The sequence below is a fragment of the Myodes glareolus genome, chromosome 1 (genome assembly GCF_982192425.1).
Source record: "Myodes glareolus chromosome 1, mMyoGla1.1, whole genome shotgun sequence".
Classification (NCBI taxonomy): Eukaryota; Metazoa; Chordata; class Mammalia; order Rodentia; family Cricetidae; genus Myodes; species Myodes glareolus.
This window is the reverse complement of record NC_142026.1, coordinates 76,108,160-76,180,248: the sequence shown is the minus strand read 5'-3', so window position 1 is coordinate 76,180,248 and position 72,089 is coordinate 76,108,160. Positions and strand designations below refer to the sequence as shown.

The 72,089-nt window shown below is 36.7% G+C and overlaps 1 protein-coding gene across 1 annotated transcript; it reads left to right on the top strand.

Moving 5' to 3' along the window:
- The first annotated feature begins 17,025 nt into the window (after nt 1-17,025).
- LOC125411770 (vomeronasal type-2 receptor 116-like) lies at nt 17,026-45,947 on the top strand. The gene is made up of 6 exons (XM_048452091.3): nt 17,026-17,222; nt 31,113-31,404; nt 31,671-32,483; nt 33,848-34,075; nt 38,519-38,642; nt 45,043-45,947. Exons 1-6 carry the CDS (start codon nt 17,026-17,028, stop codon nt 45,945-45,947), a joined length of 2,559 nt encoding a protein of 852 aa, XP_048308048.1.
- The last annotated feature ends 26,142 nt before the right edge of the window (nt 45,948-72,089 follow it).

The window sequence follows — 72,089 nt, the reverse complement described above, 5'->3', positions numbered from 1 at the left end:
GCTCTCTATTGGATCTTCTAGTACCGGGTCAGGTTCCCTTGTAGGACAGGGACTTCACTGACAGAAGGCCTACCTTTCCTCAGGCAGTCTCTTGAAACACAGGCACTCCCTCCTGCCGGCTTGCACTTGCAGCCCAGGCCCAGCATGCAAGGGAGCTGCTCTGGGGAGATCTTGTGGCCCCAGGGTGAAGGGGGGAAGAGAGGAAGGTGTACCTGGATGAAGGCTGGGATGGGATTTGGGAGAGCTCTGCAGGGTGGAGCCACCACTGCAGGGTGACCAGGAGGTCGAGGGGGGCGGGGAAAGCCTGAATTCCTCCTAACCAAAGTGTTTGGGCCAGGAGCAAACTCACCCTTCCTCCAATGGATGTCTGCTAGAAGTTCACTGCCTATTGCAGGCCTGAATGTGGCTGAGCTGACACAGGGCCCACCTGTCCTCAGGCAGGCTATCAAAGCACAGGAACTGCCCCTGCCGGCCTGCGCCCACAGCCCAGGCCCAGCGTGCAAGGGAGCTGCTCTAGGGAGATAGAATGGCCAAAGGCACTTAAGGTCATGCTCAACCTCCTTAGCAATCAGGGAAATGCAAATCAAAACAACTTTGAGATATCATCTTACACCTGTCAGAATAGCCAAACTCAAAAACACCAATGATAGCCTATGCTGGAGAGGATATGGAATGAGGGGAACACTCATCCATTGTTGATGGGAATGCAAACTTGTACAGCCACTGCGGAAATCAGTGTGGCGTTTGCCAGGAAACTGGGAGTCAACCTTTCTCAGGGCCCAGCAATTCCACTCTTGGGAATATACCCAAGAGATGCCCTAACATACTACAAAAGCATTTGTTCAACTATGTTTATAGCAGCACTATTTGTAATAGCCAGAACATGGAAACAACCTAGGTGCCCCTCAATAGAAGGTGAACCTGATGAAACTCATGTAGTTATCCTCCTGGAGATTGGAAATAGACAAGAGTCCCAGGTAACCTCGGGTGCATGGGGGTGGGAGGGTTGTTTGAAGGGGAAAGGGTTAGAGAGAAGGGAGTAGGGGAGGAATGGGGAAAGCTCAGTGGACTGGGATGGGGGAGGGAGGAAGGATGGATATGGGATCAGGGAAGAATATATTTCAACTAAGGGAGTCACTTTAGGGATTACAAGAGACTTGACTATAAATGGGATCCCAGGACCAAGGAGAGATCCCCAGATTGTTCTCTGGACAGAGACGAGGGTGCCTGAACCGGCATTGGTTCATAACCATACTGATGAATATTTTGCTTATCACCATAGAATCTTCTTCTGGCGATGGATGGAGATAGAGATAGAGACACACATTGGAACACTGGACTTAACTCCCTAGGTCCAAACGAGAAGCAGAAGGAAAGAGCAAAGAAGGCAAGACCAGAGGGAACCTTCATCAGACGATGGATGACGATACAGACGGAGACCCACATTGGAGCACCGGGCTTAGCCCCCCAAGGTCCAAATGAGGAGCAGAAGGAGGAAGAAAATGAAAAAGGAAATCAGGACTGCGAGGGGTGCGATCACCCACTGATACAAGGGGTCTGATCTAATGAGAGTTCACCAAGGCCAGTTGGACTGGTACTGAAGGAGGACGTGATCCAACCAGATTCCCTGAATGTGACCGGATTCTCTGAATGTGGCTGGCCCGGATTCTTTCTGAAAAGCCATTGACAATGACACTGGGACTTGTTTCCTCTGCATATACTGGAAATTGGGGATCCAGCCTGTTTGGATACTCACCTTCCTGGACCTGGAGGGAGGGGGGAGGAACTTGAACTTTCCACAGGCAGGAAACCCTGACTGCTCTTAGGGATGGAGAGGGAGGAGGAGAGGGAATGGGGGGAGTGGGAGGGTGTTGGGAAAAGCTGCTGAAATGGAAACTTTCATAATTTAATAAAATTGTTTTCTAATAAAAAAAAGAAGTAGACAAGATTGCCAGGCAAACTTGCATGCACGGTGGGGTAGGGGTTGGAAGTAAGGGGAGATGGCTAGAGAGAAGGGAGAAGGGAAGGATGGGGGATAGCTTGGGTGAAGGGGATGGGGGGAGGAAGAATGGATATGGGAGCAGGGAAGTATATATCTCAACTAAGGGTGCCATTTTAGGGCTTGCAAGAGACTTCATTCTAGAGGGGTTCCCAGGTCCAAGGAGAGGTCCCCAGACTCTTCCCTGGGCAGCAGAGGAGAGGGTGCCTGAACTGGCCTAGGCCCATAACCATACTGATGAATATTTTGCATATCACTATAGAACCTTCATCTGGCAATAAATGGAGAAAGAGACAGAGACCCACATTGGAACACAGGACTTAACTCCCTAGGTCCAAATGAGAAGTAGAAGGAGGGAGAACTTGAGCAAGTAAGTCAAGATCAGAGGAAACCTTCATCCGACGATGGATGGAGATTGAGACAGAGACAGAAATTGGAGCACTGGACTGAGCCCTCAAGGTCCAAATGAGGAGCAGAAGGAGGGATAGCATGAAAAAGGAAGTCAGGACCATGAGAGGTAGGTTCATCCACTGATACAAGGGGACTGATCTAATGAGATCTCACCAAGGCCAGCTGGACTGGGACTGAATGAGCATGTGAACAAACCGGATTCTCTGAATGTGGTCGACATGGTGGCTGTCTGAGAAGCCATTGATAATAGTACTGGGACTTGTTTCATCTGCATGTACTGGATTTTTGGGATGCTAGTCTGTTTGGATGCTCTCCTTCCTAGACCTGGAGGGAGGGGAAGGAACTTGAACTTCTTACAAGGCAGGAAACCCTGACTGCTCTTAGGACTGGAGAATGAGGAGGAGAGAGAGTGGGGGGAGTGGGAGGGTATCAGGAGGAGGTGAGAAATTGGAAATTTTTATATATTAATAATAAAAAAAAGAAAATGAGAATTTTCCAAAAGGTAGGGTTTAATAAGACAAATGGCTGCCTAAAGAATGGGAAATTATTTATATCATCCCCATGTGATTGAGGGCTAATTTCTAAAATGTTTAATGAACACAAGAAACTAAACATTAAAAAACCAAATAGGTAAATTGAAAATGGACTCTAAACAAGCTTGCGGAAGAGCTATATGGCAATAACTTCAAGTTTTTGAAGAAAGGTATTACTGAATATATCAGAATGAAAGATCTCCCATACTCCTTAATCAATAGGATTAACATAGCAAAAGCAGCTATTGTACCAAAACCTATCTAAAATAGCAATGCAATCCCCATTACATCTCAACACAATACTTCACAGATCTTGAAAGAACAATACTCAACTTCATATCGAGAAACAAAAGCCCAGGATATGTAATACAATACTGTACAAAAAAAGGACTTCTGGATACATGATAATCCTTGGTTGATTTCTACTATACTATACTAGAAGGTTATAGTATAAAAGTTTATAGTATAGCTCTACTATAAGGATATAGTAATAAAAACTGAATGGAATTGGCCTAAAATAGATGGATCAATAGAATCAAATCAAATATATAGACATAAATCCACACATTTATGAACAACTGATCTTCATAGAGATGTCAAAATTATATGATGAAAAGAGAAAACATCTTATGAAGTAGTAGTAGTGAAACTTGATGACCTCCTGTAGAAGAATATACATAGATACATATGTATTACCTTGCACAAAACTCAAGTCCTAATAGAATAAAGACCTCAACATAAATCCAGATACACTGAACATGACAGCATATAAAGTGGGCAATAGCCATCAACATTTTAGCATACCAGAAAATATCCTGAAAAGAACATGAATTGCACAGACACTAAGATAAAAATTTAATAAGTGCAATAGAGTGAAACTGAAAAGTGTCTGTAAGACAAAGAACAACTTTAAAAGGACAAATTGCAACCTACTTAATGGGGAATAATTTTCATCATTCTTACATCTGATGGAGGTATGATTTGTAAAATATTTTAAAAAAACTCAAGAAACTAGAAATTAAAAAAGCAAACAATCCAACTGAATTTGTTTTTTAATTCTCAACAGAGAATTCACAGCACCAGACTATCAATTGACCAAAAACTTAAAGAAATGTTTAATATCTTTTGCTATGCAGGAAATGCAAACCAAAATGACTAAGATCCCATCTTACACCTGCTAGAATAACCAAGGTCAAAAGCACAAGAGACAGCTCAACAGGAGAGGATGTGGAATAAGAGAAGCACTTCTCTATTTTTGATGGGTAAACAAACTTGTCCAGTCACTTTTCAAATCAATATGGCAGTTTCTCAAAGAACTGGGAATTGATTGCCCTCAAATTTGCTATCTCACTCTTGAACATATACACAAAAATTGATCAGCCATAACACAAAGACTCTTGATAAAGATGAGTGTACCAGAATGAAGAGCAGGTAGGCCCTTCATTGTGGCATCCTGGAATACCGCAGGGTGGAAGGTCATGTCTGCTGGACAGACCAAGTGTCATGAGTAGGTGTCTGCTTGAGCCTGGACAGATGGTACCAGCATGGGTGTCCCAAGAGCTTGGCAGCCAAGGGTGTGGTGAGGATTATGGTGTGAGATCCTGTCCATCGAGGTTCGAGAGACCTAGGAGTTAACTGTTTGAGAAGTACTCTGTCCCCTGGGGAGAACGGGACAGGTTTAGGGGCATTAGGGTCCACTGGTGTGGGGGCAGAGAGACTACTGTCAGCATGTAAATGGAGAAGGGACCTTCAAAGGGAGAGGTAGGGCAGGCACCCTGTCAGTGGAGGAGTTTGAACGGGGAGTTGATGTTAAGGAGGAAGGGCCTTTTGTAAAGCAACTCAAAAGGGCTCAGACCCGTAGGGGAACATGCGGTGGCCCTGAGAGGAGTCAGGGCAATGGGAAGAAGGGAGGGGCAAGATAACCTGAGTTCAATAGAGAGCTTTGTTAGCTGTTGCTTGATGAGCATATTGACCTTCTTCACCTTTCTCGAGGATTGTGGGTGGTAGAAAGTGTGGAATTCCAGGAGATGTTGAGAGCCTCTGACACAAGCTCCATGACCCTGAGCTACCACATCTGCTGTTTCCCTGGAGATTGGAAATGCTTCAATCCATCCTGTAAAAGTATCCACAAGTGTTAAGAGATAATGAAGGTTTTTTTTTGAGTAGGCATATGTGTGAAATTAACCTGCCAATATTTGCCCAGTTGGTGTTCATGAAGCTGTTATATGTGGAGAGCTCCTTGTGGGTTGGACTTGGCACACGTCTGGCAGGAGGAGTGAACCTGTAAAATAGAATCTTTGAGATGGGTGGGGCTAAAAGGGGGCTCCAAGAAGCTGAACAAAGCTCTGGGGAACCAGCTAAGGATATCTCCACTCAGTAAATGTGCTGGGCAAGCCAGTATCACTAAGAAAGAATGGTAGAAAAATTGTCCTACAAGAATTTAAGGCAATGGCAGAGATTTAAGTGGCGAGGAACGGGTCCTGTCTACCTCCATAGCTGAAACTGGTGAGGGAAACTTAAGGCCCAAGTGAGAATAAAAGTTATGGACTTACCTGCCACTTGTAGCATGAGCCTAGGCTTGGATAGAGTTATGGGATATGCCATGTTTGGGCGGTGTCTTCTGCATGGCTGAGACGTTTGAAGGCTGGCAAAATTTCACTTGCCGATGGTCGTGGCTTGGCATAGAGGACAAGCCTACATGGAGGCATTGTGATTTCCACTGTTCAGGTTGCTGGCAGATAGAGCACAACCTTGGAACAGGTGTAGTGCAACATCATGCCACGTGACCGTTTAGGCCACACTTGATAGAACCCTGTTATTGACATCCTTTGTCCCCCTTCCTGTGACCTTAGGGCAGCTGGTAAGGCCTGGACCTGTAGATTGTTGTAGCTTTGTTTGTCTGGAAGACTCAGCTGATTTTTTGGGGGGGGCATTAAAAACTTTAAAGACCATTTTCACCAATTCCCATATAGAAGTTTGGGGACCATCCTCAACTTTCTTTTTAAAACTATTTCCTAATATCTGGTATCAGCTGAGGAAGCAGAACGATTAGTAGAAAAGGAAGCTAGCCACTTTTTTACCTGAGAGAGATTTGGAAGAGAAAAGGTAGCAGGGGAGGGACTAGCCCAGTGCACATAGAGGGTCCAGGATCCCAGAGCAAATGTGAGGTAGGAGGGGGAAGGAAAGGTAGAAGTTGACCTTGAACCTCCAAATCGGGAAAGGGAGGGGAAAGAATGTTGCTCCACAGGAAGGATTGGGAGTTTGGGCTTGATGGAGTGGGGAGGGGCCAGTGCCTCAGGCCCCATGGTGCTGTGAGAGACTGGCTACTGAGGAGAGGGGAGTGAGAGCATAAAGGCCAAAAACCATGGAGATATATATATATATATATATATATATATATATACATATATATACACACATATACATATATATATGTGTGTGTATATATATATATATATATATATATATATATATATATAAACTCTGTTTATTTGTATCAGACAGGCTCATTTTTAAAAGATTTTTGTAAGAGGCATATCGGGGCAACAACAGACCTGGCTTTGAACTGTAAGTACCCATTTTAGAGTCTATGCCCAACCACATGGCCTAAGTCTATTTCAGAGCGTCCTCCAAACGGGGCCGCGGAGATTGAATGTCCAGCATCCCAGTACACACAGATCTCCACCTTAGTCAAGCCCGATCCTGCAGGATTGACCACAACCTGACTCAAATTCCCAGTGTAAGCTCACGAATTCAGTGGGGATCCAAAAACAACAAAAATAAGTATGAATGGGTCCCCCCAAAACCCTATAGCATAGACAAGAAGAGGGACTCACCAAGATGCAGCCACTGTAGCCCAGAAGCCAGTTTTAAATGTGGCATAGAGAGCTCGAACTGTAGACTAGGGGCCGTTCAGTGTGTGGCCTGCCACTTAAAAAGGGTCTTCCCTATCTCGGTGAGACCTCCAAATGTTAGGAATACATTCTAACACGAGCTCCCTGATGACACAAAAATTCCCAATCAAGCCAAATCAAAACTAGCCAAATTAAGAAATATCCAGGTTTAATGGGAGATCTGTGTTCTTGGGTGGCCCTGAGGGGGAAACCAGGAAGCCACAGAAATGTGACCCCCCAGGAGGAAGAAAGAGAGACCACGTGTTCTTTTCTGAGGGGTCACTTAAGTACTCTGGGTAGTGGTCCTGACATCACCACCAGGGAGGAGTCAGGACCTGGCCTGCTGGGATTTGAAGTCCAGACCAGGCCTGTGGGCTGGGATAGATTTGAGGGACTAGGACTTATGTTCCCAACTTAACACTCAAGAGGTACTGAATCAAAGTACTCTGTGATATTAAAACACACTCAAAAACTGTGATTAATGAATTTACCTTATGTGAATTAACCAGTATTAAGTGATTTTTATCACAAAAATAAAAATGTACTAAAAATATCTCTGCCTTCTGGAAACAAAATTAGAGACCTCATTAATACTGTTAAGAAGACAAAACAAGTAATTCTTAGGTTTTATCCCCCATAAATATAATAAATGTTATGGAATGTAAGCACTTCTGTATAGCAATGTCCTTCCATTACATTCTCAGCAACAAAATTCAGATATTGCAATGCTCCTTCAACAACCATATTAAAATATCCTGTCAATAAAAATGCTGAAACTGCAATAATACACTACACTTTCTCTACTAGATGTGCATCAGTATGTGAAATATTCAGAGGACCAATATGCCAAAACAGAGTGGAACCAGTGCATTGACAAAGCTGTGATCTTTAAGACATATGAAGATCACCTGGGGTTGGATCTTGCCTTAACGGGTTTGTGTTTCTCTGTATTTACAGCTGTGATTATTGGGTGTTTCTCAAGCACCATGACATTCCATTTGTGAAGGCCAATAGCAAGAATCTCAGCTACATCCCATTACCCACATTTTTGGTTTCTTGTGTTCCTTGCTCTTCATTGGCTGTTACAACACAGCAACCTGAATCTTGCAGCATTTAGAGTTGTATGCACTGTGAATGCTTCCACTGTGTTGGCCAAAATAATTACTGTGCTTCTGGCTTTCACAGCCACTGTCCCTGGAAATAGGATGAGGTACTTTCTGGATTCTGTGGTACTCAGTTATGTCATTTAGATGTGTACACTTATTCAAATTATTCTCTGTGCAATTTGGGAGATTCTTCACCATCTATTGACATTGATGCATACTTTGAGCATAGCCACTTCATAAAAGTGAACAACAAGAGCTCAGTTACTGCATACTACTGTACCCTGAGTTAAAATGTTTCCACTGCCTTAGGGAAATTCATTGTGGCTTTCTTGGTCAGAAACTCGCTGACACATTTAATGCAGTCAACTTGAAGACATCCAGCATATTGTTGTGATGTGCCAGGATCACCTTTCTCCCTGTTTACCATAGCATTAATGTCAAGTCATGGTGTCTATGGAAACCTTCCCTATCTTGAACTCTAGTGCAGGCTTGCTGGGACCCATCTTTTTTTTTTATTTTTTAAAAATTTCCGCCTCCTCCCATACCCCTATTTCCCTCCCCCACTTGTCCTCCCCCTCCCTCTCCAGTCCTAAGGGAAGTCAGGGTTCCCTTCCCTGTGGCAAGTTCAAGGCCCTCCCACCTCCATCCAGGTCCAGGAAGGTGTACAACCAAACAGACTAGGCTCCCAAAAACCCAGTACATGCAGTAGAATCAAAACTCAATATCTTTATCATTGGTTACTCAGTCCACCCTCATTGTCAGCCACATTCAGAGAGACCAGTTTGATCACATGCTCGTTCAGTCCCAGTCCAGCTGGCCTTGCTGAGCTGCTGGGACACATCTTTATCCCAAAGTGTGACATAATTTTCTTAAGACAAGAGATAATACATTTTCAAAATAAAAGTAGAAGGGATTGTCTTGATCTAATATTTCATAAATTTGACTAACATCTTTAATTTTGTCACAAAGCCACCTATTAGAATACAATGCAAGATATATGTGATAGCTAGTAACACTTCCTTCTTCTTCTAGCATGTAATGTGTATTCATTTTTTGTCTGTTGTCTCTTAAATATTTCAGTCAGTCACTAAATCTAAAAGACCTGGCAACTAGGCATTAGTAAAGAGCAAAAGTTTTTATTTCTTTTTTGATAATTTATTTCATTGAAAATAAAATAAACTATCTTTTTTCATTTTACATACCAATCTCAATTCCCACTCCCTCCCATTCTCCCATTTGCTCCACCTATTACCCCCTCCACTCCACAGAGAGGTTAAGACACATTGCTTTGGGAAATGTCCAAGGTCTTACCAACTATATGCAGACTGAGTAAGGCATTCATCCAAAGAGCATAGGTTCCCCAAAATCCAGTACAAGCAATAGAGACAAATCCTGGTGCCGCAGCAAGTGGGTTCACAAATAGCTCCAGCCTTACAACTGCCACCAACTTTCAAAGAGACTAATATGTACATATGCTGATTGCTTCACTGTCCAGCCAGAGTTGGTGAGCTCCCATTAGCTCAGAAAATCTGCTTCACTGGATGTCCCCATCATGTTCTTGACCCTTTTGCTCACATTCTTACTGGTCCCTCTCTTCAAATGGACTTGGGACCTCAGCCAAGTAATCCTCTGTAGGTCTCTGCCTCTGCTTCCATCAGCCAATGGACAAAAATTCTATGGTGATATTTAAGCTATTCATCAATCTGACTGCAGGGCAAGGCCAGTTCAGGCGCCCTCTCCTCTATTGCTTTGTGTCATAGCTGAGGTCATTCTTGTGGATTCTTGGGAATTTCTCTAGTGCCAAGTTCAAACTAACCCACATAATAGAAACAGAAAGAAAATTGTCAAATTCCTCTTATGAGGCAACTCCTACCTTGGTACCTAAAGCACACCAAGATGCAACTAAGAAAGACAATTACAGACCAATCTCCTTTATAAACATTGATGCAAAAATACTCAATAAAATACCTGCAGTCTGAATCCATAAACCCATCAAATTAATCATCCCCAATGATCAAGTTGGCTTTATCCCAGAGATGCAGGTATGGTTCAATTTTCCAAACAAAAAATCTATCAATGTAATCTGCTATATAAACAAACCTAAAGAATAAAGAGCAAATGATTGTCTCATTAAAGACTAAAAAAAAGCACTCAACAAAATTGAACACACCTTAATGATAAAGGTCTTGGAGAGATTAGAGATACAAGGAATGTATCTAAACATAAAAAACATATAGAGGAAGCCAACAGCTAAAATCAAATCAAATGGAGAGAAACTCAAATTAATTCCACTAAAGTCAGGAATAAGATAAGGCTGTCCATTCTCTCTATATCTATTCAACATAAGACTCAAAGTTCTAGCAAGAGCAATAAGAAGGAAAGGAGATTAAGGGTACACAAATTGGAAAGGAAAAAGTCAAACTCTCACTATTTTCAAATGATATGACAGTATATATAAGTGACCCCAAAATCTCTACCAGGGAACCTCTACACCTGATAAACACCATCAATAATGTGCCAAGATACACAACCAACTCAAAAAAATTAGTAGCCCTTCTATATTCAAATGATAAAGGGGATGAAAAAGAAATGAGGAAAACATCACCACTTAAAATACCCACAAAACCATAAAATATCTTAGGGTAAAACTAACCAAACAAATGAAAGATGTGTATGACGAAAACTTTAATTCTTTGAAGAAGAAATTTGCCAAAGATATAAGAAAATGAAGATTTCCCATGCTCTTGGATTTGTAATGACAAAATAGTAAAAATGGCAATCCTACTAAAACACTCTACAGACTGAATGCAATCCCCATCAAAATCCTAGCACAATTCTTCACAGACCTTGGAGAACAATATTCAACTTCATATGAAAAAAAACAGAACAACCAAAACAGTCCTCTACAATAAAGGAACTTCTGGTGGCATTCCCATCCCTGACATCAACCTTTATTATTGAGCTACAGTAATAAAAACTTCTTTGTCTTGGCATAAAATCAGGCAGGTAGACCAAAGGAATTGAAACAAAGATCCTGATGTTATTCCACACACTTATGAATACCTAATATTTGACAAATAAGCTAAAATTATACAAAGAAAAAAAGAAAATATCTTCAAAAATGGTGCTGGAATAACTGAATGTCATTATGTAAAAAAATGCAAACAGATCTATATCTAGCCTCATGTACAAAACTTAAGTATAAATGGATCAAAGACCTCAACATAAATCCAGTCATACTGAACCTCTTTGTAGAGGAAGTGGGAAGTAACCTTATATGTATGGGCACAGGAGACCACTTCCTAAATATAACACCAGTAGCACAGACATTGAGAGCAACAGTTAATTAACGGGACCTCCTGAAATTAAAAGTTGCTATAGGCAAAAGACACAATCACTAAGACAAAATGACAGCATATTCATTGGGAAAATATCTTCACCAGCTCCACATCAGACAGAAGACTAATTTCCAAAATATATAAAGAACTTAATAAACTAGACATCAAGTTATAAAATAATCTAATAGAAATGGGTTACAGATCTAAACAGAGAATAATCAACAGAAGATTGCAAATAGCCAAAATACTATTAAGGAATTGTTCAGTATCCTTAGCCAACAGGAAAATATAAAACAAATTGACTCTGAGATACCATCATACTCCAGTCAGAAAGGCTAAGATCAAACACACCAAAGATAGTTTGTGTCGGAGAGGATGCAGGGTAAGGGGAACACTTCTCCATTGCTGGTGGAAATATGAGCTTGGATAAAACCTTTGAAAATCATTGTGGTGGTTTCTCAGAAAATTTGGGGTCAGTCTTTCTCAAAATGCAGCAATATCACCCTTGGGCATATACCCAAAAGGATACATACTCATACCACAAGAATATTTACTCCACTGTGTTCATAGAACCATTATTTGTAACAGCCAGAACCTGAAAAATCTAGGTGCCCCTAAACTAATGAATGGATAAAGAAAATATGGTATATTTACCCAATTGAGTATGACTTGGAGTTAAAAAGAATGAAATCTTACAATTTACATTCAAACAGATGGGAAAAAACATTCTGAGTGAGGTAACCCAGACCCAGATATATAAACATGGTATATATTCGCTTATAAGCGAATATTAGTCATAAATCAAAGAATAAACAGCCTATAGCCCATGATCTCAAAGTAGAGGTTAAGTAGCAAGGAAAACCCTAGGAGAGTCATACATGGATCCTCCTGGGATTGGAAAACAGACAAGATCTCCTGAAAATATTGAGAGTATAGGGGGATGACTAAAGAGGCAGGGGAAGGAAGAAAGGGAAGGAAGAGGGAATATGAGGGAACAGGGTGCTCAAGAAGGGGAGAGGACAGTGAGGAAGAGTAAGGAAACTGATATTTTGATTGACAGAGCCAGCAAATGGATAGCAAGAAACATGGCAATAGGAAAATTCTAAGGAATTCCCAAGGATGGTCCCAGTTAAGACTCTAAACAATAGAGCAGAGGATGCCTAAACTGGCCTTCTCCTTTAATGAGATTAATAACTACCTTAATTTTCATCATAGAACTTTCATCCAGTATCTAATAGAAGCAAATACAGAGAGCTACAGTGAAGCACTAGGTCTAGCTTCTGAATACCAATCCATGAGAGGGAGAAGTGATAATATGAGCAAAGCAGTCTTATCTGTGATGTTGATACCCACAAAAGCAGATGACCTAAGCTAGTGAGATCTCACTGACTCTGGACTAATTGTGACGAACCTTGGCCCACTGAATGTTAAGGACAGCGGTGAGGCTTGGACAGTCTGTGGGATTGCTGGCAATGGACTAGAATTTATCTCCAGTGCTTGAACTGGCATCTTGGAGCACATTCTTTTTGTAGGAATATCTTGTTCAGTCTAGATATAGGGGAAAGGGCTTTGGTCTTGCCTCAAAGTGATGTGTCAGATTGTATTGAAAATTTGATGGAGGCTTGGGAGGGAAGGGTAGGTGAGAAAATGGGAGGGAGTGGTAATGAAGATATCTATGTAAAGTGAGAAAACGTTATATTAAAATATTTTTTACGTTTTATTGACTTTTATTTATCTCTACATTTTTCTCTGCTCCCCTCCCTGCCTGTTTCCTCCCTCTTCAGCCCTCCCCCAAGGTCACCACGCTCCCAGTTTACTCATGAGATCTTGTCTTTTTCTACTTCCCATGTACATTAGATCTATGTAATTCTTTCTTAGTGGCCTCATTGTTGTATAAGTTCTCTGGGATTGTGGTTTGTAGGCTGGTTTTCTTTGCTTTGTGTTTAAAAATCAACTATAAGTGAGCATATATGATAATTGTCTTTTTGTGCCTGGGTTACCTCACTCAAAATAATGTTTTCTAACTCCATTCATTTTCCTACAAAATTCAAGATGCCATTATTTTTGTCCTGCTCTGTAATACTCTATTGTGTAAATGTACCACATTTTCCTTATCCATTCTTTGGTCAAGGGGCAATTAGGCTGCTTCCAGATTCTGCTGATGACAAACAATGCTGTTATGAACATAGTTGAGCACATGTCCTGTGGCACGACTGAGCATCCTTTGAATATATACCCAAAAGTGGTATTACTGGGTCCTGAGGAAGGTTGTCTCCTAATTTTCTGAGAAATCGCCACGCTGACATCCAAAGGGATTGCACCAGCTTGCATTCCCACCATTAATGCAGAAGTGTTCCTTTTTCCCCACAACCTCTCCAGCATAAGTTGACATCAGTGTTTTTGATGTTGGCCATTCTTACAGGTGTAAGATGGAATCTCAGAGTTGTTTTGATTTTTATTTCTCTGATCACTAAGGATGACATACTGGTATTGGCATAAGAACAGACAAGAGGACCAATGAAACTGAATAGAAGACCTGGATATTAATCTACTCACCTTCGAACACATGATTTTTGACAAAGAAGCAAAAAATATCAAATGGAATAGAGAAAGTATATTTAACAAATGGTGCTGGCATACTTGGATATCAATATGAAGAAGAATGAAAATAGACCCATATCTATCACCATGCAAAACAACAAAAAAAAACCCTCCAGTCCAAATGGATCAAAGACATCAACATAAAGCCAGTCACACTTAACTTATAGAAGAAAAAGTGATAAATACACTTAAACACATTGGCACAGGAGACCACTTCCTAAATACAAACCCAACAGCACAGACACTGAGAGAAACAATTAATAAATGGGACCTCCTGAAACTGAAAAGCTTCTGTAAAGCAAAATACACAGTCAGCAAGACCAAACATCAGCCTACAGAATGGGAAAAGATCTTCACTAACCCCACATCAGACAGAGGTCTGATCTCTAAAATATACAAAGAACTCAAGAAATTGATCACCAAAAGAACACATAATCCAATAAAAAGTAATGTTCAGACCTAAACAAAGAACTCTCAACAGAGGAATCTAAAATGGCTGAAAGACACTTAAGGAAGTGTTCAACATCCTTAATCATCAGAGAAAAAAATTAATAGAATAAAATAAAAAATAGAGAGGTACCATACAGCTCATTAACTATTGAAACCAATGATGAAATTAAACAGATAAGATTGCTGGATTCAGATTTCTTTTACAATTATTGGAATTAAGATTAAAGCCTCATAGGATTTAATTGCACATAATGGGCTTCTCATCAACCTAGAATTCAATAATGTCATTAACAGGAATATTATCCGAACAGACTCTAGAAATGCAGATTTTTCATAGACTCAAAATGTAACAGTGAAAGTGTGTATTTGTGTGTGTGTTTATACAGACACACATTTTAACACAAAGAAATTAGGAGAGATATTATTTTAGATTTAAATGCCTGCATTAATTTGGTTGGGGTACCCTGTGAAACCAGTATGAAGAAAGTATTACATTTCTCTGATAAATTGAACAAGCACACATACACATCATGAAGTGAGAAGAAAGCTATCTAAACAGAGGAATAGAATATGTAGTAAGATGAGCAAAGTACGTGAGTGACTGAGGGACAAATACTGACAAAGGACAGGCAACACATGCATGAGTGTGACATAATGGAATCTTTTATGTTATCTATTAATTAAAATAATAGTAATTATCACACATAAAACAAAACTGGATGCAATGCCAAACCTTTACTAATGCAAATTTCATTTGCACTCTTGAAGGATAATTTTTTTCTGGGTCTTGAGGTAGATCAATTGTCAATATTCTGAGAAAGCAGCTATCTCTAACTTCTTTGAATGATTTGGGGCTTATACTCCTCATAATGTGTCACCTTGTAGTCCTTAATACTAGGCAAGGTGATTATTCTTAATACAAATTGAAATCCAATGTAACATTGATATCCACGGGAGGGCTGATATTTTCTGAATAGAAACAGAGAAGGAGGAGATTGGGGTTAGAGGCAGATAGGAGATGGAGAATACTGAGAAAAGAGAAGGGAGATAAAACTGTAGTTGGGATGTAAAATAAATAAATACACAAATAATAAGTTGAATTTGTTCTGTGTTCCTATGAAAGAGTCTTCCTGTCATATACTTCTCTGTCACATCTTAGCCCTCCAGAACTGCTCATCACAGAATCAGAGGTCATGTCCTTTTACATGTTAATCTTTAAATGTACTAAGTAAGTTCCAGATGAGAGCACTAGTCCTGTTTGCCTCATATCAAATGATAAGTAAATCTTACAACAAAGCAGAAAAAGACTTGCACTACTGTTGGGAATAAAATAGAGGTATGTTCCAACTCTCGGACTTTTGTTCAAGGTGGAAATAGCCTCCCAATTTTAGGCCTCCATGCCATACTTTTGTTCTGCTTTTACTGCAGTCCCTGGCTATCCACTGAATGAGACTCATCTGCTCACACTCATCAATGCACCATCACTCCGGCAATGCACGGTCTAGAAGGCAAGCAAAAAGAGATGAGTTGGAAAATGGTATAAGAAAAATTTATGAGTAACTAACCTGGAATGTTTCCAGATGTTGGTACTGAGCAATTTTCATCTTGTTCAATTTATAAATTTTAATAAAAGTTTGCTTAAATTTAGGCAAAAAAGAAAAGAACTTATACATCGAGTCCATGGTCACTTCACAGTATCTATTTCTTTTGTATATTCTCAACAAGATGTATTCACAGCCACTACAAGAATCAAAAATGAGAAAAACACTGTAGAAAGTCACAGATAAGGCAGAAGAATTTGGTCAAACAAGTCATTGATCTATGAGAAATGAGATTATGAGGGAGATTATATTAAATAAAAATATTTGCCTTATTTTCTCTTTAATAATGAATTTGTTTGAGGAGGAGTGATAGATATCATTGAGTATTTGAAATGTAGGACACGGAATATGTAGGGATCTTGTGGAATATTCAAAAACATTTTGTAATGCTATAAATTTAACTGATTCTGTGGTGATTTGGATAATATTAGAACATTAGGATTCAGAAAAATTTAGAATTGGGGCTGATTATTTGTTTTCAAGACAATGGAAGCACAGTAATTGGTTAGATATTCTGTTACTGTCAGTCATGTAGTATAAGCCCTACTGTGCAAGTTGTGTGAAAATCAGTTTCTCTAACCATGGAGCTGTTGTTCCCTGACAGGGACTTTGTGAAATAATTTCCAGTATGCAACTAGAAGTTTTGACTTTGTGTGTCTGCCCTGAAACATTGCAGCATGTCTCAGTGTGGATCATCTAACAAAATCCAATGACATGTTTTCTAAAGGCATTAGCATAAAAAGATTGTTCTGGCAGTCCTGCGACCAAATTATTCTAAAATGACGTCCCCCAAGGAGCTTTAATTTTCACAAAATTAAATTATGTCATTAAACTACCTGAATTTTCCTCATATATATTTCTGAACCAAATTTGATAACGTGGATATCAGGTGAAGAGCCACAGGGAAGAAAGTGTCCAAGATTTCCCCAGAGTTGAGGAATCAACTGGGAAATAAATGAATCATGAATACACAAATAGCCTCTCCTTTGGCTGCAGAAATAAAAGCAATTGGGAATATATGGGAGTCCATATGATATGCTGATCTGAATAATACTTCAAAACACTCACTGCCCTGGCTCTGAGTAAGACAAAGATGTTCGCTTTGATTTTTCTCTTCTTTCTCCTGAACATTCCACTTCTTGTATCCAGATTCACTCATTCCAGGTGCTTTTGGAGAATGAAGCAGAATAAAGACAAGGAAGAAGTCTTGGTGACAGGTTGTATCTTCTTCCTTACAACAGTGCAGTGGCCTGTGGAAAAAGATTATTTCAACCTCATTCTGAATACACAGTAAGTTTCTTTGAATTTTCTATGTAAATGTCACCATAATATTGCATAGAAGGTCAGAGCAACTCTTAGAATCTTTTGTTCTGTTATTTCAATCTGCACACCTAAGAAACAACTCCAAATTCTTTGAGACCCATTGCTATTTCTTTTTATTTTTAAGTTTAGTTTGTCTAGGCAGTTTAATGTTATTTTCCCAGTTACCCTCCTAGTTATAAGTCTGTAAGTTGAGTGAAAAGGGGACACTGTAACTTTGTTCATCACATGTATCCCTCCTTTGGGCTGTTTCCACAACGTAGCCAGTAATGTCTTATCGAAAATAATCCCATACTCATCAATAAATATCATACTAAATTGGTGCAAATTAGTTGATGTTGATTAGATACTGTGTTGACCATTTGGTTGTCATGCAACTTCAAATTCATGTTTCAGGACACCTTAGCTCCAAAGAGATTTTGCATAGATATTCAGTTACTCTCTTCGATGCTGCATGTGGCCATACTGCCTTCTAAACCTTCATGAAGAATGAAAGTAGGAGACTTGCCCACTGTGAACTTTTATGGGATTCTGTTTCTCCATACCTCACTTATATATATGTACAACCGCTGGCCTTTATTTCCACAGTACAGCACTTCACTCTCTCTTTAGGGTAAAGAAAGAATATTTGTAGTATAAATGATATGTTTGCGTTCTTTTAAATATGAGTTGTCACTAATAGTGGTGACTGCTTACTTTTCTGTCACTTGTCAGAGTGGCAGCTGCAGCATGTGATAGTTGACAACACTTGAGAATAGTTACCTACAAGCTCTTCTTCGCTATTATTTAAGAGGCACATGTCTCTTCACTTAACACATAAAGTGTTTACTCATTGTCAACTATATCATTTACCTCTTAAGTTTCTCTTCAATATTTTACTAATTATAGATTTGTACTTTACCAGTTTGGACACTGTGCACTTCTGATTTTGTGTATCATTGATAGCTCTTTTCAAATATAACCCTTTAGATCACTAGGCCATCCTAAGAGCACAGATTAATGATGTTTCTTAATGTTTAGTATGCAGGAGTTAGTGTTTCACTTCCTTAAGTTCTTATCTCAAATTCCTGTCAAGTGTTAATGAAACTTTTGATGACATTTTTCATAAAACAATAAGTAATATTTTAAGATTGTTTTTTATTTCAACATGTAGAGGTAAATATTTACATTTATCCATAAAGATACCACAATGGTAAGAAATCAAATTAGGAAATAGATTATTTTTAACTCTGAGTGCATCATTTAGCATGAAAGCATATGTTTGAATCTGATTTTTATTGGTCAGATAATAAATAATATGTAAGAAGACATAGGAGTTATTATTTTCCCTTAAACATAAAATGGTATTATTGATTATTTTATATTATAAAAATTCATAAATATTTTCATATACTGTATACTTTATATTATTTTACTTTAAAAACATGTAATACTGGCACAAATGAATCTCACTGCAATTTTCAGATGTACCTAGTTCTCAATTGCATACTACTATTGTTCATCTGTTACTGGAAATGTAGACAAAAGGTGCTCTGTAAAAGAAAATTTATGTTGTTCAGATATACCAAGCACAATTACATTGAACATACTTATGCAAGCATTAAATACATGGACAATATTGTGGTTTAGGCTCTTAATCTCTGCATTTATGAAATGGTGTAGGTGTATCATTGTGCATTCAAGGCCAGTGGCAATTAAAGACAAATGTTACTGAAAACCGTGAAATCCATTCCCCTTTTATGGTCTATATGAGTATTACTGATTTCTGTACACACAGATGAATCTATTTACAAAATGTAAATACTCTGGTAGTTAAATTTATTAAAAAATAATTTTTTAAATAATATTTTGTGCCCAATGAGAAAAATACAAGATAGTGATGATAGACAATGAGGGAATATGTTAAATATAGTGTTCATTAAATATGAGAGAATTATTAGTACAGGAGCCAAAGATTGCCCCAGAAGACTACTGTGCACTCACCAGTCATTCCTTGAAAGCACTGTCAAGTTCAGTTTAATTTACGAGGATCTTAGATAATTGGTCACATGCATGTTTTATATTGCTCAATAATTTCAATCTGAAAACATGATCGAGTTTCTGTTTCATGAAAGCCTGTGCCCTTTATTTATCTTCTGGGCAAGCATTCAAAAACCAGAGAAGGACAGCCCTTTCTATGACGGTTGCAAATGTCTCATCTTATTATGGGAGATTTACTTTCAGGAAATTTTAAAACTTTTTCAAGCTTGCAGCAACTTCTGCAATCCCAACCTCAGAGCACAGGACATTTGTTTTAATAATTGAGGGAGGTTGGGAATACTATCTAGTACAGGATAATTCTTGTTTTTACTACAAATAATCATACATAGATCTCTGTCCATAAAGAGTACTGTTGCCTTTTATATAACACCAACTGAAAACCACCAGTTTGCTCTGACCTTGATTTTTTGCATAGGTGATGTAAGCAAGGACCCTGATCTTTTACTAAGTATGTCATTAGTATTTCAATTACAAGTAGGGTGATGTAATATTGTGTCACAATTACACAACTTCTCCTAATTATGTCTGTAATGGCAAAATTAGGTGTACTATTGTGCTTATAGAATCTTTTTGAACAACATCAGCCATAATAGTCACATACATACACTTACAAATCTCAGCAGGTGAGTATTTTTGGATGTTTGAAAAAAATCCTTGTCTTCATTTGTACCATCCTTAGATGCTAAGAAAATATGAGGAAGATAATGGCAACATATTAAGCTGTATAGTTCAAGTGTACTATTCAAAGACTTTATGGAACCTTTGCATTTCTTTGTGTGAAACAGAGTTGAGGAAATACTAACAAGTGAAAGGGTTTTCTAAAACACTTGGCAGAACAGTGTTTCTAAGTTCTCAGGAGAGCATGCTACTTCATGCTGCTCCCTGTGTTCATTCAGCTTACCTATGCACCCTAGGTCATTCATTCAGCTTATCTATGCAGCTGTCAATTCTATCCTAAGTGATCATGGTCAATTTCCCTCTCTATATCAGAAGGCCCACAAAGATGCATCTCTAGTTCTGGCCATGATTTCTTTCATGCTTCACTTAAACTAGAACTGGGTTGGACTGCCCAACTCAGATAGTGAAGATGGTGCTCAATTTCTCTCATAATTAAGAAAAGAGATGGAAGATATATAGTCTGCTATGACTTTGTGAATATGATCACAGTAAACATGCATTTATACTTGTCAAGACCTGAAGTATATGATAACCAAATCATGATATCATCACAATTTATTTTTCATTTATGATGACACAGATAGTACTCTAACTGTGTGCTTTAGAATGTGGGAATAACTAGGTAATCAAAGAATATGAGTCACCACCTCATAGTAGGTTGGATGTCTCTATAAAAAATGAAGTCTTCACACTTGACACACCTCTTGAGATATTAACTTTTGCAAACCAATCTGCTTCTACGTGTCAGACACTGAAATACTTCTCATTCAATGCCTCATTGGAATGGCTAATGGTACAGACTTTTGACATGGTTTCTAGTGAGAGCAGTTATGTTGTATACAGTGCTGTGTATGCGGTTGTCTATGCTGTGTCCTAAGCAGTGCATGAGATTTTTTAATAAAAAAGATAATCTATCACTGGACAATAAGAAAAACTGTGTTATAAAGTGCTTGACGGTAGCATTTCTATTATTGGATTATATTTGGTGTCATCAATGCCATAGTGCTTAGAGGCTCTTTGATGCCCAAACTAATATTTTGAGAAATATTCACCAAATAGAAACATTTCTGAACAATTTTCTGCTATAGAAATAAACCTAGACTTTGATATAAATTACTAATACAGATAATGAAGGGTGTAAAACTAATTATCAATGAAATTCAGTGATTGCTACAAAGCACATAAATATCATCATCCCATCCTAATACTAAAAACATATCAGTCTTTAGTCATTAACGATCTCCATGTTGATAAGATGAACCCTCCTTTGTTAATTGTCACATATGTGGTAATTAGTGAAAGTGATGTTTTCTATAAATTTTCTTAACTGATTCTTCCCTCATCTATATTCTGGGGATCTCACTTATACCTCTGAGAGCAATTACAGAAGAAATTGTGCTGTGATTCACTTCAGTACATGAATGCAAATTCATTTATGTGAATGGAGGTTTCTCACTGTGAATGCCTATATGTTGTGTGTTTCTTTGTATCTGTGTCTGTATATGTGTTGTTATTGGGTGTGTGTGTGTGTGTGTGTGTGTGTGTGTGTGTGTGTGTGTGTGTGTGCTTCTGTATAGCTGCATCTCTATCTGTTTTTAGAAGTGAGCATAAATTTACTTTATGTCAATGTCTTTCTGTACAGGAGTGTTTATATCTTCCTGTGTGTATTTGTCAGTACATGTGTCTTCATGTGCCCATGTGTATGTTCTTCATATTTCTTTATATGTGCTTGCAAATATGTATATCTGTGTTGCTATGTATGTTTCTGTGTCTGTTGTTATGTCTTTGTACATGTGCATAAATTTCTCTATGTCATTGTCTCATTGTGTGGTTATTTGTATCCATGTATTTCTCCCTGTGTGTATTTGTCTGAGAATATGCATGTATGTGTGTCTATGTATCTCTTTTGCAAAATTCTCTTTCTGTGTTTCTTTGGGTTTTATATGTATCTCTGTCTACACATGCCACTGTGTTTTTCTGTGTGTCATTGCACAAATGAGTGAGTATGTATAAATGAGTATGTGGTTATAATATGCATTTATCTCTCTATGGATGTGAGTATCTCTGTGTGTAGCAGTTTCTGCGTTTATGTGTGTATGTGTGTGCAGTTCATATCTATTCTGTAGCAGCTCAACTGAAGTGGAAGCAGCTGGAATATGGGGTCCAGGGAAAGTCTGCAACCCATGGAAAGAGAGAACAAGCCACTAAAGTAGACATGGAAATATGCAAAACAGAAAACTGTTTCAGGATGTAAGGAAATGGCGCTGCCTTTAGGATGAGTCTATCAGTGGTCAGTCAGCAAATACGATTATATTTGGAGTTACTTTGCCTATGAACTTTAAGGCTTGTGGTTTTTGAGCTCAGGGAATTGGCAACAATTAGCAGCTCTTGTAAAAGACTGAAAAAGGAAAATGACAGACTTATTTTGAGGACTGGAGGCAATGAAATAAAAGCCAGCTATGGTGGCAGTCACTAAAGTAGCTGCAAAGCCCAGGATGACTGGCTAACTCTTGATTTTGTGCCCAGAGTTGAATGACCAATGATGTTTTTCTCTGATTATTTATTTATCAATAAAAACTCAGGTGTCAGATATAAATGTAAGAGCCTGAATGATCAGAATAGGAGTTGAGAAGCAACAAGTGACAGCCTATCCCTTTTTTCCCCATCCAAAGAGTCAAGTCCCTCTCTAGATTCCAACTATGACTTCCTGTGACTATCTGTCCTCACTCCTGCAAAACTTCTGTGGTTAATTTTGGTCAACTAGTAGCTAACTACACCTTCAAATCAACACAAACTTTGTCGTCACTCTTGGAAATATTGAATGCAATATGATAGTTTAAAAGTCTTTCACTTTCAAACTTACAATATAAATGTCTTTCACTTACATTATATAGGAACATAAAGATATTTTTGCATCATTTCTGATTATCATGAAGGGTGTTGTTGAACTGATATTTTTTGTAGTCTCATTGTCAATTTTAAATAGGAGGGCTCCTTTTTTTTATTTAATATTGTATCCTACCACTTAAGGAGTGAATCAGTTGTAGGAATTCTGTGCTAGAATTTTCAGAATCACTTATGTATGGTATCAAATATTCTTCAAGTACCTATATTTTAAACTCTTACTTTTCAATTTATAACCCTTTGATCTCTTTTGACAGTCTTACTGCTCTTACTAGAAGTTTTACTGTGTTCAATAGACATCTAGAGAATAGACAACTTTGACTTGGTCCTGATTTTAATAGAAACTTTTTGAGTTTTTTTCCTATTATTTTTAAGTTGGCTCTAAGAGAATTGTAAGTAGTTTTATTATGTTGAGGTATGTTTCCTAAATTCATACTTTCCCAAAGACTATTTTTATGAAAGTCTGTTGGAATTTGTCAAAGGAATTTTAGCATCTAATGGGATTATGATGTAGTATTTTTTTTCAGTTTGCTTATATAATGAATTATATTGACTGATTTTTATATGTTGAACCAGTCCCCACACTCTGGGATAAAGCCTAGTTGGTCATGATCTTTGTGATATAGTCTTGGATTCAGTTTGCAAGTATTTTATGGAGTATTTTACATTGATATTCAAAAGTAAATTCATTGGAATTTTCTATCACCGTTGAACTATTTGTGGATTGTGGATGAGGTGACTGAGATCTCATAAAGTGAAGTTGGACATTTTCTGTTTTTATTTTGTTGAATAACTTGAAGAAACCTGGTAATCACTCCTATAGACTGCCTGATAGAGTTCTGTGCTAAAACCATCTGGTTCTGGGCCTTATTTGATTGGAAGACTCCAAAAGATTGTTTCTATTTCCTGAGGAATTGTAAGGATATTTCTATTACTTCTCTGATCTTGATTTAATCTGACAGTTCCATTGAGAAATACTTATCTTTTAGATTTTCTGATTTCGTAATTGCAAGTTTTTCAAGTATGACCTAATCATTATCTAGATTTCCTTGATATATATTTTTATGTCTCCCCTTTTATTTCTGAGTTTATTAATTTAGATAGTCTATCTTTATTTTAGTTTGGATTAGGGTTTGGCTTTCTAGTTGATCTTCTCAAAGAATCAATTCTTAGCTTCTTCGACTATTTTTATTTTTCTCTTATATCAAACTTATTAAATACAGATTTTAAAAATTATTTCTTGTTACTATTCCTCTTGGATGTCCATATTTCTTTTTGTTCTAGAACATTCAGGTTTGTTTTAAATTGCTAGTATGAGATCTTACCTATTTTTTGTAAAATGCTAAGTAAATGATTTTTTAAGCACTGCTGCCACTTTGTCCCATAAATTTGAATGTATATTGTATTCAAATATATTTAAGTCTAAAGGGTGTTTAATTTCAATATTGTTGTCTTTATTTTCTCTTCCCAGAGTTTGTTTACCATAAGTGTGAAAGATTTCTGTGTTTCTCTTAAACTTGATATTTAGGTTTAATCTCTGTTTGGTTGATAGTGTACAATGGGTTATTTTATATTTCTTGCATCATTTGAGATTTGCTTTGTGACTGAGAATGTGGCCAATTTTGGGGAAAGTTCCATGAGATCCTGAAAAGACAAAATACTCTTTTGTGTTGTGTCTAGCATTCTGTAGATGTTTGGTAAGTTCTTTCACTTATAACATCTATTACCTGGAGTACTTCTTTGCTTTGCTTTTGTACAGATGACTTGTCCTTTGGAGAAAGGGGAATATTGAAATCTCCCACTATCAATGTCTAAATGTCATTGTGTGATTTAAGCTTTAGGTATACTTCCTTTACACTTGTGAGTCCCTGTACATTAAAACATAGATGTTAAGAAATGAAATGTTATCTTTGGGATATCTAATATAATGAAAATACAGTACTTTTATCATCTCCTATTCATTTGAGGTTGAAGCATATTTTGTTAGATGTTAAAAATGCTTCACTATCATGTTACCTAGGTCATTTCCCCTAAAACCTTTTTTCATTCATTAACTCTGAGGTATAATTGTCTTTGTTTTGGAGGTATATTTATTATTTCCAGAAGGATGAATTTCTTCTACGTTCATTCTTTTAGTCTTTTTATTTTGGAGCCGATGTCACTTAAATATTAATGACCTGTGATTTTTAACTTCTGTTTTCCTGTTTCTTGTTATTGTTGATGGTGATGATGGCGGTAGTGGTGGTTTGTGTGTGTGCTTCTTGTTTTTGCTTTCCTCGGAAGAGACTCTTTATTTCCTGTGTTTTCATTCAGGTAATTCACCTCTCAGGTGTGAGTTTTGTACTTTCTGTCATGCTCTATATGTGGATAGATGTTGTTTAAATTTGAATTTATCAAGGATATCATTTCTCAGTAACTGAGGGTTGAGTGTTTTGCAGGGCATAGTTGTATGGGTTGAAATCTATGCTCTCTTGGCATCTGCTGGACAATTTAACACATTTTGTTTTTTATAGTCATCATTGAAAATTCTAGGGAAATTCAGATAAGTCTACATTTATATGTTACTTGATGTAACCTTGTAGCATTTAATATTTTTCTTTGTTCTGTTTATTTGACATTTTAATTACTATTTTGTGAGGGCATATGTTTTCTGTTCCAATCTATTAAGTATTTTGTAGATTTTGTACCTTTTTAGGGTACTTTTCTAGACTATAAAATATTTCTTCTGTAATACGGGAAAGATAATTTTAGGAATTTGTGATGGAATCTTCTCATTCTTCTATTTCTATTATTCTTACGTTTGATCTTTTTAAAGTGTTTCAATGTTCCTGTATGCTTCGTACCAAGGATTTTCTTAGATTTAATATTTTCTTTGACCATTGTTTCTACTTTTTCTTACATATCTTCAGTTCCATCTCCTGTACTCTGTTGGGGATCCTTGTGTCTGTAGTTCCTCTTTGCTTGCCTAGACTTTATTTTTGCACAATTCCCTCCATTTTTGTTATTTATGTTTATATTGCCTCTTTTTGGTCTTAAACATTTTTATTCACTTCTTTCAAGTCAATGTTTTCTTTGATTTCCTTAAGGAATTTATTTCATTTACTACATTTTTAGTTTGCTTTTCCTCAATTTCTTTCAGGTATTTGTGAATTTCTTTTTTAAAGTCCTTGATCATATTCATGAAGTTGGTTTTAAAGTTGTTTGTTATGCTTCAGCAATGGTGGAATAGTCAGGGCTTGCTGTAGTAAGACAGCTGGCATTATGGCATCAGGAGTTACATATTACCCCGGCTGTTGCTGATTGTATACTTAACCTGGTATCTAGGCATCTGGTTTTGTGGTGAATATAGACCTAGGTGTTTATTTATGAGTTCATCTTTGGAAACATGCTTTATACCTTCTGTTTTTCTTCTGTCATCTATCACATATTGCCTGAAGATCTTAAAAATATCTCCACTCAAGTTGGAGGATGAATGTCTGGTGGCAATATTGGCCTCTGGTCCAGCAGGAGTACTCTCCCTATGCTGTGGCTGTGGCTCTTCTTTGCATGGAGGTTTGGGATTGTAGGTATGGTAGGGCACCAAAATGTGGGATTATATGACAGCAGGCCATCAATGTCAACCTCCAATACTCTAAGTAGAGACTATCTTACAGTGTTGAAGGAGAAGCACTCTCGTCTGGAGACTAGAAGATGGGCAATCACATTTGAGGGACGTGGATAGTGGGGGGCATTCAGGATGAGTGGACTATCTGAAATTCTGGTGGTCACTGAAGTCTATGATAGAGCTGAGAGATTCTGCTCCTGTTGCAGACTGGGATAAAGTAGAAAGGTATATGAAAGACATGAGATATGGTGAACAGGCAATGAGAGAGTGAGAGACTTGGCGAGTTCAACATCCAAGTTGCCTACATGGATTTATGTTGGCAACCATGTTTGCAGGTAAAGATTTAATAAACCAATGCAAGATTGTGTTGAATCATTGACTTGCTCTGTCATTGATGCAGTCTAGAGAAAGGCTATGATCAACATGAAAATTTAGTAATGCTCTCTTCTTTGCACCCAGTATTTTTTACTTCTCTTTTTTATTATTTTAGACATCATGAGTGAGAAAATATATACAAATATTTTAGTTCTAATAATGGAAAATTTTTGTTAAGACAGGATTCCCACATCACAGTAAGTATGAAAAACCAAAATTGACCAAATAAATTAGTATGTAGAAGTTATGGGAATTACTGTCAATGTTTTTTGTGGGAGTAGAAACTAAGTATCCCATTGTGGTAAAAGCATACAGCTAATTCAGTCATTAAATGTAGGAGTATCTTATGATCCATCCATACTTCCTATAGATCTTTCTGAAAGTAGATAAGTTGTTAAAACATATGCACACTTGTCTACCCATATTTTTTAAAGTGTTATTGAAATAGTCAAGATTAAAAATCAACCTTGATGTCTCTGAACAGAAGAGGAGATATAGAAAATATTTTATATAAAATTTTGTGACTTCTAGTGTTCATTCTGGGTTTTGTTGAATATTTAAAATCAAAATTTAATATGTAAATAAACTATGGTTCTATGATCAGCTGAATAGTTTTGAAATATTGGAATTTAGAAATTTTCTGTAGGTGGTTTGATTATTAGTTCTCAAGACAATGGAAGCACAAGATTTGGTTAAATATTCTGTACCTGTCACAGATGAAGCATAAGTCCAACTCTCATGCTGTTTGGAATTCAATTGTTCTAAGCATGAAACTGATTTTACTAACATGAGCTTTGTAATACTATGTTCTGTGTGTAACCATGCATTTTGAATTTGTGAGTGCTCTTGAAACAATAATACATGTTTAACTGGGAATCACCTAACAAATTTCCTGGCAACATTTCTAAAGACATTAGTATAAACAGGTTGATAGAATGTCATCTGACCTTTTTTTTTTTTCAAAAATGGCATTCTCCAGGGGCTTTAATTTCTACAAAGATGATTGATGTCATGAAAAACCTGAACTTGCCTCATATTTGTTCATAACATGGGCTTTAGACATCAGATGCAGTGCCTCTGAGAAAAGTGTTAAAGATCACATTGAGTGAGAAAATGCTTTCAAATAAAAGAAATCAGGAATGTACAAGTATCTTTGTTCAAAGATTTAAAAGCACTTGGGAATACAAGGATGCCCATATGTTAAGCAAATATGAATGGCATTTCACAATTACACTGCCCAGATATACAGATGGACAAATATTATTTTCCTCTTTTTTCTCCCAATAATTCCACTTTTTTTTGGTCAGTGTCATTTTATCCAAGAGATTTTGGAGAAGAAAGCAAAATGAAGAATAGGATGGAGTCTTGTTAGCAGTTTGCCCCTTCTCACTTTCATTGTAGTAGTGCATTGGCCTGTGGAAGAAGAGCATTTAAACAATATTTTGAATATACAGTAAGTTACTTTCTATGTTGTATGAAGTGTCATCATGAATATTTCATTAGGGCTAGACAATGAGTATCAAAACAATGGTATGAATTTTCTGCCCTGTTGTCACTGCCTGAACATCAATAGGCAACCCCGATTTTTTTAGAGACTGGAAGCTGACTGAAGAAAGGACTCTCTACAGTGTTCTATCATATATAGCCATCTGCTTCATAGTTTCTATAGCACTGTTGCAGGACAGGACTTATTAAATGAAACCCCATTTTATTTCAATTAGTATCATCGTAAGTGGTCCCAAGCAAATGACCATAGAGTAAAATCAACTGATGGATGTTCATCAATGTGTAGGTTCTAAAGCATGTGTTAGAGCAACTGATACTTGTGACACACCTAGCTGTTAAGAGTTTTCACATAGATACAAAGAATGATCTGCATGATGTCCCATTATCCTGAAACTACATCAAGACTGGAAGTAAGAGAGTGGTCCATTGTGAACATCATATGTGTTCATATTTCTGCATACCTCATTTACATACATGTAAAATCACTGACATTTAATTTCAAAGTCCACTTGTTCACTCTAGTTTTGCTCAAAAAGGAATTATGAACTGTGAATGATACGCTGGAATTCTTTTAAAAGTGCGATTGTCACTTCTCTTGTCACTTACTTGAGCGACAGCCCTGGTGTGTGATAATTAGCAAAACATAAGAATGGGAATAGAGCAGCTACATACTAGCTCATCTTTGCCATTATTTTAAAAACAAATGTCTTCTCTCTTTGTATCTAAATTGTTTATTTTCTGACATGTATTTCCCTTGAATCTCTTATATTTTCTTGCAGTAATTTTGATAATTATAACTGCCTATTTTAGTAATGTGGGTACTATACACATTTTGGTTTTGTGGATTATTAATAGTTGTTATCAAACACAGAAATTTAGTCCACTGAGATACTCTAACTGTTTAAGATATATGTTTCTTATATATTAGTGTTTAAGCTTCTCAAGATCTAGTCTCAAATTTCTGTTATGTGCTACTTAAATTTTCAATGACACTTTTCTGTGTGGTAATAAAAATATTCAAAAAATTATTTTTATTTTGAAAATAAAAATATAAGTATAAGTAAATATAAGTATAAGTAAATACATAAAGACATCAGAGTAGTACAATATCTAAGTAGGAAACAGATTTATTTTACTCTGAGTGAATAAATTAGAATGAAGAAACATAATTGATGTTTATTTGTCAGATGATATGAAATAACTAAAAGACAGAAGTTACTGCTCTTCACAAAAACATAAACACAAATTGGTATCATTGCCTCCCAACTTACTTGCTACCTATTTTTATTACAAAAAAGCCTCATAACCATTTTTCTCACATTTTATACTTTATCGTTTTCTATTTTACAAAGATGTTAGACTGGCATATGGAAATTCATGTAGGATGCTATTGTTGTGTTAGTATAACAGGAAAGGTAGTCAAAGCTATTAAATTGTATTGGTCAGATATTCCCAGTGTGAATATATGGCATTTTCTGTAAATATAAAGTGGGTGAAGAGTACATAGGTACATGTACATGTACTTTAATGTACATGTACCTTAAGAGTACATGATCTTAATCTCTGTACTAAGAACCTGAGGCTTGTGGATCTATGTACATTTGATGTCAGTCTAATCTATAGAAAACTATTGTTCAAAACTTTGGAATCAATTTTCTATTTATGACCTACATAAGCATTAATACTGTCCACATGCATTGGTTAACACATATATACAGCTTTATAAAATACATCTCTGGTATTTGAATTCATTTAAATATAAATCTTAAAAAAGGATTTACACCTCCATTAGATAAACCAGAATGGTGCAGGAGAATTGTCTGTATTCTGTCAATCATATTTTAAATAAATGCTGATTGGCCAGGCAGGAAGTATAGGCGGAAAAACCAGACAGGAAGTAGAGGTGGAGCAAAGAAAACGGGAGTATTCTGGGAAGCAGAAAGCTTTCTCCACCACTCCTGTCCAGACCACTGAAGAAGCAACTTGTGAGCTGACAGCGGGAAAGGTACTGAGCCATATGGCTAACATAGAGAGAATAATGGGTTAATATAAGCTATATGAGTTAACAAGAAACCTGAGCTAATGGGCCAATCAGTTTATAATCTTATGGAGTCCTGTGTGTGATTTTCTTTGGGGCTTTCCAGCTGTGGGGTACTAGGTGGGATGGAAAACACAAACAAGTCGGTCCTCATGTTACACCAGAAAGAAAAAAAAAGAACAACACAAAGATCAAAGTTATATGTTAACTATAATGCCCACTGATTATAAAGAATTGAAACCAGAAGAACCATTGTCCAGACTATTGTGCATTCACTGGGCATTATTTGAGAGTCTTATCCAATTCAGTTAATTTAAAAAAAATATGATAAACTCATAGGCTCACATGTCACCTGAATTTTTTACACACATTGCTCAGCGATTTCAAAGTGAATACATGAATAGGTTTATTGTTTGGTTAAAGCCTCTGCCATTGTCTTTATCTTTAAAGTAAGTACTCAAAAACCAGAAATTGAAAACACACTCTTTGAAAGGTGCTGATGGCTCATCTTATTTATGGGAGATGCACTATAATGAACTTTTAAAACTTTTGCAAGCTTCCAGCAACTTACATTATTCCAATCTCACAGCATAGGCCATTTGTATCAGCATTGGCAGTGGTTGGGAATACTGTACAGCTCAGAATAGTCTGTGTATTGACTACACAGGATGATCTGTAGATCTCTGTCCATATTAATCATCATACTCTTTTGCAGAAAATCTACTGAAAACATGCAGTTTGCATTGGCCTTAGTGTTTTCCATTGATGAAGTCAACAGGAATCTTGATCTTTTACCAAACTCATCGTTCGTATTTGAATGCCCAGAAGGTGGTTGTGCAACTGTGACAAAATTATATAGTCACTTGCAATTTTCTGAAGAAGCTCGTAATGCTCCCCCTAATTATACCTGTTATGAACAGACTACTTGCATAGTGGTGCTTACAGGACCAAATTTGGCAACATCTGTGATGGCCGGGACTATCCTTAACCTCTACAAACCTCAACAAGTGAGACTTTGCAAGTAATTCTAACTCAGCTGTTATAAGTACTATATGATAAAAAGATTTTGAGGAGGATACTACCTTCAAATTTATGATAAGCAGTGTAGTTCAAGGTTTTTATTCAGTCTTGATGGAGCTTCATTTTCTTTTTTTGAAACTGAGATGAGGAAAGAAGTAACAGATAAGGAGTTCTTCTTAGGAACTCTTGGCTGAAAATGTGTTTACAAGTTCTTAGGAGTGTGTGCTACCTCATGTTGTTCCCTATGTTGTAGATCCTTCAGATTACCTACGGACCTTTCCATCCCATCCTGAGCAATCGTGAACAATTTCCCTCTCTGTATCAGATGGCTGCCAAGGACACATCTTTAGCCCTGGCCATGATCTCTTTGATGTTTTACTTCAACTGGAACTGGATTGGACTGGTCATCTCAGACAATGATCAGGGTACTCAATTTCTCACACATTTGAGAGGAGAAATGGAAAAAAATACAGTCTGCTTTGCCTTTGTGAGTATGATCCCAGTCAAGATGCATTTATTCTTGACACGAGCTGAAGTGTATTATAATAAAATCATGACATCATCCACAAACGTAGTTATCATTTATGGTGACCCAGACAGTACTCTAGCTGTGGTCTTTAGAAGGTGGGAATCTCTAGGTTTACAGAGAATATGGGTCACCACATCACAGTGGGATGTCACTACGAGTAAGAACGAATTCCCACTTAATTCATTCAATGGGAAAATAACTGTTGCACATCACCATTCTGAAATTTCTAGTTTAAAAAATTTTGTCCAGACATTGAACCCTCTCAAATACACTGATGAATTCCTGCCCAGGCTGGAGTGGATGAACTTGAACTGCAACGTCTCAGCTTCTATGTGTAAGACCCTGAAGAATTGCTTTTCCAATGCCTCATTGCAATGGCTCAAGGCACAGACCTTAGACATGGCCTTTAGTGATGAGAGTTATGACATATATAATGCAGTGTATGCTGTGGCCCATGCCCTTCATGAAATGCTTCTTCAGAAAGTATATAACCAACACATGGATAATGGGAAAGGACATTATGCCCACTGCTTGAAGGTAGTGTTTCCTCTTTTGAATGAAATTTAATGTCATCAAGGTCAAAGCCTTTAAGTGTCTCTCAACTGTCCCAATTTAATGGATTGAGGAATATTTCATAAAATAGTAAGATTTCTGGAAATTTTTCCCAGTACTTATGTAAATCTCGAAGCTGTATAAATCTTAATGCAAAAGCAATAGTATAGACGGCACAATTTGAAAAGGAAATATACTAATTTTGTTTAGAGTACATGACTATCAACACACCTATTCTAATACTGTAAACCAAGTCCTTCCTCCTAATTCTCTTCCTTATGAGAAGATGAATCCTGTATATTTATTGTCAAATATGTGATAATCAGTTTATGAGATGATTTCTCACACTGTTCTAAACAGATTCTGCTCACACTGTAGGCCCTTAGGACCTTATTTCTTATCCTGAGTGAAAGTAATTACACAGTAAACAGTGTCATTATTCAGTTAAGGACATACATTTGTATTCATATGTGTGAATGCATGGTTCTTCCTGTGTATTGTTGTATGTTTGTGTGCCTGGGTATCTCTGTAGTAAATAGAATATTCATATCTGTATTGCTGTGTATATGTGTGTTTCTGTATATATATATATATATATATATATATGTGGAACTGAATATAAATTTGTCTTCTATCAATCTCTTTCTGAATAGGAGTTTGTATCTGTGAATAACTTTCTATGTATTTTTTCAATGCATGTGTTTATATGTGTTGATCTGCCTGTTGTATATTGCTTGCATTTATGTATATCTTTGTTTCTCTGTGTGTTTCTGTCTGTCTGCCTCTCTTAATCTTTCTTTGTATGTGAGTATAAGTCCCTCTATGTCAATAACTCTCTGTATAAATGTTTTTATCTGAATATCTCCCTTGTGTAATTGTAAATTAAGGTGTGCATGTATTTCTGGACCTTGTATGTGTTTTGCAGGTTTCTGTTTTTGCGTGTCTGTTTTGGTACATATGTCTCCTTGTGTGTAGCTTTGTTTTCAGGTGTGAGTGTTGGCATCTATGTGTATGTCTGTATAAAATGTATTAGCTGCATTATGCATGTCTGTACAGATTTGACTCTCTCTCTCTCTCTCTCTCTCTCTCTCTCTCTGTGTGTGTGTGTGTGTGTGTGTGTTTCATATCTGTGCTTGATATCTGCATATATGTCCATGTTTCTGTTTACGGTTTTTTTTTCTTAAAGAACTTAAATTCTAGGAAAATCATGAAAATATTGTTAGTCCACTTAATATATTGTTATTTCTCCCCTGGATACCATCAATAATACTGCCTTTAAGATGAAATAAAATGCATTTTGTGGATTCAACAAAGGACATACACGTTATTGAATGGTGTGTCTCTTTCAGCTGCACTCCTTTCTGAGGAAAACACGATTCACGAATCCAGTTGGAGACAGAGTGATTATGAACCAGAAAGAAAAACTTCAGGAAGAATATGACATTTTCCTGATTTGGAATTTCCCATATGGTCTTGTACTTAAAGTGAAAATAGGAGAGTTTAGCTCATATTTTCCATCTGGTCAACAGCTGCATTTATATGAAGACATGATAGAGCATGCAACAGGAAGTAAACAGGTGGGTCTGACTTAACAGGATTATTTTGCATTACACAGCAGTAACGGGGATAATGGGATCGATTTTTGATGTTTTGTAAATTACTGCAAATAAATAGTCCATTACAGAGCATTCTCTGGCTTTCTATTTATCTTTCTACATTTCCATTTTTGATGTGACATTTCATTAATACTTTGAGGATTTTAGATACGCATACAATGAATTTTTTCACTTCAGAATATCTTTCTGATTTTTAATATACAATGTATAATTAGTGTCACTACTGTTCTATATTGTGTCCAGTAAAGAGAGCCACGATCTTTCAGTACTATTCTGATGACTAGAATGATTGTCATCCTTTTTGCAGAAATTTGACACAGGAGTTGAAAGACTGAAGGGAAAAGAAAAGTAACACATACAAATCACGAATAGTTATTAGATAATTATTATTAAGCCTTTTTACCAACAGGTCCTAAATTGCCAACATATTGAACCATATGTTAAGGTAATATTTTCATAACTATATGAATTATAACTTTAATCATTTTTCTTTCTTTCTGGTTTTAAGTAGATATGGATACTTTGTATATATGTCTATGTAAGATGGATATGTGTGGTGTCAATGGATGCATATATGTTAAAGAAATTGCTACCTAAAAAAACATTGCTTGGTCCTGTATATTCATTCATATTTTACTCAAACCAAAGAGTGTGTGTCTAGTTACCTTATCTGTGTGGAGAGAAAATATTGGTGGTAAAAGAAAAGGCTTTTGAATGTTTATAAATTATGAATTACATTATGGGTCTAAAGTATGCTATAAGTGTGAATTCTGATGTGGATGGTTTTAAGATATCTGATTCATACTACACCAGTATTATGTGGCTTGAAATTTAAAGTAGTTAATTTCAGTAAACTCATCAATCTAGATCTGAAGTTGTATTAGATAGCCCAGACATTATGAAATCTACAAAATAATATTCTATCTCAGAGTGATGAGCAGAGTTACTATTAGGGAATAAAACATATGGACTGAAGGTATAGTCACTGACTGACATATCTATTGAGGGAGGAACAATGATTTTTCAAGTATGTTCTTTCCAAGCTGAATTGAGCATGGAGAAATATCCACTGAAAGAATACCGGCTACCTAGGGGCATTCCTGTGGATACCTGGGAACCACTCTAGAGCCAAGTCCCTTGGCAACCCCAAAATGGCTCCCTTAATTAAGATATCTTCTTCCCTGCTCCCATATCTGTCTTTCTGCCCTCTCAACCACGCCACTCCCCTAAGCTCTAGCCAATCCTCCCCTTCTCCCTTCTCTCTCCCCATCTTTCCTTCCTACCATCCCATGTACAACCCCATGCCCCCAACTTTCTTTAGCCTGGCGATCTTGTCTGCTTCCAACTTCCAGGAGGATCTATATATGCTTTTCTTTGGGTTCACCTTATACTTAGGTTCTCTAGGATCACAAAATATAGGCTCAATGTCCTTTGTTTATGGCTACAATCGACTAATGAGTAAGTACAAGAGCAAAGAAAAAGGAAACCTGTATTCTGTCTGCTGACTCTCACCTTGCTAGAAAGTCCATTCCTTCATTGGCATTATAATAAACCAACATGTTTGGGATTGAAGTGTTTACTGAACATTCTGTATTCTTTGACTTCCCATTTTTATGTAGCAGTTGTTGGATCATATAGAGAACAAACTAAATGGCAATATATATAGAGAGAATCATAACTAGTAATGAAAAAATGAATATTCATTAATGCATTTAATTTATAAAAATTTATGACCACAATGGAAGACACTTGAAGAACTCCTACACACTGGAAACTAAGATAAATATGTGGTCAGGCAAGACAATGAGATCATTAGAAAACTAGACAGAAAAACAACTATTAGAAAAGTATATGTCACTTTCACAAAATGAACAACAATTAGCCAATTATTCTCAAACCAAATATTAATTTTCATATTGTCTGATCATAATGCACAACAACACAATTTTGGTTTGTAAAACAAACATTCATTTCTGCATCCAAAAACAAACCTCAGATACAAACATGAAGAGATCCCTCTGTAAACATGGAGAAAAGGAATGTTATGGAAATGAGACATAATAAAGAACATCAGACACTACACAATTTCTTGGACTTGAATGAAATATTTACAACTAAACACTGAGTAATATAAGTAAACAACACAACAGAATGATCTGTCTCTGTGACAAACATGATATTATTCCAAGGTTACATCGATTGTTCAACATATGTAAATTAGTTAAGAAAATGTAGCACAGAAATAGACTCAAGCACAGGTGTACATAGTTATTCAAATATGTGTGGAAATGATTATTACCAAAAAGTTCAGCATTCATTGAGAGTTTAAATTAAATCAAACAAATTCTTATACAATAGAAGGAGCCCATCTTGACTTAATAAGGTCTACTTTTCCATTTATTACTCAGTGTTTCCAGCCTGATTATATTAAAAAAAAATTTCTATGACAATCATATTGACAACATTGTAGTAAGGAGCTGTGGATAGGCCTGCTTTTCACCTCACCCGGCTCCCGCACGGCTAGCTTAGTCCCAAAAATAACAACACACAAATTGTATCCATTTAAGCACTGCCTGGCCTATTATCTCTAGAGAGTTAGTTACTGACTAACTCTCATATCTTGATATTAACCCATTTCTAATAATCTGTGTAGCATCACGAGGTGGTGGCTTACCGGAAAAGATTCAGCATGTCTGACCTGGTGGCTGACTCCATGGCGTCTGCCTCATTGCCCTCTTCTCAGCATTCTATTCTGTTTACTCCGCCTACCTAATTTTCTGTCCTATCAAGGGGCCAAGGCAGTCTCTTTATTAACCAATGAAAATAACACATAGACAGAAAGCCCACCTACATCACAACATTGTACTACAAGAAAAGAAACTCAAAGAATTTCCAATGAAATCCTAACTAAGACCAGGTGTATGTGTTGGTGTGTATGTTTAATCAAAACTCTTGTGTGGCAGAGGTAGTAAAAACCCTATCTGTTTATGGCCATTCTGGACTGCATAGCAAGTCTTAGTAAACTAGGGTTGCATAAACAGACACTGGCTCAAAAAAAAACCAAACAGAGATTGTACAAGGATTGCCATTTTCTCTACTCTTTTTGAAAATAGTCCTTAATATCTTAGCAAGTACAAAAAAGAAGTAGTAAAAATTAAATAAAGAAAAGAAGAAAAGAAATATGCCCATTGGAAGCATGCATATATAAGCCCAGAGTTCAAAAGGCAGGAGAGACAGATTTCTGTGTGATCTAAGTTAGCGTACTTTAGGGAGTTGAGGTCTACCAATACAATTTGAGACTCTGTTTCCAGAAAACCACAAGAAAAAAAGGAAGATGTGTAGTTAATCATCTTGTGGAGAACATGAAAGAACCAATGCAGAGGAGACACTGTGGTTTTCACATATAACTCAATTCCAAACAGAGGGTGCAGAGTGAGCACACAACAATCAGTAGATGTCTAAAACAGTGTATAGATCTCAATCAAGAGCTTTTTGTTTATACAAAGCTCTTTTATTTTAAACTTTAGAAAGCACTTCAATGAAATTTTTACAAAATCAAACTTTTATTCAGATTCCCCAAATATTTGCAGACTTTTATAGCATTTAAACCTCAGGAAACACCATTCCTTGAAGCTCAATACATAACAATTATGCCCTTGCTCACTCTGCCTATTTAGCTATCTTTTTTTTCTTTTTACACTATGTCATGTTTTGCAGTGCTGTTTTTTGAGTTCATGGGTGCCATCTGAAATTTAAATAGATAATTCCCTGTTTCAGATGTCCATTCATCTTAGCTTTCTTTGATGTTGCTGTTATTAAATATTGACCAAAATCATTTTGAAGGGCATTGATTGGGCTCGTGAACTACAGCAAAGAAATGACAAGGCAGGAAGGCATATGGAGACCTCAACTAAATTGTAGACCCTGGAGGAATATAGCTGTCTCTGAATTCTCATACAGACCTGACTAGGGACAGCATTGCCCACCGAGGACAGGACAGTCCTAAATCAATTACCCATTAATATAATGCTTAGATAATCTGACAGAAGGCTAATTCAAAGGAAAGAAATAATTAAGTTAAGGTTCTCTCTAACTTATTAATGCACTTTGTGTCAAGGTGATGAAAATTAAAAAGAAAAACCACCTTGCAAGCTCTATAGTGTTTATTCAAATCAAACAACCCATTTTTCCTCCTAAATTTCTAGGTATGGGTAGCTACTCAAATTTACATCAGTTTGCTTCCATACATTTTTCTGCCTGGTATTATAAAATATATTAAGTTTAATCTGATAACTCCTTTGGTGTATATAAAATCAACTTATTGGTATTTCAACATAATAATAAAATATACTCATAGAATGAGAAGGTAAAACTCCTGACACCATCATGTCCGATTTTTCACAGATGCCGCCCTCTGTGTGCAGTCTGAATTGTGGTCCTGGATACAGAAAATTCTTGCAGGAGGGAATGGCAGCCTGCTGTTTTGATTGCAGTCCCTGCCCACAAAATGAAGTTTCTAATGAGACGAGTGAGTGTTTGGTAATGAGATAAACCCTTCACATCACAAAGATCTTCTCTCAGCCATGATGGGATGATCAAATGGTCCAAAAGTCAATTTAAGAAATATATCACTTTCCTAAGTCAGTTTATATAGGACTATGATTGTTAACAAGGTCACTTTAAGTAACTTGTTGTATCATTGTAGTGTCATTTCTATTAAAGACTGCCTGAAGATCTGAGAGTATAACAGTACCCTGGTCTGCCTTACAGACCACATTATTGTAATGGGCAACTTTAATCCCAGTAGCCACAATGGCATACACAGTTAATTTCAGTATCTATGCTAGTTGATATAGAAATCGGGTGGTGCATATCTTTAATCCCAGTGATACATGCCTTTAGTCCCAGCCCTAGAGAGAAATATATGATGGGGGAAGACAGCTCTCAGAGATAGATCTTTTTGAGATTTTGAAATGCAGGATAGCCATTTTGGACTGAGGTTAAGGTAAGACACAGTGACTGACTTCTTTGCTTTTCAGATCTTCAGGTTGAACCCTAATTTCTGACCCTGAGTTTTTGTTAATCATGCTTCATTTGGCACCAAACTTTTTTGGGGATAAAGATTCATGAAAATTATGATTGCTTGATGATTTTTAGTCACCAGCCCAGGACACTGATTGATTGGAATTCCTGTTCGAAGAGCTGGACCCAACTCTAGTCACCTGGGTTCAGGAGAAAAAATAAAGCTCCCAGCTCCCATCTGCCCTGTCTTAGCTTCCATGTAAAGATCCAAAATACACAGAGAACCTGGGTACTGTATGCTATTGTGTAGTCTTTGAATTGTTTGACTTCTGAGGAAGGAGCAACACCTTCTAAAAGACATTTGATTATTGATGCTGCTGGATTGATCCAATCTATATATTTTGAAAATGACTCGAATTCAAAATTTAAGACAAAGGATATGTTACTTTGGAGAAGAGGTTTTACTTTTATTTCCAAAGGAAGTGAGTGGTTGTGGATTCATTCTGGGTTAAGAAAAATGAGGTTTGATTGAGGAAGTCTTCCTGAAAAATCTCCAGTGGGAATTGATGACCCAGATGATTTAACCTTTCAGAGTATATTTGTTGCAGCTTTTTCTGAGTTCTAATTCCAGAACAGCTTCAAGACTTCTGGTTGCTATGATCCAGCCTCACACAATACTCCAATAAGTACTTGACCATAATTATGAATTTTCTTTTGGTAACCAAAAGATTACCAGAACCCCCAATTAGCACGATGTAGCATAGAAAACTAAGACCCAATCCCCCAAATGGATTATGGATATTTGTTTTTGTTTAAAACATATGTTTCAAGTTATTATGGCTAATGTTCAGGACAAAAAGCTAAACAAATAAATTAGATTCAAGGTTCTTATTTTGAAAAAAAAAAGCCAGGCTGTAGTGGTGCCTGCTTTTAATCACAGCACATGGGAGGCATGAGCAGGCAGATCTCTGTGAGTTCCAGGACAGGCTCTATAGTTACTGAGAAATCCTGTCTTAAAAAAACAAACAAACAAAGAAAGAAAGGAGAGAAAAAAGATAGAAAAATGATAAAGTAGAGATGTAGATTATTGAATCTACTCTGAAAAGAAAAAGGAAGGATATAGATATAACAAGGTAAAAAGGTAGATTATTGATTCTAATTTTTAAAAGCAACTATTATCTTTAAATGTTTTACATTGGTTTTACTTTTGTATATTGTATACAAATTTTGTATACAATTAATTTTATTAATTTTATTAAAACATATTGTACATGCATTTTGAATCTTGTTCAAGGTATTGTACCTATACAGCTCAGATAACAATGTAATGCAAATTTCTAGTCCTTGAAAATTAGTATTATCAATTGTTCAGGAGAATATAGCAGATCAATCTACTTCAGAGAAGATAATGGGCACTGAAGTAATTCCACATGGAGTTTACTGTCTTTTTTAAAAATTTACTTATTTATTTATTTATAAGAATTTCCACTTCCTCCCCTCCTCCCAATACCCTCCCGCTCCCCCCACTCACTCTCCTCCTCCCTCTCCAGTCCCAAGAGCAGTCAGGGTTTCCTGCCCTGTGGGAAGTCCAAGTTCCTCCCCCGTCCCTCCAGGTCCAGGAAGGTGAGCATCCAAACAGACCAGGATCCCAAAAAGCCAGTACATGCAGACGAAACAAGACCCAGTGCCATTGTCAATGGCTTCTCTTTGTGGCAAAATAATTCACTAATTGAAAGTAAATTAGGTGTAAGCCTTTGGACTCACCAAAATAGTATATATACAAAATATTTTGTCTCAACTTGTCAAATTCAAATGGACTCAATATTGTGGATATATTCCTTTCCTGTACATATTGTATATAGTCATTGTACTTATTGTATATAGTTTTATTATCTTAATAATTGCCTTCTTTTTATTATTTTTGACATAAAGGGGAAATATAAAGGCATTTCAATTATATTTCAATAAATATGAACTGTCTGAAAGTCTGAGAGTAGAACAGTCCACTATTCAGCCTTACAGACAAGATTATTGTAACAAACACCTTTAATCCTAGTAGCCACCCTAGATAATATAAAAATTGGGTGGTGCATGCCTTTAATCCCAGTCCTAGAGGGGAATATAAAATGGTGGGTGACATCTCTCAAACAAAATCTCTATTGAGATTCCAGAAGACAGGATAGCCATTTTAAACTGAGGTTGAGGTTACAGTCAGTGACTGCAGTTTTGATTTTCAGACCTTCAGGTTAAACTTCAATTTCTGACCCTGTGTTTTTATTAATCATGCTTCATACCATGGCATACTTCATTGATTCATTGAAAGTCTATATTAACTGGCCATTTCTCAAATAAAAAGTTTTGACAGTCATACAACAGTGTATGTTTCTACATTGTTTCTTCACAATTTTGTTACTAGTAATTAATACATTCTGAAACTACATATAAATTTTATGCCAGTCATGAATCTTCAATAATATTTATTTTCTTTCAATTTTCATGTCTCTATATGTCACTCTATAAGTTTATAGCCATCATATATTTGCAAAAATCAATGGAGAGGAGACTAGGTCATCAAAGTAATTATACTCTATTATGTGTATCTTGGGAACCAACTTCAAGTACTCCATAAGATTAATAAGGAGGAAAAATCACTACTTGTAAATTATTAGACTGAAGATTTAAAGCAATAACCAAAGATCCATTTTTCAAAGATCACTGGGATTTGCTATCTAGGGAAGTGTAATCAGTGCTAGCACATGATGTAGAAAATATGGAGTCTTACAATCATTATTTTTACATACAGCACACAGTAAAGCCAGAGTAGAGGATTTAAATTGTTTCCTGTGAAAGCAACTAGCCACAATTACCCAAGTTGTCCTGTCTCCTATACAGCTCATATCAGTCAAATGAGTGTTTAGAGTTGCTTACAGAAAAATGGCAGATAGATAGTTTTCTTCCCTGTTGCCTGTCATCCTATGTGATGAAAGTTTATAAAGGATATTTATGAGTGATAAGATGACTCACAAGTTAAATCCCTTGCTACTAAAGTTAAAGATGTGCTCATACCTGGACCCATGTGGTAGAAATTGGGGGCCAACTCCTTGAGATTGTGTTCTGATCTCTATAAGCCTACACATACGTAACATGAGGGCTTGCTTGTTGGGGTTTCTGTCCTCCCACCAGGTCCCACAGCCGGTAAGTCCCCAAAGAAATTACACAGAGGTCTCCATAAGTTAAAAACTGATTGGCCCATTATCTCAGGCCAATCTTATTAACTCTTATAACTTATATTAGCCCATTATTCTAGTATATATTAGCCACATGGCTCGGTACCTTTCCCATCAGGGCAGGGCACATCTTCCTTCTTCGGTATCTGGACAGGACTGGGGAGGAATGGTTCCTTCTTCCCAGAATTCTCCTGTTCCCATTGACCTGCCTGTACTTCCTGTCTGTTTGTCCCACCTATACTTCCTGCCTGGCTACTGGCTAAACGGTGTTTATTTAAAACGTAATTGACAGCATATAGAATTGTCCCACACAACACATAAAGCATACTCCAAATTAATTAAACAAACTGCAATTAAATTGTCTTAAATATAAAAATTTATAAGAATAAAGGGTATTTCAACAATAAATACAACAAAAATTAAACAAATGTATTTTCTTAATCCTTTAAATATGTGTATATTTGTGAGATGGGTAGTTATGTGTATACAATTGCAAGTGCATGTGAGTGGCATCCAATGCCCCATGTAGTTAGAATTATAAACAATTGCGAGACACATAATATGGATATTGGGAATTGAACTAAGGTATTCTGCAAGATCAGTATATTCTCTTCATAACTGGGATAAAGTTCTAGTACCTTACACAAATTAAATAATTATATGTGTCCATAAATTCATCTTTCTAGACAAAAAATGCTTAAAATCTAGAAGCACATCCTCACTCTTTTATCCAACATTCAAAACTATTGGAATCATATTTCCTAAACTTTCCAGGGTGAAGATTATATTGTATGAATGCAATCCTAATCTTCAAAGCAAACCTTCTGTATTACCATTTTTGTCTAAATATTTTTGTTTTCATACTTATAGTGTTATATCAATATATACTTCATACCAGAGTTCACTTAAAGAATCTTGGTCTCAAATAAATTGTTATTAAGAAGGAAGGTATTTGTTTGTTCCCAAAGTTGAAAGGATCAAGATGTTGGGATCTAAATGCTAAGTATGTACAGCAGTTTCTACCTTCAAGATTGGTTTACAGTTTCTTATAATTCTCAAGATAAAGCATACCTACTGCCTGATTATGACACAAGTGAAAACATTTTTATATTTTATTTAATTATATTTTGCTTTTTAAAACAAAAATGTGTTTATATAACTATCTTATCTCATTCCCATTTTCCTACTTCCCCCATATAAACTAAATGACTCTGATATTCGAGATCTAGTGATAATTCTACATGTACACACACAGGTAGATACACACAATACAACTTACTGATTCTGAAGGGACTTTTGGCAGCCTGAGAAGAGAAAACGTGATTTCAGCAAGACTTGCCCTTTTTGCTCACTCCCTTTGCCTGGCTAAAGAATATATTACAGTTATAGTTTCAACAGTGATAGTAATTGGCCCTTTAGGAGATGTGGACTTCTTGGAGTAGTTGTAGTCTCATTGACAAAAACATGTCATAGATGAGGAAGATTTTGAGGTTTCATATGCTTAGTTCATTACCAGTGAGACCATTTACTTCCTGTTGCCTATGGATCAAAGATATAGAATACTCAGCTCCTGCTCCAGCACCATGTCTGCCTCCATATCAACACGTCGCAGGATGAGAATATGGACTGAGCCTCCAAACTATAGAAAACCAATTTGCATGTTTTTATTTGTAAGAGTAACTGTGGTCTTGGTTTCTCTTCACATCAGCAGAAACACTACCATGGCTACTATATTCCTAAAACTAGCTACCAAGCTCTAATACCTTATTTGGTCACTTATTCCATCCAAGGCTCACTATCAGTTATCAAAGTATTGAAATCTAGCTAGCAAAAAGTACTTTGTGATTGTCCTAATTAACCTGTTCAATGAAAGTTAAATTATTTATCCTGTCAGGGGGTTCCTCTTTTACTTTTATAAACTGCTATTTTTATTTAGACCATGCCTGTCTCCTCAAACCAGAGTCAATGCTATGTTCTCCCTGAAAAAAACCCTCCTTCCCTCCTCTCTTGTTGATTTACTCCTATCCATTTTCTATATTCTGTCTTTGACTCTTATTTCCTTCCCAATGTCCCTTTGTACAAATCAATCTCCTTTTGGTTGAGAACTTGATCTTAGTATGTTGTGTGCTACATACTCCAACATACTCCAACAATCCCTACAGATTCTGTTCCTGTTTCTTCTATGTCAGTGTGTTTGGGCTAGTAGATTCATATTAGAAAATGTATCACATAACTTGTCCAAATATAAGACACAATCATCATCTATTTAAGGGAAAGCATTCATAAAACTGACAGAAAGACAGGAAGCATTTCAGTAACACTGGTATCGGAGATATTAAATTACACTCTGTGCAATACAATGATTAATTATTTTAATCTCTGTCAACTCACTACTTTTAGCCAATTCATCATATCATTCAGAAAGTACTGAAAATATCTGTTTCTGATAACATAAAAATGGTGTCATCAACACATAGTTAGACAACATATTGCTTTATTTCATTCCACAAAATGATAATGAATGAGTATTATGAAGTGAAAGCATTGCTATGTAGCAGTGTCTCTCAACTACACTATCAGCAAAGAATACATCACAAAGTTTATTCAACATACTTAATTAATATACTCTGTCAATAAATGGCCAACATTGTCCTAATCATGCTTTTCTGTCTCTAGCAGATGTGGATAACTGTGTGAGGTGTCCAGAGAGTGAGTATGCTAACAGAGAGCAGAATCAGTGTATTCAAAAAGCTGTGGTCTTTCTGAATTACAAAGACACCTTAGGAATGGTACTTACCTTGATGGCATTGTTCTTTTCTGCATTCACAACGGTGGTTCTTGGGATTTTTGTGAAGCATCATGACACTCCAATTGTGAAGGCCAACAACCAGAATCTCAGCTACATCTTGTTAATTTCACTCATCTTCTGTTTCCTGTGTCCCTTGCTTTTCATTGGGCATCCCAACTCAGCTACCTGTGTTCTGCAACAAATCACATTTGGAGTTGTATTTACTCTGGCTGTTTCAACTGTGTTGGCCAAAACAATAACTGTGCTGCTTGCTTTCAAAGTCACAGTCCCTGGAACAAGGATGAGATATTTTCTGGTTTCTGGTGTACCCAACTACATCATCGCCATCTGTACGCTCATCCAAATTATTCTCTGTACAGTCTGGCTACAATTTTCTCCTCCTTTTATTGACAAAGATGTGCACTCTGAACATGGCCAGATCATCATTGTGTGCAACAAGGGCTCAGTTACTGCATTCTACTGTGTCCTGGGATACCATGGTTCCCTTGCATTAGGGAGCTTCATTGTTGCTTTCTTGGCCAGGAATCTCCCTGACACATTCAATGAAGCCAAGTTGCTGACCTTCAGCATGCTGTTGTTTTGCAGTGTCTGGATCACCTTTCTTCCTGTCTACCACAGCACCAAGGGCAAGATAATGGTGGCTGTAGAGGCCTTGTCTATCTTGGCTTCCAGTGCAGGCCTACTAGGATGCATTTTTATCCCCAAGTGTTACATAATTTTGTTAAGACCAGAGAGAAATTCTCTTCGAAAGTTAAGGGAGAAAACATCTTCCTGAACACACATTTCATAAATTGTAACTGATAACTAAAGTGTTGGTACAGAGTCACCTAATAAATATAATGCTAACAGATGAATGGCTAATGATTTTTATCATTTCTTCTTATGATGAGACACAGCAGTGTCATATATATTACTTTTCTATACATTGTCATCTATAATGATACACAAAGCCACTAACTTTATAAGATTCAATTTTTGACTGTTAGTGCATAAGGGATGTTTTCCTTTATTTCACAATTGCCCAGTAACATTTGAAATAAATGCTAAATAATTCTGTTCATAGATGAGTCAATGTGGGACTTTGAATGCAAATGATTACAGAGAAATCTTTTAGTAGACTGAAATATTGCTATCAGATGCTGAAACTAATATTCCCTATTTTGGGGAAAGAAAAGAGAATACTATTGCATCCTTGGTGTTAGAGGAGTAGAATTTAGGGGGGAGAGAGTGAGAGAAATGTATGATAAATATATATATATATATATATATGATATTGAGGAAGATGAAAGGTGTCTTCATATTTAAATTCATGTGTGCTTTTTCCAAGGAAATGAGTTCACTATCCATTCCCCGCAACTTGCAGTTCATACCTTCCTATAACAATAGCTCCAATGAAAGTGTTGCCCTTTTCTGCCTTCAAGAACACCTACATTCAGATGTGTACATAATAACACATTAAAAATCACAATTCACCTATTTGAAATTAAAATAATTTTTAGAGTTGAATTTTTAAAACACTGAATGGAACACTGGTTTACTTTTTACCTTCATTAAAATGTTTTTTCCACATAATATCCTCTGATTATATCTTCTCCTTCCATTTTTCCTTTATTCTTCCATACTCCTTCTCATAACCCCTTTATGTTATCTTATCCACACCTTCTATCTCTCATTGAAAAACAAACAGTTTTCTATGAGAAAGTAATTAAAAAATTATACTAAGATTAAAAAAAGCTAACACATTATGTTAGGTCAAAATAAGGAAACAAAAATAAAAGATCTAAAGAGAATGGATGAGAATCAGACCAATGGAATTGCACACTCAGGAATCCCATATAAATTTAACCTGAACCCTATAATGTGTATTCAAAGTATCAGAGGGTTAAAAAGAAGGAATTGTTATACATATGTACATTATATATATATATATAATATATATGTATTGAATTTTATACATATGTAATATATATATATAATGTATTGATTACTATATATGCTATGGCAAGCTAACAATTAAGGACAAGGGAGGAACTCTGACACAACATTTGGAGGCAAGAACATCCAAGAATTAGGTTGTGTGAATTTTCTGCTCACATCTCTTTCTGGGCATGCAAACTCCCTACTGATACTTTTAGGAGGAAAGACAATTATCATTAGTCAGTGATTATAAATTGGATATTGCTTCAGGATTAGGGATGAATCTTGTGTTTACTTCTACTTTTAGGTACATAACACCAACTGGGAAACACACATTTAAGAACTGTGCCTGTTGCTTCAGGTTCTGTTATTTCTTTCATGTTTCAATTCTATTTATATAGAAGGTCTTTTTTCTTTGGTGTCCTCCATCCACCGTGGCTTTTATACTCTGTACAATATCTTCCATACTATTTTCTGTGGCTTGCAGGAAGAAATGTAAAGAAAACAACCCTTTTAAATTTAGATTTTTTTTCTCACCATCATGTCTGGTTGTTGGTTTCTATATTTGTTTCTTTCTGCTGCAGACAGTTTCTCTGATGATGTCAAAGCAAGGCCCCTGATCTATAAGTGTAACACAATGCCATTGCAAGACATTTGGGGTTTTTTTGGTACATTAGGATTTGGTTTTACTGTAGATAATTAGACCATCTAGTCTGATTTTTCTTCACCCAAGTAGTATCTGGTTGGAACCATTTTGTGGATCTGGTATTCAATCAAACCAGATATTTATTACCTATTCTTGGAAATTTTGTGCAACCGCTCTTTAATCTATCTTGTGGGCAGGACATCTTTGTAGATCCATAGTTTTTTGGATGTGTTTTCAACTACAGTTTATGTTTGGTACACCATAAAGTATATTTCAGTACCAAAGACACTAGAATACTGGGTTAAAGCTCAATGAAGGAACCAGGTCAACTTCGGCATGTTCAATCTGTTGTGAAGTTGAAGTTGTTTAGATTTTATTTAAAAGGTCTTGCCATCAATCTGTGGATTATCTTCTATAATCTTGTCTGTAGACAGGGTGTTTGGTGACAGCCAGTGTATCACTTTTAAGCAATAACTCAATTAGATGTAAACAAATGATAAAATGTCTGCCTCACTTATTCATTAGTAAATTCATTTAGATCTCCTTCAGAGATGTATATCATTTAGGGAGGTGTATATCATTTAGGCATTCATCTGTATTTGTTTTCCACAGTACTCATCAAAATGCCTATAATTTTAGCAGTCTCGACAGAAAGAACCGAAAGGTGAATGTCTGCACACATGGTTGGACAACCCACTTTCAAGTCCCCCCCATACCTGGGTAAAACCCTGGGTCCCTCCCTTAGTTGTGATCTTGCTGCACTCACTCCCCCTGATCATCAGCAGAACTTCTTTGTGTTCTGTAATTGACAAGGATGTTTGTGTTTTTTCTGGCCGGTGGTTTTCCACGGAAGCTATGTAAAGGTATCAAAGGCTTTAACTCTGGGCAAATAAAAGTTGCTGTTCTTGTAACCTGAAAAGAAGTTTCCTTGTCCCAATCCTGGCACCCCCCACCAGTCTAGGCATCAAGGCAGCACTGGCGTGGCACTCCCCACCTACACCAGCTTTTCTTGCCAGCCAGCAGGCATAGTTCCTGCAAGTGGGCTGCTCAAATACCCCATCCAATCCATCATAACCTGAAATCTACAAGTCCCACTCCTCCCCAAACCTTATTATCACCCCACCACAACTTCAGTGGAAGTCTAAAACACAGCCTGCTACTACACACTGAGAACCACGAGAGGAACTCTTAAGTACAAATTGTGATTGCACAGAGTGGACCAAGAGAACAGGGTCAAGAGAGAACTCAGTGGCTACCTGAGACTCAGAGAACAACAGTACAGAGCAGACCAAGAACAATTTCAAAAGACACAAACAGTCACACCAAGGATTGGAATAATATACAAAGACACTGCTGCAACCAACTGGAGTAAGAGATGTGTAGGGGCCAATAGAAGAATTTATCCAAAAACTTAAAAAGCAACATGGTAAAACCAAAACTCAGTGATACAGGAAGACCTATCATGTCAACCTAAAACAAGAGAAGAATATGATTTTAAATATAACTTTATGATGATAAATGAGAACTTTAAAGAGGAAATAAAAAATTCCCTTAAAATGATGGAAAAAAGTTAATAAATTGTTTTAAAAAAACAACAAAAAGCAAACAGGAGAAGCACGCAGCTCAAAAGTTCAAGACATGAAGACTGAAATACATGCAATGAAGAAAACATGAACCAAAGAAATTCTGGATATGGAAAATCTGGATAAATGAACATAAACAACAGAAGCAAGCATAACCAACAAAATACATGAGATGGAAGAGATAATCTCAGGTGTTGAAGATACTATTGAGCAAATAGAATCATTGTTCAAATAAAACATTAAATCCAATACATTCTTACCACAGAACACCCAGGAAATATGGGACACCATGAAAAGATCAGACATAAGAATAATAGAGATTAAAAAACTGAGAGCACCAGCTCAAAGGCACAGAAAATATATTCAACAAAATCATAGAAGAAAACTTTTCCAACCTAAAGAAAAATATTCCTATGAAGGTACAAGAAACTTACAGAACAACAATAGACTCTACAAAAAAGTACCCTTGCCATGTAATAATCAAAACACAAAACATACAAAACAAAAAAAGAATGTTCATAGTGTCAAAGGAAAAAGTTCAAGTAACATAAAAAGTCAGATCTGAAAGTCTGAAGGTCCTGGACAAATGAACTGCAGACAAGACACTAAGAGACCATGGATGCAAACCCACACTACTGTACCAGCAAATCTTTCAATCAACATCGATGGAGAAAATAGGATATTCCATGACAAAACCCAGATCTAAACAATACCTTACACATATCCAGCACTACAGGAAGCACAAGAAGGAAAACTCCAACATAAGGAAGGTAACAGCACACAGAAAAATACAGACAATAGGTAACCTCACACCAGCAAAAACCAAAGGAGGGAAAAACACAAGCACTTCCACAAAAAAATATCAGAAATTAGCAATCACTGGTCATTAATATCTCTTAATATCAATGGACTCAATTCACATATAAAAAGAAGGGACTAAGAGAATGAAAATGAAAGGAAGGTTCATATTTCTGCTGTATACAATAAACAGACCTCAATTTCAAAGCCAGACATTACCTCAGAGTAAAAGGCTGGGGAAAAAATTGCCAATCAAATGGATGTAAGAAAAAGTAGGTGTAGCTATCCTAATATCATGTAAAACATATTTCAAATGGAAATTAATCGAAAGAGATACCAAAAAATGGAAGAAACCCCTGTATCTTATCAGATAGCCATTGTTTAAAGTCAGAATTTAACAACAACCTTAATGGCTGAAAGCCTACAAGCTCATAGAAATTAAGCAGTGTCCTGGGTCAAAGAAGAAATAAAAAAATTTAAGACTTTTCAGAATTCAATAAAAATGAAGGCACAATGTATTCATACCCATGGAACACTATGAAAGTGGTTCTAATATGAAAGTCATAGATCTAAGTGCCTATATATAGAAAGTAGAGAAAACTCATACTAGTGACTTATTAGCACACCTGAAAACTCTAGAAAAAATGAAAAAGACTGACTCAGGGAAGTCCATGACAGGAAATAACCAAATTGTGGGCTGAAATCAACAATGAAACAAAGAAAACAGTGCAAAGCATCAATGAAACAAAGAGCTGATATTTTGAGAAAATCAACAAGATAGACAAATGTTTATTCACACCACTTAAAAGGCAGAGTGAGAACACTGAAATTAACTAAATCAGAAATGATAATGGTGATATAACAACAGATAATGAGAAAATGCAGAAAATCTTTAGGTCATACTATAAAAAGCTATATTACATAGCATTGGTAAGGATAAAAGAAATGAACAGTTTTTTGGTTTTATCACAAACCAAAATTAAATTATAACCAGGTGAATAATGTAAATAGACCTATAACTTTCAAGGAAATAAAAGCAGTCATTGAAAGCCTCCCAACCAAAAATAAGCCCAGTACAGGATGGTTCAGTGCAGAATTCTGTGAGAACTTCTGTTGCAAAAGGAGGGGCAGGCCGCTTTCTGTCACCCAGATTTTGGCTAGCTTACATTTGAAATAATTACATACAAATTTTATTCATTTAAACACTGCCTGGCCCATTGTCTCAATCCCCTTATTTGCCAACTCTTACATATTTATTCAACCCCTTTCTAATAATCTGTATCTCACCACGAGGTCGTGGCTTACCGGGAAAGATTCAGCATGTCTGACCTGGCAGCTTCATGGTGGGCAGCTATCCTGACCCTGCTTTCTTTCTCCCAGCATTATGTTCTGTTTACTCCATCTATCTAAGCTGCTGTCCTATCAAAAGCCAAGGCAGTTTCTTTATTAACCAATGAAAGTAACACATAGACAGATGATCCTCCTACATCATTTCCCCTTTTTCTGTTTAAACAAAATAGAAAGGCTTTCATTTAAACATAGTAAAATTATATATAGCAAAACAATTACAGTTACAGTATTTATATTTATTTTATCTTTTATCATAATTAAGGAAAACTATAACTATCTATCCATTTTTCAACTCCATCAAAGACTCCAGAAGGATATAATATTACCTAAGTAAACGAGAAGTAAACAACTTCCAAAACTATAGAAATGACAGAGACATCTCACTGCCTATACAGTCACCCAAAGTTCCTCTGTACCGTTGGGGCATCCATCTTCAGCCCTCAGATCCATAGTATCCAGCAGACATTTCCATGAGGCAGGAAATTTCAAAGACAGTTCAGTCACTATCTGCTGTGTCCTGCAGAATGTCTTGCAGACTCATGAATCAGGAACCCCAAAAGACCATCTCATCTTTAGGCAGTTCAGCAGTCCTCTCTCTTTGGGTTCTCTGTGTCCAGTTTATGCAACAGTCCAGGCAAGAGCAGTTTCTTGACCAAATGGCTCACCAACTCCATAAGGAGCCTCTTTGATGGCCATCTTTCTCTTAAAGTAGATTGGTGCTGCCAGGAGTAGACATGTCTCATTGTCATGAAAAACCCTAAGTTATTAAAACATTAAATTCCATATTCTGTATTCTTTGAAAGATATGAAGAATGCTACCTAACTGAAATATATCTCTATATATTTAGAAAATCTAACTAACATGACTAAAAGCTTGATTATTATAGATGATTATCCATTAACAACCTATATTTCCTAATTATACATTACATTTTTAAAATGAACTATACAATCACAATACCTTAATCAAGATCAGAAATACATATACATATAACAAAATTGACCTTAAAATCCATACCAATGCAAATTATTCATATCTGTATCACATCCCCCTTTAAACGTAAAAGAACATTTATAAATAATATCTGGGAATATGGACATAGTTAACCAATGAAAGTAACACATAGACAGATGACCCTCCTAATACCAATACTCTTCAAAGTATTCCACAGAATAGAAACTAAAGAAACATTGCCAAACACTTTTTTGAGAGTACAGCTACTCTGATACCAAAACCACACAAATACTTAACCAAGAAAGAGAAGCACAGACAAATCTCACTAATGAACATAGATGCAAAAATAATCAATAAAATATTCACAAACCAAATCCATGAACCCATCAAAAAACATCCCCATGATGAAGTTGGATTCACCCAAGAAATGCAGATATGGTTCAACATACAAAAAGAATCTATAATGTAATCTACAATATAAACAAAATAAATGAATAGAAACCAAATAATCATCTCATTAGATGCTGAAAAAACATTTAACAAAATTGAGAATCCCTGAAGGATAAAGTTCTTGGAGAGATCATGGATAAAAGGAACATATATAAACATAAGAAAACAATATAGAGGAAGCCAAGAGTCAAAAATCAATTCAATTAGAGAGAAACTCAAAGTAATTATACTAAAATCAAAAACAAGACAAGGCTTTCTACTCTCTCTATATCTTTTCAACATAGTACTTGAAGTTCTAGCAGGAAAAAATAAGACAATAAAAGGAAATTAAACAAATTCAAATTGGAAGGAAAAAATGAAACTCTCACTATTTGAAAATGATATGGTAGTATACATAAGTGACCCCAAAATCTCTACCAGGGAAGTCCTACATTTGTTAAACACCTTCCACAATGTGCCAGGATACACACTTAACTCAAAAATAAAATAAGTAACCCTTCTATATTCAAATGATAAAGGGATGAGAAAGAAATAAGAAAAACATCACCATTTATAATACCCACAAATAACATAAATTATCTTAGGGTAAAACTAACCAAGCAAGTGAAAGATGTGCATGGCAAGAACTTTAATTCTTTGAAGAAGATATTTGCCAAAGATATCAGAAAATGAAAAGATTTCCCATGCTCTTGGATTTGTATTGATAAAATAGTAAAAAATGATAATCCTACCAAAAACACTATACAGATTCAATGCAATCCCCATCGAAATTATAGCCAAATTCTTCACAGACCTTGGAGAACAATATTCAACTTCATATGGAATAACAACAAAAAAAATCCAGAATAACCAGAACAGTCCTCTACAATAAAGAAACATCTGGAGGAATTCCCATCCCTGACATCAAGCTTTACTATATAGAGCTACACTAATAAAAATGTCTTGGTATTGATATAAAATAAGACAGGTAGACCAATGGAATTGAAACAAAAATCCTGACATTATTCCTCACACCTATTAATGTCTGATTTTTGACAAAGAACCTAAAATTACACAATGGAAAAAAAAGTGTTGTAAGGAGGGGGAGGCCGCTTGTTGTTTTCAGGCCACAAGGATAACTTAGACCCAAAGTAATCACACATAAACTGTATTAATTAAATCACTGCTTGGCCCATTAGTTCTAGTTTCTTATTAACTAACTCTTATATTAATTTAACCCATTTCTATTAATCTATATTTCGCCATGTGGCTGTGACTTACTGAATAAAGTTCCCAGTGTCTATCTCCAGAGGCTCGATGGCTTCTCTCTGTATCAACCCTTCTTTTCCCCAGCATACAGCCTAGTTTTTCCCACTTAGATCTGTTCTTCACTGCCATAAGCTAAAAGTAGTTCTTTATTCATTAACCAATAAAAGCAAAACGCAAACAGAAGGACCTCTCACATGCAAAAGAAAGCATCTTCAAAAAATGGTGCTGGCATAACTGAATGTCAGTATGCTAAAGAATGCAAACGAATTCATCTACCCCATGTACAAAATAGGTATAAATGGCCTAAAACCTCAACATATATCCAGTGACATTGAACCTCATTGAAGAGGAAGTGGGAAGTATCAACGAAATTATGGGCACAGGAGACCACTTCCTAAATGTAACCACAGTAGCATATATATTGAGAGCACCAATTAATAATAAATGGGACTACTTGAAACTAAAGAGTTGCTATAGGCAAAAGACACAATCACCAAGACAAAATGGTAGTGTATTGAACGGGAAACCATCTTCAACAGAACCACATCAGATAGAGGACTGATCTCAAAATCTATATAAAAACCTGAAAAACTAGACATCAAATTATAAAATAATTAATAAAAATTGGGGAGAGATCTAAACAGAGAATAATTGACAGAAGAACTACAAATAGCCAAAAGACAATTAAGGAATTGCTCAGCGTCCTTAGCCATAAGGAAAATGCAAAACAAAGTGACTCTGAGATAGCATCTTATACAAGTCAGAATGACTAAGATCAAAAACACCAAATACAGCTTATGTGGAGAGGATTCAGAGTAAGAGATACCCTCCTCCATTACTGGTAGGAGTACAATCTTGGATAACCACTTTGTAAAACATTGTTGTGGTTTGGGAAAATCTTCCTCAAGACTTAGTTATATTACTCTTGGGAATATACCCAAAGGATGCATACTATTACCACAAGAACATTTGCTCACTTATGTTCATGACATCATTATTTGTAATACCCATAACCTTCAAACAACCTAGGTGCCCCTAAACTGATGAATAGATAAAGAAATTATGGCATATTTACACAAAAGAGTATTGCTCAGAGTTAAAAAGAATGAAATCTTGAAATTTGCATTCAAATGGATGGAATTAGAAAAAAAACATTCTGAGTGACTTAACCTAGATCCAGATAAACAACCATGGTATATACTCACTCATGAGTGACTATTACATGTAAATCAAAGAATAACCAATCTATAGTCCAAGATCCCAGACAAGCTAGGTAGCAAGGAGAACCCTAACAGAGACATAAATTCATTAGATTAGAAAACAGATAAGATCTTCTGAAAATCTTGGGAATATGGAAAAAGGTTCAAGGGTTGTGAGAAGATACAAAGAGAGGGAAGAGGAAATATGAGAGAACAGGATGCTCAAGAAGGGGGAAGGGCAGTGAGGGAGAGCAAGAAAAGAGATATCTTGCTTGAGGGAACCAGGAACGGGTTTGCGAGAAACATGGCACCATGGAAATTCTGAGGAATTTACAAGGATGACCCCAGTTAAGACTCTAAACAATAGTGCAGAGGATGCCTAAACTGGCCTTCCTCTTTATTCAGATTGATGACTACCTTCATTGTCATCATAGAACCTTCATCCAACAACTAATAGAACCAGATGCAGAGATCTACAGTAAAGCATTGGGTCTAACTTCTGAAGACCAATTCATGAGAGGAGGGAATGATAATATGAGCAAAGGGGTCTGGTGTATGATGTTGATACCCACAGAAAGAGCTGATGTAAACTAGTGAGACCTCACTGACTCAACTGATTGTGAGGGAACCTGCATAGGATCAACCTAGGACCACTTATGCACAGGACAGCTGTGAGATTTAGTCTGTGGGATCATTGGCAGTGGAGAAGGATTATCCCTTGAATTGGCTTAAACTAGCATCTTGGAGCTCATTCTTTTTGGAGGAATACATTGCTCAGTCTATATATAGGGCAGAGGGCCCTGGTCTTGCCTCAAACTGAAGTCTCGGTTTTTATTGACTCTCCTGACCCTTTGTGGAGATTAGATGTCAGCTTGTTAGGAAAGGGTGGATTGGAAGGATCAGAGGGAGTTATAATGGAATTAGCTATCCAAAGGGAGAAAACATTGTATTAAAACATTCTTGATAGAAAAATAAATAAATAGAAAGGCACCTAACAATTCAAAAAATATTGAAACCGATGATGAAATTAAACATATAAGATTGCTGAATTCATACTTCTATTACACATATTAGAATGAAGATTAAAGCTTCATAAGATTTATTTGCATATAAGGGTCTTCTCCTCAACCTGGAAGAATTCAATGATGTCATTAAAAGGAATTGGGTCATCATATTACCTGAACAGACTCCAGAAATGCAAATTTTTCACATATTCAAAATGTAACAGTGAGAGTGTGTTTGTGTATATATGTAAGTATATGTGTATATAAACGATATATATATATATATGCACATATATACATATACTCAAACAAAGAAGGAGAGGTATTATTTGAGATGTAAATGCCTGAAAAAATTTGGTTGGGACACCCTCTAAAGCCAGTTTGAAGAAAATATAACACTTGTATGCTGAACTGGACAAGTACACAAAACCATTAAGTGAGAAGAAAGCTTTGTGAACTGAGGAATAGAATTGGTAGTAAGTTAAGCAAAAGTGGGCAACTGAGGAAGGTTATACAACATGAATGTGAGTGTGATATAATGGAATCTCTTATGTGATCTATTAATTAAAATAATAGTAATTATTACACATAAAACAAAAGTGGATACAATGCCAAACCTTTACTGATGTAAATTTTATTTGCACTCTTGAACAATGATTTTTCTGAGTCTCAAGTTAGAACAATTTTCAATTTTCTGAGAAAGGGGCTGTTCAAACTTCTTTGCAGAATTTTGGGATCATATTTCTCATACTATGTCATCTTGACTATCCTTAACAAGGAAAGGTGTTTATTCTTGCTACAAATTGGAATCCCATGTCACATTGATATCCATGGGAGGGCTGATATTTTCTAAATGGAAACAAGGAAGGAGGAGATTGTGGTTAGAGGAAGATGGGAGGCAGAGGAGGTCTGAGAAAATGGGAGGGAGGTGAAACTGTAGATGGGATGTAAAAATAAATAAATACATAAATAAGAATTAAATTTGGTTTTTGTTCCTATGAGAGACTCATCCTGTCATATACTTCTCTCTCACATCTTAGCCCCCAGGACAGCTCATCACAGAATCATAGCTCATGTCCTTTTACATGTCGAACTTTAAATGTACTAAGTTCCAGAAGAGAACACTAGTCCTCTTTGCCTCATCAAATGTTAAGTAAATCTTACAACCAAACAGAGAAAGACTTACCCTACTGTTGGGGACCAGCCTTAACAAAAGTACCACTTACCAGGGTAGGAGTGTGGAGATTTAGAAAAATTTGTAAAGAATATAAAGATGCATTTTAAAATAATAAAACAGAATTCAGTGCTACCTCTTTAAAAGAAATGGAACATTAGTTGGATCCTGAGACTTTTGTTTGATGTAGAAGCATTTCTACTCTATATTCCTGAAATACAAGGACTGGCTATTAGCAACACATGTTGAGAATAACCTTGAGAAAGGAGAATTCTCTGATCTAAATCTACATGGGACCTTTGTTTGAGGTAGAAACACAATAACCTTGAAGGAATAGAGGTAACTTTCAACTCTCTGACTTTTCGTCAATATGGAAATAAACTCATATTTTTGGGCCCCCATGCCCTATTTTTGTTCTGCTCTTACTGCAGTCCATATCCATTCACTGAAAGAGACTCATCTGCTCACACTCATCAATGCACCCTCACAGTGGCAATGCACGGACTAGAAGGCAAGCAAAACAGTTAAGTTGGAAAATGGTATAAGAATTTATGAGTAACTAACCTGGAATGTTTCCAGATATTGGTCCTGAGCAAATTCCATCTTGGTCAATATGTAAATATTTTTTTTAAAAATAAAGCTTGTTTAAATTCAGGCAAAAGAAAATAAAATATGCATTGAGCACATTGTCACTTCACAGTATCTCTTTCCTTTGCAGATTTTCACAAGACATATTCACAACCACTACAGAATCTAAAATGAGAAAAAAACTGTAGTAAATCACAGATAAAGCAAAAAAATGTCAAATGACTAATTGATCTATGAAAACTGATGCTCATGGAGGGAGATTATGTTATAGACAAAATATTTGCCTTATCTTCTATTTACTATTTATTGTTTGGAGGTATAAAAAATATATTATTGAGTGTTTGAAATGTAGAACACAGAATCTGTAGTGATCTTGTTAAATATTCAAAAACATTTTATATGCAAAATTCAAGATGTCATTTTTTTTTACCTCTGCATATGCCACTGTGTTTATCTGTGTGTCATTGCACAAATGAGTGAGTATGTATAAATGAGTATGTGGCTGTAATATGTATTTATCTCTCTATGGATGTGAGTATCTCTGTCTGTAGCAGTTTCTGTGTTTATGTGTATATGTGTGTTTAGTTCATATCTATGTTGAAGCAGCTCAACTGAAGAAGAAGCAACTGTAATATGAGGTCCAGGAAAAGTGAGCAACCCATGGAAAGAAAGAACAAGCCACTAAAGTAGACATGGAAATTGCAAAAGAGGAATCTGCTTCAAGATATGATGGAATGGGGCTGCTTTTAGGAAGAGTTGGTCAGTGATCAGCAAGCAACTATAGTTTCAGTAGGAGTTTCTTTGTTTGTGAACTTTAAGGCCTGTGGTCTTTGGTCCCTTGGAATGGGCAACAGCTAGGAACTCTTGTAAGAGACTGAAAAAGGAAGATGACAGACTTACTTTGAGGACTGGAGGCAAGGGAGGAACAGCCAGCTATGGAGGCAGTCACTAATGTAGCTGCAAAGCCCAGGGTGACTGGCTAACTCTTGATTTTGTGCCCAGAGTTGAATGCCAGATGACGTTTTTTGCTAATTATTTTTTATCAATAGAAACTCAGGAGTCAGCTATCAATGTAAGAGCCTGAACAATCAGAGTAGTAGCGGAGAAGCAACAAATGACCACATATCTCTTTTTTCCCCATCTAAAAGAGTCAAATTCCTCTCTAATGTCCCACTATTACTTCCTCTGAGTATCTGGCCTCTCCCTTGCAGAACTTCTGCGGTTAATTTTGGTCAGCTAGTAGCTAGCTACACCCTCCACTGAATACAAACTTTATCATAAGTTTGGGAACATTGAATATAATATGATAGTTTGAATGTAATCAAAACATACAATATAAAAGTCTTTCAATTACTTTATATAGGAACATAGAGCTATTTTACATTGTTTCTGGTTATCATGAAGGGTGTTGGTCACCTGATATTTTTCATAGTCTCATTGTCATTATTAAATAGGATGGCTACCTTTTTTTAACCTAATATTGTATCCCACCACTTTAGGAGTGATTCATCTGTAGTGATTATGTGCTATAATTTTTCTGAATCACTTATATAGGCTCTCATATATTCTACATATACGTTTATTTTAGATTTTTTTCTTTTCAATTTGTAGCTTTTTGATGTTCTTTAAAAATGTTACTGATCTTACTAAAAGTTCAAATAATATGTTGAATAGACATAGAGAACATAAACAACCTTGACTTGGTCCTGATTTTAATAGAAACTTTTTGAGTTTTTTTCCTATTATTGTTATGTTGGCCCCAGGAGAGTTGTAAATAGCCTTACTATTATGTTGAGGTATGTTCCCTGAATCCATACTTTCCCAAAGACTATTGTCATGTAAGTCTGTTGAAATTTGTCAAAGGAATTTTAGCATCTAATGAGATTATGAGGTTGTATTTTTCTTTTAGTTTGCTTATATGGTGAATTATATTGGCTGATCTTCATATGTAGAACCATCCACCAAACTCTGGGATAAAGCCTAGTTGGTCTTTATCTTTGTGATGTATTATTAGATTCAGTCTGAAAGTATTTGATTGAGTATTTTACACTGATATTCAAAAGGGAAATTCATTGAGATTTTCTTTCATAATCAAATTATTTGTGGATTGGATATCAGATGATTGTGGGCTCATAAATTGATGTTGGCAATTTAATTTTGTTTATATTTTGTGGAATAACTTGAAAAAAACCCTGTTGTTTGCTCTTACTGAAATATCTGTTAATCTTCTGTGCTAAAATTATCTATCTTTGGGTTTTATTTGGTGGGAAGACTCCTAAGGATTGTTTCTATTTCCTGAGGAATTGCAGAAGTACTTCTATTGATTCTCTAATCTTGATTTAATTTGATAGTTCTAGTGAGAAATTATCCTTTTCTTTTAGATATTTCAATTGTGTTATTATAAGTTTTTTAAGTAATACCTAATGATTATCTAGATTTCGTTGATGTATATTTTTATGTCTCCTCTTTATTTCAGATTTTATTAATTTATATTTTCAATCTTTAAGTTATTTTGGATAAGGATTAGGCTTTCTTGTTGATTTTCTCAAAGAAATAATTCTTAGTTTTATTGCCTATTTTTATTTTTCTTTTTTATCTAACTTATTAAATACAGATGTCATTTTGATTATTCCTGTGTCTTTTCCTTTTGGATGCCCATATTCCTTTTTATTCTAGAGCATTTAGGTGTGTTTTAAACTGATAGTATAAGATATAACCTATTTCTTGTAAAATGCTAGAAAAATGACATTTTTACCACTGTTTTCACTTTGTCCTATCATTTGAGTGTATGTAGTATTCCTATTTAGTTAAGTCTAAGAAGTCTTTAATTTCATTATTGTTGTCTTGATTCCCTCATCATTCATTTGAGAGTTGTTTATTTTCTATCAGTCTGAAAGCTTTTTGTTTTTCTCTTTAAGTTGAAATTCAGGTTAATCTTTTTCTTTGATAGGTTGCAAAGGGTTATTTTATTTTTCCTGCATCATTTGAGATTTGCTTTGTGACCAAGTATGTGGTCAATTTTGAGGAAAGTTCCATGAGATCCTGAAAAGATGAATTATTCTTTTATGTTTGTGTCCAGCATTCTGTAGATATTTGATAGGTTCTTTTCTTTATAATGTCTCTTACAAGGGGTATTTCTCTGCTTTGCTTTTGTTCAGATGACTTATCCTTTGGAGAAAGTGGTATGTTGAAATGTCTAAAAGACAGTGTGTGAATTAAGCTTTAGTTATATTTCTTTTACAAATATGTGTCCCCATGAATTAAACTATAGATGTTAAGAATTGAAATATAATCTGTGGGATGTCTACTATAATAAAAATGCAGTAACTTTTATCATTTCTTGTATTAATTTGAGGTTTAAATTATATTTTGTTAGATGTTTAAAAAAAGCTGCACTATCTTGTTTCCTAGGGCATTTTCATGAAAACCTTTTTTCATTCATTAACTTTGAGATAGAACGATCTTTGTTTTGGAGGTATGTTTATCATTTCCAGAAGGAAGAACTCATTTGACAATCATTCTTTTAGTCTGTGTCTTTTTATTTTGGAGCCAACACCATTTAATATCAATTTCCAGTGATTTTTAAATATTTGTTTTATTATTTTTGTAGTTGATGGCAGCGGTGGTGGTCTTGGTGGTGGTGGTTTGTGTGGATGTTTCCTGTTCCTGTTTCCCTAGGAACAGGCTCTTTACTTCCTGTGTTGTCATGCATGTAATTAACCTCTCAGGTTTGAATTCTCCTTGTGGTACCTTCTGTAGTGCCTTATTTGTGGATAGACACTGTTTAAATTTATATGTCAAGGATATCTTTTCTCAGTCACTGAGGATTGAATATTTGTATGGTATAGTGGTATGGGTTGAAATCTGTGCTCTTTTGGTGTCTGTAGATAAATTGAACACATTATTACATCATTCTGTCTTTTATACTCATCATTGGAAATTCCAGTGAAATTCAGATAAGTCAACATTTATATGTTACTTGATGCTTCTACCTTGTAGCATTTAATATTCTTTCTTTGTTCTGTTTATGTAACATTTTAATTACTATTTTGTGAAGGCATCTGTTTTCTGTTCCAATCTGTTAAGTATTTTGTAAATTTTTGTACCTTTTTCAGGTTCACCTTTCCTAGTTTCTGAAAAATTTCTTCTATAATATGTAAAAAGTATTTTCTGGGAGTTTGTGATGAGATTCTTTTCATTCTTCTATTCCTATTATTCTTTTTTATGATTAATAAAAGGGTTATTTATTTAAGGGGAAAACTTACAGATCACTGTCTTCGACAACAGTCCTCTGCATGGCCAGGAACAGAGTCTAGTAACCGGAAGCAAGAGAGAGATAGTGCAGGGCTACCTGCTTTTTAAAGTAAAAGAGACCATGCACAAGTGGGATGGTATCTTTTTTTTTCGCTTTAAGAGTTTTTATTTTTTTATTATTTATTTATTTATTTATTTTCCGTTAGACTTGTTTATTCAAGTATCCGAAAACACTCTTTCCACTTCCTCCCCTCCTCCCAATACCCTCCCGCTCCCCCCACTCCCCCCACTCCCTCTTCTCCTCCCTCACCATTCCCAAGATTAGTCAGGGTTTCCTGCCCTGTGGGAAATCTAAGTTCCTTCCTCCTCCCTCCAGGTACAGGAAGCTGAGTATCCAAACAGGACAGGATCCCAAAAAGCCAGTCCATGCAGACGAAATAAGACCCAGTGCCATTGTCAATGGCTTCTCAGTCTTCATTTGGACCTTGGGGGCTCAGTCAGTCCCCATGTCAACCACATTCCGAGAGTCCGGTTTGATCACATGCTCGTTCAGTCCCAGTCCAGCTAGCCTTGGTGAGCTCTCATTTGATCAGTCCCCTTGTATCAGTGGGTGAACGCACCCTTTGCGGTTCTGACTTCCAGTGCTCCAATGTGGGTCTCCATCTCTATCTCCATCCATCGTCAGATGAAGGCCCCCACTGATTTTGCTTTCCTTGATCAAGATCTCCCTCCCTCTGCTTCTCATTTGGGCTTAGGGAGTTAAGTCCAGTGTTCCAATATGTGTTTCTGTCTCTAGCTCCATCCATCACCATATGAAGGTTCTCTGGTGATATGCAAAATATTCATCAGTATGGTTATAGGCCAAGGCCGGTTCAGACAACCTCTGTGCCTTGTCCATTGGTGAGAGAGGTGTGTTGAAGTCTCCTACTATTAGGGTGTGTGGTTTGATGACTGCCTTGAGTTCTAGAAGTGTTTCTTTTACATAAGTGGGTGCCTTTATATTAGGGGCATAGATATTCAAGATTGAGACTTCTTCCTGATGAATTGTTCCTGTTATGAGTAAAAAATGTCCATCTCCATCTCTTCTGATAGATTTTAGTTTGAAGTCAATTTTTTGAGAAATTAGAATGGCCATACCCACTTGTTTCTTAGGTCTGTTTGCTTGGAAAACCTTTTCCCAACCCTTTACTCTGAATAGGTGTCTGTCTTTGTGGTTGAGGTGTGTTTCTTGTAAACAGCAGAATGTTGGATCCTGTTTTCGTATCCAATCTCTAAGTCTGTGCCTTTTTATAGGTGAATTGAGTCCATTTTATTAAGTGATATTAATGACCAGTGGTTGTTGACTCTGGTTATTTTTTTTTGGCGGGGGGAGGTAGTGGAGTGTATGTTTTTCCCTTCTTTGAGTTCTGCTTGTGAAGGGTTGTTAGATGCCTGAGTTATTGTAGGCGCTGTTAGGAATGTTGGATTCCTTGGGTTGTGATTTGCCTTCTAATACTTTCTGTAAGGCTGGATTTGTAGCTACGTATTGTTTAAATTTGTTTTTATCCTGGAATATTTTGTATTCTCCGTTGATAGTGAACGATAGCTTGGCTGGGTAAAGTAGTCTGGACTTGTATCCATGGTCTCTTAGTTTCTGCAGTACCTCTATCCAGGACCTTCTGGCTTTCATGGTTTCCATAGAAATGTCTAGTGTAAGTCTGATAGGTTTACCTTTATAAGTTACTTGATCTTTTTCCTTTGCAGCTCTTAATATTCTCTCTTTAATCTGAATGTTTTGTGTTTTGTTTATTATATGGCGAGGGGATTTTTTTTTGACCCAGCCTATTCGGTGTTCTGTATGCTTCTTGAACCTTCATAGGGATATCGTTCGTTAGGTTGGGGAAGTTTTCTTCACAATTTTGTTGAATATATTTTCTGGGCCTTTGATTTGTAATTCTTCTCGTTCTTCTCCCCCTGTTATTCTTAGATTTGGTTTTTTTATTGTGTCCCACATTTCCTGAATGTTTTGTGATGAGAATTTGTTGGATTTGCTGTTTTCTTTAGTCAGAGCGTTTAATTTCTCTATGGTGTCCTCAGAGTCTGAGATTCTTTCTTCTATCTCTTGTATTCTGTTGGTTATGCTTGTTTCCTAAGTCTCTATTCGTTTACCTAGATTTTCCAAAGCCAGCCGTCCCTCGGCTTGTGATTTCTTCATTGATTCCATTTCAGTTTTCAAATCTTGAACTGTTTCCATTACCTGTTTGATTGTTTTTTCTTGGTTTCCCAGAATTTCATTTACAGATTTACTCATTTCTTCCAACTTTTTGTTATATTTCTCTTCCATTTCTTTACTCATTTCCTCAATCTTTTTGTTATACTTATCTTCCATTTCTTTCCAGCAGATTTTTCACCTCCTGTTTAAGTTCCTCTATTATTTTCATAAAGATCCGCTTAGAGTCAATTTCTTCTATTTCTTCTGGAGTAGGGTGTTCAATTCTTCTAGTTTCGTGATCCCTGGATTCTGGAGATGTCATGTTGCCTTTCAGGTTGTTGGAGGAATTCTTGCATTGGTGCCTGCCCATCTCCTCCTCTCTGAATGAAACTCCTCAGCACTCTCTGGATAGAACTCCACAGCACTCTCTGGATAGAACTCCACAGCACTGCAGCAGGGATAGCTGGTATTTCCAGAAGCCAGGAGACAAAAGTGTGACAGCAGTGGGGGCAGGAAGGGGTCCTGTGCAACACCAAAGACCCTGCCACAGAAGCTAAGGGGGGAGGGGCTGTGCTCTCTTCTGGGACAGAGCACCCAGACAAGCACCCACTCACCTCTCTGGATAGAACTTCTCAGTACTGCAGCAGGGTTAGCTGGTGTTTCCAGGACCTAGGAGACAAAAGGGCAGCAGCAGTGGGGGCAGGGAGGGGTCCCATGGAACACCGAAGACCCTGCCACAGAAGCTGAGGGGGGAGGAGTTGTGCTCTCTTCTGGGACAGAGAGCCCAGGCGAGCACCCACTCACCTCTCTGGATAGAATTTCTTAGCACTGCAGCAGGGATAGCTGGTGTTTCCAGGACCCATGAGACAAAAGGGCGGCAGCAGTGGGGGCAGGGAGGGGTCCCGTGAAACACTGAAGACCCTGCTACAGAAGCTGAGGGGTAGGGGCTGTGCTCTTTTCAGGGACAGACCGTCCAGGCGAGCACCCACTCACCTCTCTGAATAGAACTTCTCAGTACTGCAGCAGGGATAGCTGGTGTTTCCAGGACCAGGAGACAAAAGGGCGGCAGCAGTGGGGGCAGGGAGGGGTCCCGTGGAACACCGAAGACCCTGCCGCAGAAGCTGAAGGGGGAGTGGCTGTGCTCTCTTCTGGGATAGAGCGCCCAGGCGAGCACCCACTCACCTCTCTGGATAGAACTTCTCAGTCTATTTCTATTATTCTTATATTTGATCTCTTCAAAGTATTTCAGTGTTCCTGGAAGTTCCATGTCAAGGATTTTTTTTTAGATTTAATATCTCCTTTGATAATTATTGCTATATTTTATATCTTGTATTCTATTGGGGATCATTGTGTCTGTAGTTCCTGTTTGCTTACCTAGACTTTCCTTTTGCCAAATTCCCTCAGATTTTGTTTTATTTATGGTATATGCTTCCTACTTTGGATAAACATTTTTATTCATTTCTTTCAATTGGTTGTGATTTCTTTGCTTTTGTTAAGGAATTTATTTCACTTACTACATTTTTGAGTTTGCTCTTTCCTCAATTTCTTTCATGCTTTTATTTATTTTCTCATTAAGCCCCTTGGTATAGGAGGTCCTTCTGTATTTGTGTTGTTTTCACTAGTTAATAACGAAACTGCTTTTGACCTGGTGATGGGGCAGAACTTAGGTAGGCAAGGGGACAGAACTGAATTGTGGGAGGAAGAAAGCAGAGTCAGAGAGATGCCATTGATTCTCCACCTGAGACAGATGCTGGTTAGAATTTTTCCTGATAAGCCACTGCCACATGGCGATTGTTGGAGCCCATATGGCTCCAACATAGATTATCTATTTTCCCTAACTGGACTGATAAAGAGGTGCAAGGAATAACCAGACACAACTTATACCATTATTATGGAAAAGGGCTTCTCAGGCGTCTTCCTCCTGAAGCTCTCCCCTGAAGATCTCTCCTGAAGATCTCCCAAAGATCTCTGCGTTTATTCTCCAAACATCTTTCATAACAATGCATAAACTGGGTGGGAAAATACATCATCATATTGTCTCCTAGGTAATCAGGTGAATGGCCTTTTGTCACATCACCATCTACCTCTCTGCTGAGTATGCTAGCTGTCACATAGGCCTAAATTAGCATCTCTATAAGGCATCCTCTAAATTACAAAGAAAGGGAGCAGCCAACATCCTGACCTTTGTCAAGCAGAGACAGGTTGTCTACAAGGCTATATGATCATTTAGGATCGGCCCAATGGCTTCAGAACCTGGCTGCTACACCATAAAGAAATATGGGCCCACAGGTGATATGCATACTAATTGAAATGGGTTTAATAAAGATGTGAAAGTTAGCCAATAAGAGGCTAGAGATAATGGGACAAGGAGTGATTTAATTAATACAATTTCTGTGAGGTTATTTTGGGGCTAAGCTAGTCAGCTGACCAGGACAAACAAGCGGGCCCCACTTTGCAACAGGTCCTCAATCAAATTCATGAAGTTGGTTTTAAGGTCTTTTGTTATACTTCAGTTGTGCTGGAAGTCAGGTCTTACTATACTAAGAAAATTGGCATTGGTAGTGCCATATCGCCTTGGCTGTTGCTGATAGAATACTAACACTGGTGTCCAGAAATATGACTTTGTGGTGAATACAGACCTTGGTGCTTATTTACAAGTGCATCTTTGGATGCATACTTTATTCCTTTGTTTATGTTTCCTCTTTTGTCATCTCACACTTTGCCTAAAGATTTTAAATGCATCTCCACTCAAGTTGGAGGATGATTGTCTGTCTGGTGGCAATATTGGCCCATGGTCCAGCAGTGAGGCTCTCCCTATGTTGAACCTGGGGCTGTTGATTTATAGAGGTTTGGGATGAAAATATGGTAGGGCACCAAATTGTGGGATTGAATGGAGGTAGGACATCAATGTCAATCTCTAGCATTCCTGTATGTTCTCTGGTTGACTAGAGACACTCTTCCAGTGTTAAAGGACTGTAACCCTCTAGTCTGGAGGTTTGGAGATGGGCAATTGCATTTGGGGTATATGAAAAGTGGGTGAAATTCAAATGTGAGTGTCCAATCTGGAATACTAGTGGCCATTGTGGTTTCTGGTAGAGCTGGGAGACTGTCCCTGTTTCAGGCTGGGGTAATGTAAAAAGGGTGATCAAAGACATGAGATATGGTGAACAGGCACAGAGAGAGTGAGAGCCTTGGGGAATTCAATGTGCAAATCTCCTACATGGACTTATGTCTGCAAGCATGTTCCCAGGTAAAGATTTGATGAACCAGCCTCTCTTCCCTCCTTCCCCCTGGGGCCACAAGATCTCCCCAGAGCAGCTCCCTTGCATGCTGGGCCTGGGCTATGGGCACAACCTGGCAGTGGCAGTTCCTGTGCTTTGATAGCCTGCCTGAGGACAGGCAAGCCCTGTGTCAGCTCAGCCACATTCCTAGCCAGCAAGAGGCAGTGATCTTCTAGCAGACATCCATTGGAGGAGGGGTGTGTTTGCTCCTGGCCCCAAGGGCTTCGGCTAGGAGGAATTCAGACTTTCCCTGACCCTCTCAACTTTCTGGTCACCCTGCAGTGGTGGCTTCACCCTGCTGAGTTCTCCCGAATCCCATCCCAGCATTCATCCAGGTACACCTTCCTCTCTTCCCCCCTTCCCCCTGGAGCCACAAGTTCTCCCCAGAGCAGCTCTCTTGCATGCTGGGCCTGGGCTGTGAGTGCAACCCGGCAGGAGAGAGTGCCTGTGTTTCAATAGACTGCCTGAGGAAAGGTAGGCCTTCTGTCAGTGAAGTCTCTGCCCAACAAGGGAACCTGAAACGGTACCAGAAGATCCAATAGAGAGCATTTGAAGGAAGAGATGGGCAGACACCAAGGTAAGAACTCCTCCAACAATCTAAAAAACAACATGAAAACACCAGATCCCAACTACTCTACAATAGAAGGATTTGAACCTCTTAATTCAGAAGAAGTGGAAAAAAGTGCCATTATGAAAGCAATAGAGTCCCTTAAACAGGATATGAATAACTCCCTTAAAGAACTGGATGAGAAGTACAAGAAAAAGATTGAAGAAATGAGTAAAGAAATGGATGAGAAGTATAACAAAAAGTTTGAAGAAATGAGTAAATCCGTGAATGATACACTGGGAAACCAAGAAAAAGCAATCAAACAGGTAATGGAAACAGTTCAAGAATTGAAAACTGAAATGGAGGCAATGAAGAAAACACAAAACGTGGGCCTCCTTGATATGAAAAATCTAGTTAAATGAACAGAGACTATAGAATCAGTCATAACCAATAGGATACAAGAGATGGAAGAACGAATCTCAGAGTCTGAAGATACCATAGAGAAAATAAATGCTCTGATCAAAGAAAACAGCAAATCCAACAAATTCTCATCACAAAACATTCAAGAAATCTGGGACACAATAAAAAAAACAAATCTAAGAATAATAGGGATTGAAGAAGGAGAAGAACTGCAGATCAAAGGCCCAGAAAATATATTCAACAAAATTATAGAAGAAAACTTTACCAACCTAAAGAATCATATTCCTATAAAGGTTCAAGAAGCATACAGAACACCGAATAGACTGGATCAAAAAAAAAATCCCCTTGCCATATAATATTCAAAACACAAAACATACAGGTTAAAGAAAGAATATTAAGAGCTGCAAAGGAAAAAGGTCAAGTAACTTATAAAGGTAAACCTATCAGACTTACACCGGACTTCTCTATGGAAACCATGAAAGCCAGAAGGTCCTGGATAGAGGTACTGAAAAAACTAAGAGACCATGGAAGCAAACCCAGACTACTATACCCAGCCAAGCTATCATTCACTATCAATGGAGAAAACAAAATATTCCAGGATAAGAACAAATTTAAACAATTCGTAGCCACAAATCCAGCCTTGCAGAAAGTAATAGAAGGAAATCGCAACACAAGGAATCTAACATTGCCAACACTGCCTACAATAACTCAGACATCTAGCAACCCTTCAAGAGCTTAACTTAAAGAAGGGACACATACAAAGTCTATTAAACAAACAAACAAAAAATAATAATAACTGGAGTCAACAACCACTGGTCAATAATATCACTTAATATTAATGGACTCAATTCACCTATAAAAAGGCACAGACTTAGAGATTGGATACGAAAACAGGATCCAACATTCTGCTGTTTACAAGAAACACACCTCAACCACAAAGACAGATATCTACTCAGAGTAAAGGGTTGGGAAAAGGTTTTTCAAGCAAACCGACCTAAGAAACAAGCAGATGTGGCCATTCTAATTTCCAACAAAATTGACTTCAAATTAAAATAAATCAGAAGAGATGGAGACGGACATTTCATACTCATAACTGGAAAAATCAATCGGGAGGAAGTCTCAATCCTGAATATCTATGCCCCTAATATAAAGCCTCCTACTTATGTAAAAGAAACACTTCTAGAACTCAAGGCAGTCATCAAACCACACACACTAATAGTAGGAGACTTCAACACACCTCTCTCACCAATGGATAGGTCAATCAGACAGAAACCTAACAGAGAAATAAGAGAATTATTGGAGGTATTGAAACGAATGGACTTAACAGACATCTATAGAACATTCCACTCAAATAGGAAAGAATATACCTTCTTTTCTGCAGCTCATGGAACCTTCTCGAAAATTGACCACATAATTGGTAACAAAGCAAACTTCCACAGATACAAAAAAAAATTAGTACCCATCTGTGTCTTCTCAGAACACCATGGATTAAAGATAGAATTCAACAAAAATGCTTACCCAAAGGAAGCCAACAAACTCATGGAAGTTGAACAGTCAACTACTAAATCACCCCTGGGTCAAGGAAGAAATAAAGAAAGAAATTAAAATCTTCCTTGAATTTAATGAAAATAAAGACACAACATACTCAAACCTATGGGACACTATGAAAGCAGTGCTAAGAGGAAAGTTCATAGCACTAAGTGCCCAATTAAAGAAAACGGAGAAAGCACACATTGGAGACATAACAGCACACTTGAAAACTCTAGAAAAAAAAAGAAGCTGATTCACTCAGGAGGTCTAGAAGATAGGAAATAATCAAACTGAGGGCTGAAATCAACAAAATAGAAACACAGAAAACAATCCAAAGAATCAATGAATCAAAAAGCTGATTCTTGAAGAAAATCAACATGATTGACAAACCCCTTTCCAAATTAATCAAATGGCAGAGAGAGAACATGCAAATTAAAATGATCAGAAATGAAAAGGGGGACATAACCACAGACACAGAGGAAATTCAGAGAATCATTAGATCTTACTATGAAAGTTTATATGCCACAAAGTTGGAAAATGTAAAAGAAATGGACATTTTTTTAGATAAGTACCATATACCAAAGTTGAACCACGAACAGGTGAACAATCTAAATAGACCTGTTAGTCGTGAAGAATTAGAAGCTGTTATCAAAAATCTCCCTACCAAAAAAAGCCCAGGACCAGATGGTTTCAATGCAGAATTCTACCAGAACTTCCAGGAAGAGCTAATACCTATACTCCTTAATGCACTCCACAATATAGAAACAGAAGAGTCATTGCCAAACTCCTATTATGAAGCTATAGTTACCCTAATACCAAAACCACACAAAGACACAACCAAGAAGGAGAATTACAGGCCAATCTCACTCATGAACATTGACGTGAAAATTCTCAATAAAATACTGGCAAACCGAATCCAAGAACACATTAGAAAAATTATCCATTATGATCAAGTAGGCTTCATCCCAGAGATACAGGGCTGGTTCAACGTATGCAAATCTATCAATGTAATCCATCATATAAATAAACTGAAAGAAAAAAACCATATGATCATTTCATTGGATGCTGAAAAAGCATTTGAAAAAATTCAACACCCCTTGATGATAAAGGTGTTGGAGAGATTGGGTATACAAGAATCATACGTAAATATAATAAAAGCTACTTACAGCAAGTCGACAGCTCACATCAAATTGAATGGAGACAAACTCAAAGCCTTTCCACTAAAATCAGGAACATGACAAGGCTGTCCACTCTCTCCATACATCTTCAATATAGTGCTTGAAGTTCTAGCAATAGCAATAAGACAACATAAGAAGATCAAAGGAATTCGAATTGGAAAGGATGAAGTTAAACTTTCATTATTTGCAGACGATATGATAGTGTACATAAGCGACCCCAAAAACTCTACCAAAAAAGTCCTACAGCTGATAAACACCTTTAGTAATGTGGCAGGATACAAGATCAACTCCAAAAAATCAGTTGCCCTCCTATACACAAAGGATAAAGAAGCAGAGAGGGAAATCAGAGAAACATCACCTTTCATGATAGCCACAAATAGCCTAAAACATCTTGGGGTTACTCTAACCAAGGAAGTGAAAGACCTATTTGACAAGAACTTTAAGTCCTTGAAGAAAGAAATTGAGGAGGATACCAGAAAATGGAAAGACATCCCCTGCTCTTGGATTGGGAGAATCAACATAGTAAAAATGGCAATTCTAACAAAAGGAATCTATAGATTCAATGCAATCCCCATCAAAATCCCACTCAACTTCTTCACAGACC

Coding starts and splice junctions, on each gene's coding strand:
- LOC125411770 (XM_048452091.3), top strand. CDS start 17,026: ATGTTCGCTTTGATTTTTCTCTTCTTTCTCCTGAACATTCCACTTCTT. Junction 34,076..38,518: donor ATGCAACAGGAAGTAAACAG/GTGGGTCTGACT, acceptor GATTTTTCACAG/ATGCCGCCCTCTGTGTGCAG. Junction 38,643..45,042: donor TGAAGTTTCTAATGAGACGA/GTGAGTGTTTGG, acceptor TGTCTCTAGCAG/ATGTGGATAACTGTGTGAGG.